Source organism: Eublepharis macularius, chromosome 3, assembly GCF_028583425.1.
Source record: "Eublepharis macularius isolate TG4126 chromosome 3, MPM_Emac_v1.0, whole genome shotgun sequence".
Taxonomy (NCBI): Eukaryota; Metazoa; Chordata; class Lepidosauria; order Squamata; family Eublepharidae; genus Eublepharis; species Eublepharis macularius.
The window spans coordinates 59,564,546-59,636,634 of NC_072792.1; the positions used below are offsets into that span (position 1 = coordinate 59,564,546).

At 42.3% G+C, this 72,089-nt stretch overlaps 3 protein-coding genes across 3 annotated transcripts; 2 read left to right on the top strand and 1 right to left on the bottom strand.

Annotated features, from left to right (window-relative positions):
- Positions 1–23,707: 23,707 nt before the first annotated feature.
- On the top strand, positions 23,708–28,117 carry LOC129325474 (uncharacterized). Its single transcript, XM_054973135.1, has 4 exons — positions 23,708–25,035; positions 25,592–25,675; positions 25,922–25,987; positions 26,066–28,117. The coding sequence occupies exons 1-4, from the start codon at positions 24,531–24,533 to the stop codon at positions 26,566–26,568; spliced, it is 1,158 nt and encodes a 385-aa protein (XP_054829110.1). The 5' UTR covers positions 23,708–24,530; the 3' UTR covers positions 26,569–28,117.
- Positions 28,118–30,849: 2,732 nt separating this feature from the next.
- On the bottom strand, positions 30,850–32,553 carry LOC129326214 (putative nuclease HARBI1). Its single transcript, XM_054974378.1, has 2 exons — positions 31,969–32,553; positions 30,850–31,557 (listed from the first exon to the last, which is right to left on the bottom strand). The coding sequence occupies exons 1-2, from the start codon at positions 32,551–32,553 to the stop codon at positions 30,850–30,852; spliced, it is 1,293 nt and encodes a 430-aa protein (XP_054830353.1).
- Positions 30,865–36,093, top strand: LOC129325453 (uncharacterized). The gene is made up of 4 exons (XM_054973103.1): positions 30,865–33,855; positions 34,257–34,433; positions 34,701–34,865; positions 35,521–36,093. The coding sequence occupies exons 1-4, from the start codon at positions 33,513–33,515 to the stop codon at positions 35,706–35,708; spliced, it is 873 nt and encodes a 290-aa protein (XP_054829078.1). The 5' UTR covers positions 30,865–33,512; the 3' UTR covers positions 35,709–36,093.
- The last annotated feature ends 35,996 nt before the right edge of the window (positions 36,094–72,089 follow it).

The window sequence follows — 72,089 nt, forward strand, 5'->3', positions numbered from 1 at the left end:
TTAGAATATTGAACAATGACTGGGGAAAATGGGTTCTAATCCCTATGCTGCCCTGAAGCTAGTGTTACTATTATCACTTAGCCTAAAATTTTAGAAATGTGCTATAGAAGGGAATAGATATGCCACTAGTATTCTTTTGTAGCTATGGACTCCTTTCCCCTTCAGTAAGGGGGTCTCTGTTAGACCAGACACAGACTTTTAGATATTATGGAAAACACCATGTTGTAAAATGTCACCTTTAAAAAGTAAAAATAAATTTATATTTAGTGGTTTTTTAGGTGGTTCGGCATTGTCTGGCTCTGCAACCCCAGTCTCTGTTAGAGGTCTCCCATCCAATTATTAACGAAGGCTGTCTCTGATGAGCTTCCAAGATCTGATGACATCAGGCGTAATCTGATGAGATGGCTAATAGCCTAACTAGATGTTATGTGGAATAACAATAATATTGTCTCAAAAATAATTTCTTATGAGGGCAGTCATGGGAGGTTGAGAATTTGAGAAAAGGAATGGAGTATGCAGGTACTGAAAACTTTCCTAAATGTTAAATCAGCCTCCCCTGCTTTCTTACTCATATATAGAGAAGTTTCGTGTAATATGTGAATCCCTTTATCGTTTGCACACAGAATGGGGGGGGGCAGGATTAAAGAAGTAAGTTGATTCAGAGCAGGGGAAATGGTTGAAGGAAAAGGGTTAAACAGTTCATGTGCAGAAACTGACAACATCTCATGGCTGCTTTTCATATTTTAAAAAATCTGGAGATAGTTACATGTCTTCCATATAATGTCTACTTTGGCCTTAAGATACTATCAAATGCTACTTCTTTCCCATCAGCCTCTTTTACTTTAATTTGGCTTGCTCAAGAGTAATGCTTAATAGATTCTTTTGCCAGACTTCCACAGGCGTCATCATGCCAAGAATAAGAAAGTTTTCTTAGTAGGAACATTGCAGTATAAGTAGCATATTGTCCTCTGTATATTGTAGTATATTTCCCTTTGACGAGTCACCCCACTGTTTTGGAGAACCAGCAGAATCTCTCAGCCACAGATCCAGTTCTTCATTAGACTGATATTTTGGCCAAAACACAGTGATGCCTCATTATGTTAAATATTACATAAAAGGAGTACTCAACTATATTCTTCTAGAAATCAGTTAGACTGATCATTAAAAATAACCTTGAGAACATTTATGTTAACCTTGCCAGTAATTTTCAAAACACAACTCCATTTATGTAATTCCTGTTTCAACTTCTGGAAATTCTATCAGGAAATATGAATGGTTGAAACAATTTGGCTGGAACAAGAACAAGATAATCTTGTCAGACTACTGGATATAGATTTTTGAAGCCACTTGTGATGTCTAAAGTTTGTTGAATTAAAATTTCTCTGGAAATATTTTGTATCTTGTAGAGAAAAGAATGCCCTCATCTGGTTGGATCTTCGAAGCCAAGCAAGGTCAGCCACAGTTAGTAATGGGATGGGAGACATCTAAAGAAGACCAAAATGCAGTTGCAGGCAATGGCAAGCCACCTCCAGTTAGTCTCTTGCATTGAAAACCCCAGTAGGGGGTGCCATAAATCAGCTATGACTTGATGGCACTTTCCACCACCACAAAGAAAAGAATATCTAGGCAAGTGGAATTCAAGTTGTATTTTCTTCATCTATAAATACAAGTTACTAAATAAAGTACCAAATAGTTTTGACAGCATCAGGAATGTGATGCACACTCAAGTGCTCAAGTGTCCACTCCCTGTGCTATGGTGTTTGAAATAGACGTATTCATTGGTTTGAAATACTGAGAAGCCAGTACAGTCGCAACTTGCACTAATATAATTTCATCTAAAACCATTGTTTAGAAGTGCAATACCATCAAGTTTTCTTCTACTCAAATCATGAGTGTTGGCTATTTTAATTTCCCCGGGTGCTTTGTTATGTGTCTTTTTTTTTATAACTTTCAAAACTTATTGACATATATTTTACTCCTCTGCTCCACAAAGCATTTATTCACCCCAAGACCCCTTTCTCCAGCCTAAGAGCCTGCTTCCATTTGAATGGCTCTTCCAACCAAAGTAGCGGAGGAAGTTTCCTTAGGCTGAAGGAAGGCTTCCAATTTTGCTGGCTAGTAGGATACATGCCATTGTTAAAACTGCAGACAAAAACATTGTAAAATCAACATATATTGCTAAATTTATAATCACATTTTATGCCCTCACTGGTGTAATCATATTTTCCCATGCTTCTTTTTTAGCGTTAAAATGTTTTTGCCATATCCTAAACAGAAAGGAAGAAATGTACACGGAAATTACATTTATAGCTATCAACATGCAGCAGTATACATCTTTGGAAACAACTGATATCAAAGAAGATATAATCAAACTTATCTTGGTGGAACGTACAAAGAAAATGGTTTTAATATTATCATGTTTATTATTTTTTATTATTATTTTAATTTGAACTGAAATTTGCATACCAAAGAAAACAAGTGAAGAAAGGATTATCTGTCCAAGTTAACAGAAATACTGAAGTTTTACAAAGGAAATTCAAGAATCAAAGTATTACTGAAAATTACATTTGTGCCTAGCCTCCTTCTGTGAATGTGAAATCATAAGAATAAACAGTCAGGGACAGTTTAAAATCTAAAAAGAGCTCCATTAATTTTGCTGAGCTTTCTGTAAATGTACAAGTGAACATGAGAGCAGAATCTGGCTACATGTGGTCAAGTTTGAACTTAAAGTCTGCTTTCAGTTGCCAGAGCTGATTCAAGGCTAACTTCATGCCATGTGCTTTCTACAAATTTAAGATGTCAGGTGATGGACTCATGGTGAAATTTTCTCCAGAATTTTGTGTTGTGATTCTTTAGAGCTCTTTAATGTTTCTAAGCCAATTTTTGAGTCCTGTATTCCAGGAGAAAAATCAGCATATAAATAATCTAAATTTAATAAATAAATAAATCTTGGGATATAATCATGGACACATATGTATTAAGTATGTATTAATAATAACACTTTGTAAACCGCTCTGAGTGGGCATTAAGTTGTCCTGAAGGGCGGTATATAAATCGAATGTTATTATGTTATTAAGTACTCATAGCAGGTGCCATTGTTATGTTGATTTCAGGTATTATACCTTATTTGTCCCCTGAGACCTAAGAAGGAAGAGGTGTTAATGAGCCGAGATACAACCAGAAGCTGGACTAGATATTGGCTGTTTTCACATGTGTTCAAAATAGCACGAGACTCACTGAACATTGGTGGCTTTGTCGCACGATTTCTCATGTCACCCTGTCATGATGCTGTTTTCGTGGCACCCTCGTAACTGCCTGCATCCAGGTGACGTCAGAAATGCTACGAAGCTGTCAGCGTTCGGTGAGTCTTGAGCTATTTTAAAGACGTGTGAAAACAGCCACTGTTTTCAGGTTTTGGTCCTGAATAAACTAGTTTGTGATTGCCCTTTAATATTCTTTTATATTTTTAATAATATTTTACTTTATTCTTTTAGAATGTACTTTTTAGTTTGTTATTGTTCTTTGTGTAATCCTATGGGTTTGGCCCCCTGTTGGAGTCTGGGGGAGATATTTTGTCTCTGAGAGGAAGCCATAGGAGTGGCCTGAGGGAAAAGAGATTTCTGAAGAGAAATGGGAGAGAAAGGCCATCTTCATCCTGTGAGGAGAGCAGCATAGCTTGAGAAGAAGATTCAAGAGAGCTGCAGACTCTGGAGATCTTCAGGACCACCACCACAAATAGCTGCAGCAAAGACAGTCTGAGACACTTGCAGAAGACCTCAAAAAACTGTAAAAGCCTCCTATCATCTCTTTATTTAAAGGTTGCCAGCTTATGGCTGGCACCCAGTGAGAGATGGGGGTAGGAAACATGGGAGGGCACTGACATCACACAGAGTATAACATCACTTCCAGGTTTTGTTTCTGGCGATTCCTAGAAGATCATGATGACATCACTTTCCAGTGTTCCAAGAAATAATATAATATTACTTGTTTTGTTGGTGACTCAGCACCCTGCTTTGGTTCCAGCTTTAAGTTGTGTTGCCTATGTTGGAATTTTATGTGTGTGTGTTCTACTTTGGTTTCTATCCCTTCTTGTTGAATTAAATCCTACTTGTATTTAAGCTCTACTTGTGAATGGTTTTAGGTGATTGGAGGGTCTGGGAGTTGTTTTGAAATTGTATTTTTCTTAATTTTTCCTAATGGTAATTTATCCCCTTGGTCAAGTGCAGAGGAGCCAGTGGGCTGCTACGTTATCTTTTCCACACACTACCTGCCAATAACCATCTCAGGTCCCATAATTTCTTCCCTCTGCTGGAATTGATGGGAAAAACTGGGGTTACATTAGTTTGGATTTGTTATGTGTGTGTTTTTACCAAGAAATAGCTCTATCCCATTTATGCATTGAAAGCAAGACTCACCAAGTTTAGTGGTACCCATAACAAATATGCCCAGAATTTCAGTATAAGGCTGGAATAAGCCCCACTGAGCAGGAAGCATACATAGGATCATGCTGCATGAAATCCAGTTTCCAGAATTCTGTCACACTCTACAATGACCAAGAATAGTTTAGATGGGTAACCAGTAGGATTTTAGTCCAACGGCACCTTAAAGACCAACAAGATTTTCAAAGCGTAAGCTTTCAAAAGTCAGAGCTCCTTTCTTCAGGTATGATGACAAAGAAACAGAGTCACACAGAGATGATTCTCAATAGCAGTATCAACTTTTATGAAAGAAAGTGACAGACTGTGTTATGTGCTGTTGAGTTTCTTCTGATTTACAGTGACTCTATGAATTAAAGACCTCCAAAATGTCCTATCATTAACAGCTTTACTCAGATCTTCCAAACTGGAGCCTGTGCCTTCCTTTATTGAGTCTTCCTCTTTTCCTACTGCCTTCCATCTTTCTTAGCATTATTGTTTTTACCAGTGTGTGTTCTCTTTTCATGATGAGACTATGACAGCCTCAATTTAGTTATTTTAGCTAGTGAGACAAAACTATGTCACTCCGGACATGGAGATCATGAGAGACAGAGGAAGCCTCCATCACAATAGTAATGGACAAAAGAATGGCTGTTCCTGTACCAGATTAACAATGTCAAAAAGATGGCTGTTGTGGGTTTTCCGGGCTGTATTGCCGTGGTCTTGGCATTGTAGTTCCTGAGGTTTCGCCAGCAGCTGTGGCTGGCATCTTCAGAGGTGTAGCACCAAAAGACAGAGATCTCTCAGTGTCACAGTGTGGAAAAGATGTAGGTCATTTGTATCTACTCAGGAGGGGTGGGGTTGAGCTGAGTCATCCTGTAAGAGTTTCCCAGGGTGTGGAATGCTAATGGCAGGAGGCTTCACTGTATCCTGAGGAGGTTCTTTTGCATATGGATTGGTGCTTGATGTGCTAATCTTCTCTGCAGGGCTATTGTCGGGGATAGAATGTTTTGTTAGCCTGGTGTTTTTCAGAACTGGAAACCATGCTCTGTTCATTCTTAAGGTTTCTTCTTTCCTGTTGAAGTTTTGCTTATGCTTGTGAATTTCAATGGCTTCCTTGTGCAGTCTGACAAAGTAGTTGGAAGTGTTGTCCAGTATTTTGGTGTCCTGGAATAAGATACTGTGCCCTGTTTGAGTTAGGCTATGTTCAGCCAGTGCTGATTTTTCAGGTTGTCCAAGTCTGCAGTGTCTTTCATGTTCTTTTATTCTTGTCTGGATGCAGCTGTGGACAAGTTTACATCGGGACCACAAAGCGTAGCATCCAGACAAGAATAAAAGAACATGAAAGACACTGCAGACTTGGACAACCTGAAAAATCAGCAGTGGCTGAACATAGCCTAACTCAAACAGGGCACAGTATCTTATTCCAGGACACCAAAATACTGGACAACACTTCCAACTACTTTGTCAGACTGCACAGGGAAGCCATTGAAATTCACAAGCATAAGCAAAACTTCAACAGGAAAGAAGAAACCTTAAGAATGAACAGAGCATGGTTTCCAGTTCTGAAAAACACCAGGCTAACAAAACATTCTATCCCCGACAATAGCCCTGCAGAGAAGATTAGCACATCAAGCACCAATCCATATGCAAAAGAACCTCCTCAGGATACAGTGAAGCCTCCTGCCATTAGCATTCCACACCCTGGGAAACTCTTACAGGATGACTCAGCTCAACCCCACCCCTCCTGAGTAGATACAAATGACCTACATCTTTTCCACACTGTGACACTGAGAGATCTCTGTCTTTTGGTGCTACACCTCTGAAGATGCCAGCCACAGCTGCTGGCGAAACCTCAGGAACTACAATGCCAAGACCACGGCAATACAGCCCAGAAAACCCACAACAGCCATCGTTCTCCGGCCGTGAAAGCCTTCGACAATACATCAATGTCAAAAAGAGATACACTCACAGGAGCATACAAAATATGAATTTATAGACATTAAAGTTCCAAGTGCTTACGCTATACAATATTTATAAAGGATGACCCGTTTTGTCTAAATCCATTCCAATTTCACAAAGGAAAAATTCAAAAATCCGTGTTCCTCTATAGTCTCTTCAATACCGCAAATTAAAGCAACAGTGTCCCAAGTGTTATTTCTCTTCCTCCTCTTCTCCAGGAAAAATCCTCAACATGATGTTTAAATGCGGTAATATTCAAGTGATTGTTAATGCCCAATCTGGCTGCCGGCTGTACAAGCTCAGATTTCGTTCACTTGCTTCATCGGGGGCATTACATACCGCTGCTGCTCTCCAGTATTTTTGAATACACGCAGCCACCAGTGTCCTTCCTCTCTATTTAGAAAATTTAGAAAATACTGGAGAGCAGCAGCGGTATGTAATGCCCCCGATGAAGCAAGTGAACGAAATCTGAGCTTGTACAGCCGGCAGCCAGATTGGGCGTTAACAATCACTTGAATATTACCGCGTTTAAACATCACATTGAGGATTTTTCCCGGAGGAGGAAGAAAAATAACACTTGGGACACTGTTGCTTTAATTTGCGGTATTGAAGAGACTATAGAGGAACACGGATTTTTGAATTTTTCCTTTGCGAAATTGGAATGGATTTAGATGAAACGGGTCATCCATTATAAATATTGTGTACTGTAAGCACTTGTAACTTGAATGTCTATAAATTCATATTTTGTATGCTCCTGTGAGTGTATCTCTTTTTGACATTGTCCATCACAATAGTGGCTGTCATTCTTGGGGACAGCACTGGAATTGGCAAAAGCAGCCTTGATGTCCTGACACTGGCTGTCCTGGTGACCTTGAAAAGGGATTCCGTGGACAGAAACACTCTAAGGTACACACACACAAATAAGATCACATTGAATTATATATAAGGTCAGTCTGAGATATATATGGGTGGCCACAAAATTTTGATTCCATTGCATCATTGTTTTCTGCATGTCTTTGCCATTGTGCTTGGAACAGAGTGAAATATTGTTCTTGGAATGGACAAAAACATACCTGTGTGGCATTTGTGCATGTCAGCAGAAAGATTACTATAAATCTCATCTCTGCAGAACTCAGCCCTTTTACAGCTTAAACAAAATTGCCTAGGGTGCAAAATGGATATTGTCTTGGTGGAAGGGAGAAGGTTTCTTGCCCATCGTGTTGTGACCTGCAGTAGGTGCAAATGGTATAAAGACTTGCCTTTCTGTTTACATCAATGTGAGGACCACTACGGGAAATCTGGAAAGGGTATAATTAATATTTTTAAAACTTGATGTATGTTTGATGTATTTTAAAATCAATAATACACATTATCATTTCACATGATAAAGTAGAGACATTATATAACTACAGTATAAAGTTCTTTACTTTTGTTTCTCCTCGAACAGTTTTGTAAGCTAGGTCAATGGATAATTTCACTGGAAATTGGGAATGGCATCAGGTGTTAAGGATATGAGTTACTGTACCTTCAAATGACCTTCTGCAATGGGCTAGTGATGTTTATGTATTCAGTCTGAAAAGGGTCTTCAACTGGAAAATGATACAGGCTATATTTGTATGTAGAGCTTGCAAATACATATCATACATTACAAACAAACCTTGCTAAATGAATGGAAAAGGGATTGTGTAAGTGTGTGGAGGGTGTGTGTATGTGCGTGTGTATGTTAAGCTGTCCTGGTAACATCCAAAGTTGTTCATAGCTTGTTAGATAGTGATTTATCTGTGGCAACCCAGTTATTCTATGACTAGGAAGAGCATTTGAATTCAGATCTCCCTGGTAAAAAAAATCAGTATCTGCTCTACTGACTTTAATCAACTCTTCTAAAAGAGATTGCTAGGCATTTAGGTTTCAATAGGGGTCTGAGTTTCATGAAGATCCTGTTTATATAGATACAGGCTGGCAAACGAAATTAAATCCTTCAGGTCATATAGATTTTCCCTCTGTCAGTAGCCCTGTACAATCAGAGTCTCTGCTTCACTGCTTTTCAAAATTTACTTCATTTATATCCAGCCTTTCTCCCCAAAAGGAGCTGAAAGTGGTTTACATCTTTTTCCTCTCCTCCATTTATCTTTACAACGACCCTGCGAGGTAGGTTATGGTTAGGGTTTGTAACAGGCGCAAGGTCACCCAAGCAAGTTTCCATGGAAGAGTGGGGATTTGAACCTAGTCCAATACTCTATCCACTACACAAGACTGGATCTAGTGTATGGTGTATCAAATATTTACTTTAATTTACTTTATTTGGTATTTAGCCTGCCCTCCCCACAAGTGGGCTCAGGACAGGGTACAACATTCATAAAATACGTAATTATATAAATACAATTAAAATCATATCATAAAATCATAACTCAGATGGCCTATGGAAATATGGAAAACATGGACTGTTAGTGTTAATAGGGTTGCGAGATTATCTCTTTAAAAAACCTGGAAAAGCACTAACTTTGAATACTTAATCATGCTCACTTTGTGCTTGCTTGCTCGGGCATGATGATGTCACTTCCTGGAGTGACATCATTGCTGGTGCTCAGGAGGTCAGCCGGCCACTTCCCTTCCCTAATGATGGGCAGGCAAGCCAGCTGGGCACTTCCCTTCCCCAGGATCCTAGGAGGAGGCCGGTTGAGTGAGTCAGCCAGCCAATTCCCTCTTGCACAATGTGCAGGAGGATGCTGGGTGGTTGAGCCAGCTGACAGCTTCTCTTCCCCAATGCACAGGAGGAGGCCAGGTGGGCGAGTTGGCTAGCTGCTTCCCTCTTCCCCAACACACAGGAGGAGACTGGGTGGGTGAGTCAATGGGCCACTTCCTTTCCCCGGTACTGGGCAGGCAAGCTGTCCAGCCACTTCCCTTCCCTGGCATGAGCAAGAGGAGGCTTGGCAGGTGGGCTGGCTGCTTCTTCAACACACAGGATTCTAGGCTGCCTGGAAGCAGGGAGGAAAGAGAAGGGGAGGAGAAGGCAGTGACACAGGAAGGCTTGCTAGTGCTGCCTCCAGCTCCTGCACACCAGCGGCCAGCTGCTCCCCACCCCCAAATATCAGACATTTATATGTCCACTATTTTAACTTAGTTTCCCCAAAACAGTCCAAGAAAAAAAAATAGACTATCTGGGGGAAAACCAGACACCTGGCAACCCTAAGGGTCAATGATCTGATTGATCAAATCACTGGTGATGTGAAAGACTTTCATCTGAGTCCCTGAACAACCACTGCCACTTAAAGTAAACAGTACTAACAGACTGGTGATCTGACTTGGTATAAGGCAATTTCTTATGTTCATAAATCTTAATAGCTATGAAAAACAAGTCATAACTTACATTATTTGGACAACCAGCAATGTCCTATCACATCACAAAATCCACAGCCTGAGATTTTCTTTTCAAATCACCCCACATTTCTCCATCTTATTTACTCTAAATGGATACACAATATTTGAACTTTTTAAAACTGTAAAGCTATTTTAACTCAAACTCTGAATAATGTCTCTTTAACTAGTTAATAATAATGTTGGAGTGACTGCACATGCTAGCCATTCGCACAAAGGTCTGAAGATATGATTCCAGTTAGATTCTTTCCTTCATTAACCAATATCTATGTGAATCTAAAGGCAACTGCTTCACCTCTCCAGGAGTCCATTAAATTAAGACAAACAATTCTACGTTTTCTATGTCTTGACTAGAGAGTTAAGAGAATTAGAGCCAGAACTATTCAAAGACTATGCAGACTAATGAAAGCTTGAAAACGGTCCAGATTTTTGAGGGGAAATGTGACTGTTTCTCTTGGCAAAGAGCCACCATTTTGACATGAACTTGCCACCTTTACCAGATGCATGAACTATTTTCCTTCTCCATGTACCTTGAACAATATCTAAGAAGTGGACAATTGGACAACCAATTATATACAATAAAAATGGAGATTTAAAAGGAAAAATTATATCAATAAAAGAATACTGGACTGTTTTCCCCGTTCTTTAAGTGTGACCTACTTTTATAGTGATAATAGAATGAAAGTAAGTTTATTTTCAAGACATTACACAGAATACCTATTCTGTAATATTCCAACCATCACTATAGGCCAACACTAAAATGGATATTTCTATATAACTTACATCTTTCAACAACCAAAGGAAAAGTATAGGTTCTGAAATAACTGAAGGTGTATATGCATAGTGCACATACTGCTCTTGGCTGTGGTGATAGTTACCAATCAAAATCTGCAGCCACCACATGAAGACAAAAAACGTTATTTTCATATATATGTCAGGCAGCCCATATTCAGTGCTGGGGAAGGTGAATGTATCTGTATAAACATGAACCTAATTTTAATATGCATACTCTCATTTTGTATCAGTAACTTCAAATGAACATGATTATTTATCTTTGTTTATTTCCTTTAAAAATATTCCACATTATTCTTAGCTTAAGGTTTTCATCAAGGCAGTTTATAAATAAAAGGCACAGTGAAATCACTATAAAATAAAAAGTTACAGTGATGCTATTATCTATCAAATGCCATCAAAATAGCAAGCAGAAGAGTCATTGTTTATGACAAATAAAAGCCATAGCTAACCAAACAACCAAAACTTCCTATAGTGAAGAAGGATTTCACCTGGATCAAACTCTAGAAAAGCTAGCCATTGGGCAAACAGCAACACCAGAAAAAGGCCTGTCCCTGTTAGCATTCCACCACATCTCTGAGGGCAGATCACAAAGAAAGGACGTCTGCAGAAGGTCTTAACTGGCAGGTATGATCATATAAAAACAAGTAAACCTGTAGGTTTCCTGGGTCCAGGCCATTTAGGGCTTTAAAGGTTAACCCCCCCCCCACACACACAAAAACATAACATTTTGACTTGTGCTTAGAAGTTAGTAGTAGCTTTTCACAATATTGATGAGTTATGTTCTTTATGTGCTAGTCAGAATCTTGTTGCCATATTTTGCTCTAACAGAAGCTTTCCAACGGTTATCAGGGACAGCCACATGTAATGTGCTTTATAGCGTTATGTAAAGTGTTTAACTGCAGCTAGATGATGTTTGATCAAGGAAAAACTACTGCTGGTGCATCTTCATGAGCTGGGTGCAAGGAATGCATAATTGTGTTAACTTACTGCTCAGCAATAAAAACTTATTTTAAAATCTTCTCTGAAAGTAAAGTGTGGTTTGGCACCAGATCTGTGACTATGAAACTCTGACTGAAATGCCATGTTGCCTGTACTCATACAGAAACTCACTGGACTGAGGTTGATTGACCCAGTTCAAAATTTCCTTCAGTCATGGGAGTACTGGTATGAACAGAGTTATGTTGACTTCCCCGTTCACAGCCTAAGACAGCCTTCAGGAGTTCCCTGTATACATAAACAGGGGTCTGGATCTGGGCCACAGCAAGTCTTCCTCATTAGGAGAAACTGTACATTTATAGGAGGGGCATCAGGGGACTGAAGGAAAATGACTCACTTACTGTATAATTAACAGAAACTTTGATAATTTTGCCAACAAGTAGTCTTTAGATGTCTATGAATAATCAGAAAGCTGAATGAGAAAGAATAGTGGTTTTTCCCAGCTTCAAACACATTAATCTACTTAAAAAGAATATCTCTCATACTTAAATAACAACTTGTTATCCCTTTCCACTTGAAGCAACCTGCTGATTTCACAGTCACACGGAGCATTTTTAAGGCTCACTAAAGCACAAGGATAATAAAAAATTATTCTAATGTCCAGCTGTACACATTTACATTTTGTGTAGTAGCAGTACAGTGAAGTTTTTTAGCGTTTTTTTTTTTGGAGAAAAAAATAGAGGAAGGGAAATAATATAAAAAGGAGTAGACAATGAGGATTAATACTGACTTTCTTTCTTTGCGATTTCCCTTTCTTTCTTCTTAGAACACGTTCTGGAATGTGTGCTCAGCTCACAGACTGGAGCAGGAGCTGCAGTGGGGCTACATTTCAGGAAGTAAAGAACTCTTCAGAAATGTATTGAGACACGCAGTTTTGGAGAGGCATTTTGCTAACTCACTTGTCCTAACGGAACCTCCTGAAATCTTGGAAGTTGGCATTATATAAGTACTGCAAAAAACAACGATGGGAATGCCAAGTACGCCACCCATATTTTAATCCCTTTGGCTAGTTGTTTTATGTCAGCCCTCCTCTTTGCACTTTAGAATAAAATCAGATAAGGCTAACTTGTGTACTCCTGCCCTGAGCCTCTGGGATATAATGGAGGAAGAAAATCTGTGAGAAGGATCTATTCATTCTGTGTGAACTTCTAGTTTGTTCCAAAATAAATGAAAGTGTGTGTAAATATATAGCTTCATAGACAACTTCCAAAAACAAATCCATGCAATACTTTTTACTAGGACCAACCAACACATCACAAGACCATGTGTAAATGCAATTTTTCTAGAATGCCTTATCAGGCTGTTTTGTGATATATATGTTCTAGACAACTGAGAAGTTTGTGATGGTATAATACAATTTTTTTTGCTTTATTTCCCCCCCACCAAAGTTTCTTGTTTAGAGTTTCACATTTCTTTTTAACACTTCTGAATTGAAAATGAACCAGTGTGGGGATTAGGCAGAAGAACTGTTCAAGAGAAAATAAAGTGGCAGTGGTGGGAGGGGGTGGGGGAGGTGGGTCTCACAAACACACTGGCTGAATTTCCCTTTTGAGCAGCTTTCACTCTCCGTGTCCCTCCCAAACTTTTTTTTACTTACCTCAGAAGACTGTAGAGAACAATTAGAACATTTTATTAAGTATTGAGATTTCAGCTCATAGTAACAGCTTTATTGAAGACTGGAAGCAGACAGACTGAAGACAGGCTCAACAGGAGCCAACTCTATACACACAAGCCATGCCCCTTTTTCAAGCAACAACCAATAGGCACACGTAACTAGAATCCTTAGTTTGCATTAACTACATACAAAGTAACTTATTTACAGTATAGTGATTGGCCTTTATTATACAGCGCTGACTGGCTGCTGCCAGCAGGAAACAACCAATAGTAATGAAGACTTCAGGAGCCTTAGCTCAGACAGAAGCTAAGTCAATACATAACAATTTAGTGCAGAATCCTTTCTGAATATGGGGAAAAATCAGACATGGATGTTCCTACAGACAGAAAAGGGAACAACAGATCATCATCATAATCAGCCAAGAAATTTAATTCTAGACACATCTCCATATATAAAATAAAGACATGAATTTCTCATTTTGGTCTCTAACCTCTGCTTTAAAAGTCTGGATTACTGAAGTACATTAAAACCCCCACATCAAGCTTTATGAGTGAACCCCAATGAACCCCAAACAACAGAATGAACCCAAACAACTTTTCCTTTTTTGAACACAGAATGGCCTAATTCCATCACAAATCACCTGAAGCAGCATCAGAAGGGTGCTCAACTCCAGCCTATTTCCTTAGTTTTAAGCAGGCGAAGTCAGCATGAATTTGATCCCGACAGGTCCTGCCAGACCAGCCTCATCTCCTTCTATGATCAAGTGTCAGGCTTACTGGATTACGGGAATGCTGTTGATGTAGTTTATCTGGATTTCAGTAAAACTTTTGACAAAGTTCCTCATGGTGTTCTAATGGGTAAACTGGTGGACTGTGGATTGACTCTAGGATAGTTAGATGGATAGAGAACTGGATGGATAACCAAAGAGTAGTTGTCAATGGCATCAGGTCTGATTGGACGTATGTGTTCAGTGTAATGCCACAGAGATTGGCACTGGGCCCAGTGCTTTTCAATATTTTTATAAATGGTCTGGATGAGGGTGTGAAGGGATTACTCATTAAATTTGCAGATGACAGCAAACTGAGAAGAGTACCAAACACTCTTGAAGACAGGGATAGAATTCAATGAGATCTGAACACTCTGGAAAAGTAGGCAGATTTGAATAAGACACAATTTAACATGATAAGTGCCAGGTTCTCCACCTGGGTAACAAAAATGTAAAGCATGCATACTGGATGAGGAATACACTTCTGGGTAGCGGTGTATGTGAACATGGGATACAGGTGGATAGGATACTAAATATGAGCAGTCAGTGTGATGCAGCAGCCAAAAAGGAGAATCCAATCTTGTGGTGTATTATCAAAGGCATAACATCCAAATCAAATTGGTCAGGCCCACCTGGAGTATTGTGTGCAGTTCTGGAGGCCTCACATCAAAAAGGATGTGGACAAATTGGAACTGGTTCATAGGAGAGCAACCAGGATGATCAAGGGTCTGGAGACCAAGCCCTACAATGAAAGACTAAGGGACTTAGGAATGTTCAGTTTGAAGAAGAGGAGGTTGAGGGAAGACATGATTGTTTTCTTTAACTAATTAAAAGGCTGTTACTTAAAGTGTCTCTACCTGAGATGCCTGGGCATGTGTTCATCAAGTGCTGGGAGATGCAATGTTAGCTGGAAAATGTATTTGTAAAAGACAGTGATGGTAGAGATTGCTCCAGAGGGGACAGATTTTCTCACAGTCCTCTACTGCTTCTGGAGTGCCAGACTGTCTCCCCTTCCAGAGTAGGGCTGCCAATCCCCTGCCCGGGGTGGGGGATCCCCTGTTCCCACCTCCTCCCCCCGACTCCACTTACCTGGCCGGCAGGGGGCGCACCCCCTGGGGTGGCCCCCTGGTGGCACAGTGCACCTCTGGGTGGCATGGTGCGCCCCCATGACCCCGGGCGGCGTGCTCCCGCAACCCCCAACAGGCCTGTTTCAGACCAAATTGGGCCCATGGGTGGTGGTGGTGATTCAGCCCTTTGGCAAGTGCAGGATCACACAATGAGCTGCCCTTTGACCCGTGTGATGATGTCACTTCCCAGAAGTGATGTCATCATGCACGCTGGGGGCACATGTGTGCTTTGTGAGTGTGAGACAAGAGATGCTGAAAACCATGGATGGTGAGTGCCACGTTCCCAGTCCCCCGCCAGGGGACTCTAGAGACCTGGCAACCCTATTCCAGAGCCTTTGCCCTGATGCCCTCACTGCTTATAACTTTGAATTAACTGAGCTTCTGCAGAGCAAAGGTTCCAGAAGAGGAGACAGTCTAGCACACCAGAGGCGGAGGAAGGCTGTGAGAGAATTTGCCCCCTCCAGAGTGATCTCCTCTGACTCTGTCATTTAAAACTACACTTCCTGGCTAACATTGCATCTCCTGATGTGTGAAGAACACATGTAAGAAGTCTTATGTAGATAGAATCATTGAGGAGGGAGTGTGTCTGTTTTACAGAATGTAATCTGCCCTGAGCCTTCTAGTTCAAGGAGGGCGGAATAGAAATTGAAAATAAATTTTAAAAAACAGAATGGAGATGTTCCTGTTGGCAGCAGAGGACAGGACTCAAAACAATAGGTTTAAACTACAGGAGGGAAGGTAATGGCTAGACATTAGGAAAAACTTCGTCATGTTAAGAGTAATTCAGCAGTGGAATCAGCTGTCTAGGGATGTGGTGGGTTCCTGCTCATTGGCAGTCTTCATGCAGTAGCTGGACAAATACTTGTCAGGGGTGCTTTAGGTTGTTCCTGCACTGGGCAGGGGGTTGGACTAGATGGTTTATAAGACCCAACTCTATGATTCTATGATTCTATGAAGCAGTTTCATTTATTCCATTACTCAAAGTTAACATCACATAGATTGCTAAACAAGCATATGCAATGATGTTCCCATCCTATAGCTTAATATAATAGCAAGTCAAACAACCTCATTTCACTTACCAAACAAGCCCTAGCTTTTCTATGATGAATCCAACAGCAAAAAGCTAATTGTATCTTCCTTGAAACACCTGCAAAATGCAATTTTTGCATTTTTAAAAAGTTGGTAAGTTTTTAATTGCTCTAGGGGAATCAGTTAAAGCAAGGGTTTGTTGTAGAGCTTCCATGCCAGCTGGCTCAATATCAAGGCAACAAAGCAACTTAATATAACTTAATATTATGTTAATATTACGTTCTTTAAATATCTTTCGCAATCCTGAAAGAGAACCACCCCTTCAGATTGAGTGCTATAGGAACTGCCAAAATTGCCTGTGGAATATAACTCCATGTTTCAAAACTGGCCATTCAAGGAATCTCTTATGGTAATGAAATGCTGCACGATAAAACTGTTATAAAAATGTTAGTGAAAGTGTCAGGCAGGCAAATTTGATTAGAGTCATTCTGGGGACAGAGGCTCAGGCTAAAGTTGGATCTTGCTGTGAAAAGGAATTAATTTGGGGTGGGGGAAGAGAAAGACTTGAGAAGAAGCATAGGATTTTGACTGCCTAGAGACTTTGGTTACTAGTTTAAATTGAGATGTGACAATTAGCCAAAATTATACCTGAAAGTGTATGTTTTATAACTGAAATTACTGAAATGAGTAGTTTCAGTCCTGAAATTCTGGGAGGTACAAACATTTATCTCCCATAATTTTTGGAGTGTTTTGAGTAGATCTGGTCTCCACTCATGGTCCTTTAAATTTGAAATCATGAAGGACTAAACTGGCCCCAAACTTACCATACCAGCATAGTCCCAACTGGAGCCTTTCCCCCACCTCTGGTAACGAAGGTGGAAAAATCTTCTCCACCGCTGGACAATGGTGAGTGAGCTGGCAGATTCCTGGACTCTTTTGAGGCTTGACTGTCTTGGTGGCCAATCCTTCATTCCTCCCCCACCCCCCACACCAGGTGGCTTTTAATTTTTTTTAAAAAATCAGCAATTGAATAGCATTATGAAATAACAGTATAGCCGCATGTGTACAAGGTCCCTTGACATACCAGTTTTGATTTTTTTAAATATAAAATATGTCTCTCGTTCCTTTACCTGTAGAGATATAAAGAAAAAACACGTATCTCCACAACAAAAGGGGCTAGAGACTTTAAAAATTAAAGTTGGGAATTTACAGAACCCAATGCACATATGACTATACTGGTATATTGCTGTAACACTGTGTATTGATTGATTGATTGATTGATTGATTGATTGATTGATTGATTGATTGATTGATTGATTGATTGATTGATTGATTGATTGATTGATTGATAGTCTGACTTTCTTGCTGAGACTCGAGGCATATTAAAAGATATTTACCGTGCAAACAGCCTAAAGCAACCAATGAATAATGCAATAGGACTAAGATTACAGAATTAGGGAGCATTGCAAACAAAAAACTATCCCTTTGCCAACACACCTCTTTGAACTATTTCCTTACAGTACAGCCCTCCTATCTGTGTAAAAAAAAGCCCTTCTGAATAATGCAGTTTTGCATAATTTGAGGAAAGCCAGGAGAGTGGGTGCCCATCAGGCAGACTATTCTATAGGGTGGGGTCCACAACAGAGAATGTACGAGTATGGGCAGCTGTTGATTTTACCCATTTGCAGGGTGATACCAGCAGAAGGCCCTGTTCAGATGAGCAAATCTGCTGTGGTGGAACATAGGGAGAGAGACAGTCATGCAGGTATATGATAGCCAAAACCTTGAAATGAGCCTGGTAACTGATGGGTAGCAAATGGAGTGACTGCAGAATGAAATGATATGCATGCTCTGCATAACCTCTGATAATAGCCAAGCTGTGACATTCTGCATCAACTGGAATCTTCAAGTTGACTTCAAACAGAGACCTATGTAGAGTGCATTACAGTAGTCTAGTCGATGTTTATTTAAAACATTTATATGTGTGGTCTTTCCACCCCAAAAGAGTCCCCAAGCATAGGTGTAAACTATGGGGGGGGGGCTGAGAGGCTCGAGCCCCCCCTGGATTTGGCCAGGGGGGCTGAGCCCCCTCCAGGCAGCCAGTGAACTACATGGGGGCTAAGGGGCTCAAGCCCCCTCAGATCTCACATGAGGGTCTCAGTTACAATAGCTGATGAAGCACAGGATTGTCCCCCCCTTCCTGTTATATCATATTATAATTTCTATGATTCTTTGGGGCTGTGTTCCTGTTTTTTGCATGTATGTATTAGTGTGTTTATTAAGAATGTATCATTTTTAAAGGTATTGTGGTTTGTATAAACAATTTACAAATAAATGTTATAGAAGAATTAAGAGACTCTGATAGAAGATATTTGATTTTGAAAATCAGGCTTCTGGAAGGCAAGATTTACACACTAGCAGCAATATATGCACCAAATAATGCAAGAGAAAGTTTTTATGAAAATCTTTTCCAATCCATTTTCAATTTTCAAGAAGATAATGATCTTTGGAGTCATGAATGGGGTAATGGATCTAAGAAAAAGATAGGTGGGAAAAACAAAAACAAAGAAGGCAAACTTCCCCAAAATGTGCTCTCTCCCCCTCCTATCAAGAAACTATTTTTTGAAGTAATATCTTAAATAGTATATGATGGCTTCAGTGGGTAAAATGTCTAAAAGATTTTTGATCCTATGAAGGGAACACAAAGCTTACAAACTGTCAACCAAGCTTGTGTCTCTTTTACATTGTGGGCGACTGAAGCGGTTTACATAAATAAAAGAAAGGACCAGAGAGCATGTGAGATTTTGACAGCCATAAATTCAGAGAGCATTTACCTCAGAAGTCTCTCCCCTCTCTTCACTTCCCCCCATCTTCTCCAAAATGTGTTTAATTATACGGAAATGTTACAATTGGAAGATGCTTGTAGGATCAAAAATCTGAATATTGGAGACTATACTTTCTTTTCTGACAGACATAAAACACATTCAAGGATTGATATATGCTGGATATAAAAAACATGAGTTATTTATATTGTTTGTTATACTATGTTTACTCTTTCTTTTGACATAATTATAATTGTGCTATTGTTTTTATTTTCTTTTTTCTGTTCTGCTTATATTTATAAAAATAAATTTTATATAAAAAATAATTTATACACTGCCTGAAAATACCTTTGACTATGACACACTAATTAGCTTAGTCCTTAATCCTGGCTGGCTCCACCCATTTTCAATGTAGCAACAGTCAGATTGCAAGACCTCTGTTGGATATAAGTGCAATATAAGTGCATGGCTACAATTTACATTCAGGGAATGTTAGAAGATTCCACTTCTAATGCTGTCCCATTCCTCAGGTTTCAGAGGGGGAGAAACCAGAGAGTTAGAAGACCGGTCAGACTGGTCAGAGCATCTGTTTACTGTTTATTCCTTTACTGCCCTTTGATGTGTAGATTACTACTCAGGAGTAGAGATGGGCACGAACCTAAATACAACCCCAAAAAACCCACGAACCAGGCTGGTTCAGGGTTTGCAAACCAGGGGTCATGGAAGTTCCTTTCCACAGAACTTCCATGGACTGTATGCTTGTTCGTTGGGTCGTATTTACAGGGGCAGTTTAAATGGCCATTTCCCCAGTTAAATGGCCATTTAAACTACCCCTTTAAGGTTCCTGCTGCAGCAAGTCTCCCCCCCACCCCCGCCGCCTGCCAGCTGATAGTTTAAAGGGGCCTGCCTGTCAGAGCCCTTTAAACTGCCCAAACCCCAGCAGTCTTCCTGCCCTTCAAGAGGCTGAAAATGGCCTTCCTGCCCTTCAAATGGCTGCTACGGCAGCCATTTGAGGGTCAGGAAGGCCGTTTCCAGCCTCTTCCATTGCCCTGCAGGCCCCCAGGGAGGTGGAAGAGGCCGAAAACTGCCTTCCCGCCCTTCCTGGGAGGAGAGGAAGGATGCTGCACTGCAGGATAAGGTAAGTGTGGGGCTGGGCTGGGGCTGGGGGCGTAGGGGGACTGGGGTTTGGGCAGTTTAAAGGGTCCTGCCAGGCAATTTCAATTTCCATTCCATGTTTAAATGGAGAGGTGGTATGTATTGCAGAAAAGGGCAATTACTAAAAACGAGTACTGTCTCTCTGAAGCAATGAGAAGCCCTATCTGCATGAACAAGATTGGAAGAGTGGAGTGCAGATCAGAGGCCTTTTAAAAATTTCCTTTTGCCCTGTGTCCAGGCTGTGATTTAGTTAATTATGTCTTTTAAGGTGGAGTTTAAGCAGTGTGCTAAGAAAGCAAGGTCTATAAAATCCTAGGTAGTATAACTGCGAGTTTTCTTTGGGGTCATGACTAGCACTGTTATGAATTGCCTCAAAATGTGCTTGTACTCACTTATAGGATATTAGTTTAAAGTGAGAAGATGGGAGTTTGCTACTACTTTGCACTCTGTACACTGATCAGAAATCGAGTGCACAGCAACTGTTTTGTATTCTGCCCTGGTTCAGACTTCAACCATGCATTTACCAAACGAAAGCATCTGCAATGCTATAATTTAGTAAATTTCAGTACTAAGTCACCCTTATGAATAAGGCAGAATCAAGACTCCTGTAAATGAACATCCAGGAAAACTTAAGAAATGTTCCCTTACAGGTTTTTCTGTGTTGCCTTTCTTAGTGTCAAATTTGACCATTAGTTTGTCCTATACATATGGTATGTATAATTATAGATCATAAAGTGACTATCCTAAAGTGAATTTCAAAAACAGGACACAGCAAGAGATCGCTGAGATAGCACTATAACCACTGACCAACTCCCACATTTTCCTAGGTTTGGCCCAGCTCAGGGGCATTGTTAGGGGGGTCCCCATGGGTGCCTGGGTCCCCCTAAATTTGTGCGGAGCCCCTCCCTAAATCTCCCATGGCCCCGCCTCCATAGATGGTGGCAATGGAAGCCCCTCCCTGTGATGTCATTGGCTCCTCCCTGTGATGTCACTAGCATAGCAATACCTCTGGCCCGGCCCCAGCCCCAGCCCCCCCCCTGGGAAATTGGAAACTCTATGCCCCTGTCCCCAAGGTAGTGAACATCAAGGAAAAGGAACATTTAAAATGTTTAAACATTTAAAATGTATACATATATATTTAACAATAAAATAGACACAACGAGAGAGGAGAGCCAATAAGAGTTTTCTGGGGGTACACCAAATAAAACAGAAAAATGTTCAGTTCACCCTTCATTGAGGGAGACAGACAATTCTCCCTGGGAATGAAGTTCCAAGGTTTTTGGTGCGACAACCAAGAATGCCGTTTCTCAGATGGCTACCAGTCTAGTATCAAATGGAGAAGTCACCTGAAGCAAAGCCTCCAAAGATGACAAGAGTGGACAGGTAGGTTCATATGGAAGAAGGTGGCTTAAGGTATGGCAGCCTCAAGCCATGTGGGGCTTTAAAAGTCAATAGCACCTTGAACTGGGCCTGGAAGCAAACTGGGAGCCAGTGTAGATGGAACAGGATTGGAGTGATATAGTCTATATGACCCATTCCTATCAACTTTTCTGGCCACAGAATTCTGTACTGATTGCTCCACACAGTATTCAAGCGCAGGCCCATTTAGACCTCATTGCAGAAATCTAACCTAGATATTACCATGGCATGCATCACAGTGGCAAGATCTTTCTCATCCAGGAAGGACAGATTACTAGAAGATAGTCCATCCATTAATACTAGCCATGATGACTAAAGGGAATCTCCACATCCAGGGACAGAAATCTTCTGAATAACAGTACTAAGAAACAGCATCAGAAGTCTCTATGCCCTGCCTTTTGGTCTTCCATGACCAACATGACAGTTAGTTGATCAGTGTTTCAAATAGGATGTTAGTTTGGAAGGACCACTGATTTGATCCAGTAGGGCTCTCATTATGAGAGTACAAATTTAGGGTGGACGATATCAGCCAAATTTGTTTTCTTTGGATTGACAAGTGGTAAGTGAAAGAAAAGAAACTGCTGCTTGTATGGGCTATGCAGAAATGATAGAAGGAGAAGGAATGCTTCCCCCAAAGCCACTAAATCAATGGACTGCATGCCTTGGAAGGCGTATGAAGAAGAGTACGGGGAAGGTGGATTGTAGAAATTTTGAAAAAGATAAGGCAGTGGTTGTACACAGATGTTCCACAGCAAAAGAGTCAGAAACAGTTCTTGATGAAGACAAGCTCAAAGCAATAAGTAGGAAAGGCAGTCCAAAAGAGAAATTGAAGGAAAGTTTAAGAAAGTCCCATTGAATTTGAAAAGTTAAAAGTGAAATAATGACAGTAAGCATATTTATGAAACAATTCAGACAGAGAAATGTATTTGATCTAGACCAAAATGAATGCAGAAAATACCTTCTTGGAGTTTTTTCTAAAAGCAGCTAAAAAACTTGATATCTTTTACATATGTTGCTGATGTATCTCCAGAGGTTCTGTAGATATAAACATGGACATCTGTGAGATAATATGGCCAAGGGGGGAACTGAAAAAGAGGTCTTGATATATTTTTTATTTAGACGGCTGCAGTTTTACAAGTATTCTTACACTATGGCTGGATTCAATGTTGGAGAAGCTATCTGTACACATATTGTATTTCACGTATATGTGGCTTGGCTCTGCCACAGAATGTGAGCTCAGCCGTATTGCATCCATGCATATGTGGCTGTTTGTTTTTTCTCAGTATGGATGCATGTGCTGCCAGTGTTTATAAAGAAGCGTGTTTTATTACCCTTCATCCAGCAGTAAATGAAAAGTACTGAACAGTTACATTTGCACCTCAGATTGTTTACACGCGTCTATTGCTCTGTTCTAGAATGAAAACAGCTTTTTATCATTAAAAGCTATGTTTGGGGAAGGTATGGGGAAACTGCCTGAGGGAACTACATTCGAGTAAGAACTTGTTTATTTATTCCAAATCATTCAGGTAGAAATACAAACTTACTATCTGATATATATTTGGAGGGGTTGGAGATCAAGTACTTGATTCATTCTGTATTGGATCTATTGTATTTTGGTTCAAGGTGATTCCTTGATTCCATTTGGAAGTCTTTTCTTTTATTCATGCATTTGATTCTCTGAGACATGCCACATTCAAATGTCTGGTTAACAACTTTAATAAAAATGTGTACAAACACTGACTTTTGCTAGGCATACAAACACACCCTTTGTCTCTCCCTCGCTTCTTATGCTAAACATGATTAAGCAGGGTTGTCGAGCCCAATTCCTGTTACCAGTGACATATGAATGCATAACTGGATTTATAAAGCAATCCTGAGAACACTTTTCTGAGAGGAAGACCCATCAAATAGACCTGAGTAGGATTCTGAACAGATGTACTTAAGGTGCTATCTTGGCTTTCTCTCCATAGCTAGGATCCTTAAACAGAGTTTCCTCCGGATTTTATGCCCTAGATAGTGAAAAAGAAACTAGGTAAGCTATGCACATTCCTAAATCATTGTTAATTGGAGTTGATCTTAAAACTACGATTCCTTCATCATGGTTCGTGTGAAAGGAGAGGGGGAAGCAGCAGGGATGCTAGGCCACCACCTCATCCTCTGGGAGCTTTGGTGGTGGAGTAATGGGCAGACATGAAGTAGCATGACATGCTGACTTTGAGTTATTTCACACTCACACTTAGCAGCGTATCTGTCCCTGGTTTGCATCCCATGTTTTCAGAGTTTTCACATTAGCAAGGCATCCATGGGACGCAGAGCCGCTGTCAGTCCGGGTTATCCCCGATTTTTCTCACTGCGGACATACCGCGAATTTTCCCATAATCCGCTGCCAACTCAATGCTGATCCGATAAATCCCAGTGTGAACACTTTTGTCCCTCTTTTGCTTCTCTCTCCCCCCGCTAAGTCTTGTCGTCGGAAGCTGATTGGTCTGCATCTCCAGCTCCCCAAATGCTTCGTCCGCCATTTTTTCCCCGCTACCTAAACATCAGCGGTACATCTCCATTGGTGCCATCTCTATTCTTCTCTCCCCGTCTTTTGCATCCTGATAAGTTCGTGTTACGCGCCTCACATTTCCAACCCCCCCCTTAAAAAAATGTTTGCCTAGCGGTGAGCGATTGTGGTCATGATGAACCAAACGTTTCAGTGACAACCCCTCTCCACTCAAAACTCTCTGCATTTTGACAATTCAATCAGGAACCACCATCGACATTTTCCAGTAATGAAAAATAAAATTGGCCATAACGTTTCTGCGTTCTGTGGATGCAAAGGTGCATTGAGACATCTCCACTTGTGTGTTCTACATATTTTGACTCCTTTTTTCGGGATGGGAATGGGGTTGGGGCAGTGGGTGGTGCCCTCAAACGAGGTTCAAACTCACCCCTTCTGGGATCACGTGATTTTTGTGGACCAATGGGGTGCCATTATTTGCTGGGCGGGAAATTCAACTCCTGCGATCTGTGCCACCTCCGTGCACTGCTCAACGGTTGCTCAAGGAAATGGCTGCACTAAAACCAACCAGTGGGAGAGGGGTCTCCTGGAGGGAGAAGGAGACATTGGACCTCATTGAATTTTGGGGTGAGGAGAAGGTGCAAGAGGCACTATTGCTCTGTCACAGGAACATTGATGTTTTCGAGCGCATCTCAGAGCAGATGGTGGCGAGAGGCCATGCAAGAACCGCACTCGAATGCCGGACAAAAACAAAAGCTTTGAGACAGGAGTACAAGAGGGTCGCGGCACACAATGGAAGATCGGGAAATGCCCCTGCAACATGCCCTTTCTATGCACAGCTTGCAAGAATTTTCAGAGGGGATGCAAGCATACGGCCACAAAGGGTGGCAAGAAGTCTTAACCTGCAGTCGGTGAGCAATGCCGACCCCATGGGGGAAGATCGGTCGAACCATGGCGTTCCCGCTCCATGGGAGGGATCAGAGGAACTATTCACACATCCAATGGTCACTCTACATCTTCAGGCGGTCCCCGCTTCCACTCCCAATGATTCAGGTGAGCATGCAGTTTTGACCGACATGACTGGTCCTTGGTTGGGGTGGGTTCGCTGTGCCCTCCAGTGTGCCCCGCCTGGGCAGAACTTTCCCGGAGTCTCAGGGGCATTTTTTCCTTCTGCTTAGGATTTCGGGGATATGCTCAACGGATTGATTGTGTTTGGGTTATCACTGCAGGAGAGGGATGAGGCGCAAGTGGGGGGGCATTTCCCTGATTTAACTTTTGTGCGTGGAAGGATGTGTTGTTTATTCTGCCTATGGGGACGTATAACCAATATTGTGGAAATCCGCTTCTCAAGGCAAGCTAGCGGTGGGAAACGTTGTTTTTTACTGGGGCTGGCGCAGGTTTCAGCAGAGAAGGGCTCTGTGAAAGGAGAGGGGGACTTCACCTTGATCAGCCATGTGCAAGGTATCCCAAAGGTGGTTGGGTTATCTTCCACCAAGCATTAATCCACACCTGACAATGGTCTGTAACGTCACCTCCCTTTTCCCCCCCCCTGGAGAACCATGGTACATTAACTGTTTACCAGCCTATCACTTGTTTTCAATTACTGCAGGTTCTTCCACAGAACAAGAAACATCAATCGGAGAAGCCCCCCCAATGGACATGACCGATCCAGAGGATGAAAATGCCGCAGACGGTAAGATGCAGATAGAGTGGGGTGCTTGTGGTCAACAATCAATGCTGCCCTCCCAATGAGCCCTGGTATGCTCCGCTCCATGAGAAACATGGCTATAGTCTCAAAATAATTATCTGTTTGTGGGGGTTGGGCTACCATGGAAAATATTGGTGTAAACATCGTTCTGCTGATGTCAAGAAGACTTCTGTGAGCATGAATGAAGAAGATCAACTCATTCATTTTACAACCAAATCTTTTATTTCCAAGATCCAGATTTAACTCAGATAGAGGAGTTCCCGGAGGTGACAGGACAGGGTGCAGAGGATCCGCAAGGTAGGAAAGAGCTGAAATTGTGACCTCCGCAAACTCCTTTGTAACTACTACTTGCATAACCACTGTCCTTTCCAACAGGAGATCTGAACAATCCACCAGCAGTGGAACAACCGCAGGTCCCCACGGCACAACTGTCTCCTGCTACACGCTTAGAAAAGGCGCGCACCAGAACCAGGCGCGTCTCTGTCCTCACCAACGTTGCAGAGAGAATGCTATCTCAGGCACAGAGGGAGGAACAAAACAACAGAAAGGAACGTGGAGAAATTCTGGAGGCAACCAGCCATTGGCGTGCAGCCATGGAATCAGAGACAAGATGGCACGAGGACATTATCAGGGAGGCAAGAGAGGATCGTAGGGCTTTTATTGAGGCACAGTCACAAAATATGGAGGGGCTTAATAGGGCTGTCGGTGCCCTCAGCTCCTTGACTGAACTCTTTGTCAGGGAGCAAAGAGCAGGCCCGGTTGCAGAAACTTCCCAAAATGCCAACAGCAAAACACGCGATAACGATCATGAGAAGGCACCACTAAGAAAAAGGGCTCGGATCATTAAAAAGAGAGAAAGATATGATCCATCCCTCTGAGCCCCACATGTTTTTCCGGTGCAGCATTTGGGTTGGAATCTGCATATCACACGTATCATTGCTGTTGAAATTATGTTTGTCACAGCTGTAATTGTGTTTTTCGATGTTGGCGAGGGGTTGACAATGGCCATTGAAAAAAATTGGTTTTTGTTTCCCACCGCAATCCAGGTGCGGTTTGCCAGATCTATTTTTTGACCACGGTTGTTTGAAATGTTGACCCATGGGAGAAACTACACAGTTTTAAATTTGTTTTTTATTCTTTTCAAAACTTGAAAGATTACATGTGAGGCATCATATGGACACTTAACTAACATGCATGTTAAATAAATCTTTTCTACATCTCCTTAAACCTTGACAGCACATTATCAATGTCGGACCTCAATTTCTTGTTCTCCTCATTCAAATTCCTCACATTGTTTTCTAGCTTCTTCACCAAGGCCTGCAGGCTGTCCATCCTTCTGTTGGTTTTCTTTGCTGTGGAAACAAAAGGTGTAAGCGCAGAGTGGCCACTTCTGTGTTCACAAACGTAGTAAGTCATTGATGGTTACTTACCGCAGCTGAGGCATGTTCCCACTGCCTTGTGAACAGTCTCCAGTATCTCAAGGGGCTGTTCCCTTGCCAAAGATGAAGAAGGCACATTTACAGTGTGTAGTGGACACCGCGCTTGAATGCATTCCTCACAGGGGTCACCTGAAAAGGGGGTTTGGAGAACTTGATTTAATTTTGTTCATTGTCATTACAGAGCACGTGTTTAACATGTGGCAGAATGACGGTGTAGTTAGTTCCATTTGTGTACCTGAATGCTCAGTCAGCTGTTCTGGTGGAATCACTGCTTGCTGAGGTGTGACTTCTTCATTGAACTCGGAGCAGTTTCCCTCTTCTTGCTTCACTGCCTCAGAACTGGGTTGCAAGGCCATTTCATCCATTGGCACGGTCACCTCTGAGCCTGTTTCCTCCGTGGGCTCCTCCTCCCCCTCATGTCTGTATGATGTTGCTGGAGAAACACATGAAGAGAATTAAAACATCAGTAAGAGCAGTATTGATGAAATGTTATGAACAAGGAATTCTGACTAATTCAAAAAATGGGGCAAGGGAATGTTGAAATGCTGATCACCCTAGGCAACCGATGCTGTATCATGTGTAGGGATTTAGGGAATGCCGTTTAGATTAGAAGGCCGGTTTGGGATCTTGGGCAGGGAGGGGGGGGAATACCCATGGAGGAATGATAAGGGCTGAGGTGTGTGGAATGCTGTTTTTACTTACCGCACAGTAGCCAAGTCATCTTTAAGAGAACACATTAAAAATATGTGCTGACATAAACCATAAACCTTTCCCAAAGAACAGAAACAAAACAACTTTTAAACATGGTGGGATAGTCTTCAAGGACAGGGCACAGTCCCAGTGCCGTTCAGTGCCACGTGTTCCTGTGTTCCATGTGCTGATCCCAACACAGCATGCCTGTTCTGGGGTTTTTCCTTGAAAACTTCCATCCAACATTCCTCTCATTCAGGAAATTGGTGCCTTGTACCAACATACATTTCCATCTTAGTGAGGGGATTGGGATGGGTGAGGGGGGGGGGAAGACCCGGTGTTTGATGATGGTGCAAGGGGGGCCCCATCTCACTTAAAGCATGGTGAAAACATTTTTAGAGGTGTGCCTTCACAAAATAAACATCCCACAGTACTACATTTACCTTCATGGTGGCGATCCTCCCAGCGTGGTCTCCCAGCAGCTATCCACAAACGCATCATTGAGTGATGGTGTGGGATCCGCCCGCTGCAGCTTGGGATGCCTTGGCATGCCGTAAGGGATGCCATGAACTCGCATTTCAGCCTTTTAAATTTGGTCCTGCACTGGTTGGCATTTCGGCTATAACCAGCATCAGTCAGCTTCCTAGCAATGGCATGGTACGCCCCCCTGTTGCGCTGGTGTGCGCTCGACATAAAATCGGCTGCAAAACCAAGACGCAGAACAATTTTCAGAAGCAGGGACACCTCCTCAAATTGCCAAAAGGTGCCCCTAGTTCTCCGTGGTGGCATGTCTATTTCCTGTAGTCCTGGGTTCCCCGGTCGAAGAGGCCAATCCTGATTTGTCAGAGACATCATATTCCGACCCAAATAAACGTCTCTGATTGGCTGTGTCAGGGTTAATCATTGCGAGCAATTTTTTTTTCCAAAAAAAAAATTCCGCCAAAATAAAGGTTGGCCATTTCTACAGACAGCATGAGTGCAGGGGCGAATTCAAATACAAATGTTTCCCACCTTCGCCGAAATGCTTGATAAGGAAGAAAAGGTTCATGCGTACATCGGATTGCTGAACAATGCAACTCAAAACATGAGCTGGAAATATTTCGGGGATAATAGTAGGGGTGTGCAGGGGACGCCTGTCTCAGCTGTATATATTTGGTTTTAAGAATCAGGAATTCTTGTCAGTATTTGGGGAACACTGACACGGAAAGACACCACAGAACCAGCTTACTGGCTAGAATCTCGATTCCGAAACCTTCTGCCAGAGTTAGCAGAGCTTGGGGCGGGGGGTTTCCGACCAAATCCAACACAAACCGTTGGAGACCTTCCCTTCCGTCTCCACATGAATTTCATAAAGATTTTACGGACTCCAAAACAAGGTGCCCCATTCTTCAAACAATATCCATGTTTCTATATGGAGAAAAAGGAATTCATCTTCCCAGGTAGTTCAGGGTGGCCTTTTGTAATCAAAATGCTGCCAACTTTCATGGTGCCTGCTCCCACCTGTCCTAACTTCCTCTAACATGGTTCAGGCAGATGCCGGTTGGGTGGTCCTTTTAATGGACTCAAAAATATGTTGTTCTTGGCACCCTCTTTCTCCATCATCTCCCACGTTGAAAATAAGAGAGGCTGGTCGTTCTGGGGTTAGGAATATTGCATGAAAGATGCCCAGTAACATCAGGGGAACGTTTCCTACCTGTCCTCCAACCCCCCAAGCAAGCACCAAGGCAAACCAACCTGGAGGGGGGGGCATTTGGTTCCACCTCGAAGGGCGGTTCTCGTGCCACACAACTTCGTGCCTTTAACTGTGCGGTAGACCAGACACCGTCTACATTGGTGGTGGGGGAGAACACCAAAGGGCATCTGGAGAGCTGGTTGTGATTCCCCACTCCTCCGCTTGAAGACAGCTGGGTCACCTTGGCCGAGTCACAGTTCTTTGGAGCTCTCTCAGCAACACCCACCTCACAGGGTGACTTTTTTGGGGGAATAATAACAGTTAGTAAACCGCTCTGAGTGGGCATTAGGTTGTCCTGAAGGGCGGTATATAAATTGAATGCTATTATTATTATTATAGGGGAAAATAGGGCACAAGTCACTTCACCTTACAGAACAACCCAAAACACAATTGCTATAAGAAAGGATTTTTTATGTCACTTGTTTGAATATAAAAACCGGTGGGTGCAGACCTAAGGCCGTGACAGCATTCCCTCAACCAGAGAGATAACACTACGTAATTCACACACAATAATCCCCCGATCAAAATTGCTGGCAGAATTTGTGCATGCTATTTGTGTTATTTGGTGTTGTAGGCTGCTTTCGTGTCCTGTTGTGCCCACCAAATGGGAACCCGAAAGACCTCAAAGAAATAATTTTTTTTATTTCCCGTGATAGAGTTTGGTTTAATTCTGCACAGTGTGGTTAGTTGTGTTATGTACTGCCTGTGTTATATCTCACACTGTCCTTCTCAATTTTAGTTTGAAGGAGAGAATGGTTTTTTTATAATAGAGTACTTTGGTGTGTAGTTGTCATTTTTCCTTTGTTCTGTAGGTGGTTCCCATCGCAGGGAACACTGTGGAAGTGTGACGTTGGGGGAGGGTGTTTGTGGATCTGATGCTGTTTCACACGGATAAGCTAGCATTCAACAGTGTGCTGACCATCTTGGCACCCCTGGGCTGTGCAATGATGAACCCTTTTTTTCACTTTCCCTCTTTGTGGAAACCCCTCCTGCTCACTTGATGCCCACCGAACAGAACATTTCTTACCATGATGTTATAAAAATTTATTTCAAAACAGGAATGGAACAATGAGAATTCACTCATTAGATCATCATTGAATCTCTAAACAAAGCTTTCTAACAAACCATGTTTCATAGGAATCCAGCACTTGCAACTGAATGCATGACACATCCAATCAAGGCAAAACCAACAAGAAACATTTTTTGAAACCGTGAGTCCAACCTCTGAACATGCAACAATCGTTTCTTAGTTCAACCACAGATTTTTTCACAATCAGACTGAAGAGCTTTTTATATTGTTAGATTTCTCTGTTTCGAAACATGTGGCGTGCAAGGGCATCGCGCACCAACTTCCCCTCCTCCCGGTGCCTTCTGTCTCCCACAGGGAGTTCAAGAGATTCCTCATCCACCTCCACAGGCCTCACGGGAGAATCATCCTCTGGAATGCCATGACCTTTCAATTCACAAATGTTATGTAGCACCACACACGCGGTAGCTATGCAGGTCACATTCTCCTCCGCAACCATAAGCTGTGACCTCAAACACCTCCAGCGCCCCTTCAAACGTCCGAAACATCTTTCCACTATGGTCCTAGCTCTGGTGAGGCAGCGGTCAAAGTATGCTTCTGCGGGAGTGTGGGGCCTATTGAAGGGCTTCATCAGCCACCTTCTCATGGGGTAGGCTGCATCAGATATGATGAGTGGTGGCACGGTTACACCCTCTATTGTAAGACTGGGGTTGCCTGGCACAAACACCCCCGCATCCATTGCCGTACAAATTGCAGAATTCACAAAAACAAAGGCGTCATGGTTCCGCCCACTCCAGCCAACCTCTGCATCAATGAATCTTCCAGTATGGTCCACCGTGCCCTGGATGAGAATGGAATTGAATTTCTTGCGGTTGATGTACTCCCGTCCACGGCCTTTAAATTTGCAAATGGCAACATGGGTGCCATCAACTGCACCAATGCAATGAGGAAAGCCAAGTTTCTGAAATCCAGACATAATCTGCAATGAAAGAGAAAAAAACAAGATTGCTGTTAGAGAGAATCCCCTCTTTCTCCCACCGCCTATATTCATAATCTTCTCACTACAGCGCTGAGGCAGTCTCACATCTCCAGAATCCAGAGGAGTTAGCCGTAGTCTGTACTAGTGAAATAAAAAAGAGTACAGTAGAACCCTCAGCACTTGCAAATTTTACTGTAGCTCAAGCTTTTGAGAATCACAGTTCGCTTGTTCAAACGCACAAGAAAAAAGGGAACCGCGACTCTCGAAAGCTCATGGCACGATAAAATTGGTTTAAAGGTGCAGCTCATTGCCTACATGTCAGCAACATAGTTTTTTGTGCTTCAAATTGTAATCTTTGACCAGTACAGTTTGAATGGAGACTGTTACTCTGGGAGATGAGTGCGTACTCACCCTCGCCACATCAGGTCCAAGGCACACGACTCTACTGAGTAGCTCCAATTCTATCGCCAAGCAGACCTCCAAGACGATTCCTGCCACTGTTGAAATACCCACTCCGAATTGGTTCATGCATTGACGGTAAGTCGAACAGTTGGCAAGATACCAAAGTGCTATGGCGACTCTCATCTCCACAGAGATTGGATTGCGAAGTCTGGTGCGCTGACGGGAAAGTCGGTGCCCTATGGAATGAACCAATTCATTGAAAGTCTCCCTGGTCATACGAAAATTTTCAATCCACAGCTGGTCATCCCATATGGCAGTGACGAAATTGTCCCACCAGTCCCTGCTACGGGGATAAATCCAGTAGCGACGGGGGACTCTGATTCCGGCTACAGCGAGAAAACGTGCTCTGTTCATTGCTGTTCTCCTTGTTCTCCATAAAGGCGGAGGTATGCACCTCAGTGCAAGTGATTTCCTAAGCATTCTCCTTCTTCTAACCACTCGCATCCAGTAACTGTTGCAGGCATCGATCGATCGCTGAATATAGATAAAGATGATGTGAAGCAAGGCCAGTGCCAATGCTCGGACCGCAGACATAATTCAGCAGAATAAAATCGGGCTCAAAAAATCCTCCGCAATTCCAAAGTATGCCGTGAGAGAAATGTGTTCACAAGAGTGGAGAACGCACAGTTCCAAGGAAAACTCCCGCCCAAGTTGGCCAGCCTATCATCGTGGCCACATTTTTGGCGGGAGAAAAATCATGACTTCCTAGAGGGGAGGAAGGACATTTGCTAGGGATAGTTGTGCTTGTGTCTTTTAGGGCAAAGAGCATAGAGTAGACTTGCAGGAGCAGATTGACCAGTTCTTCCACTCAAATGTCGAACTAAAGCGATGACTACACATGTGATGGAGCAAAATTAAGAGGGGCGGATTACAGTGGATTGATGTGTTGACCCCCTCCCCAGTCCAGTTTTCCTGACTCTGAAACACCTATCAGAAAAAATAAATAGCGGTATGTATGTTTTGTGAAGTAGCGCTTTGTTTTATTAAAAAAAAAGTACTTGGTCCCGTTTTTTTCAAGCACAAGGAATGCAGTCAGTCTAAAGCGTTGTGTGATTCTTTGCCCTGTCAATTCGCACACGCACCACTGTCTTGTTCGGTTCCCACAATTTCTTTCCCCTTTACTAGTCACGTGATGGAAAAGAACTCGAGTTTCACGTTCATCCATCCACGAAAGAGTAAAAAATGGTGCGGTAGGGTAGGAAATCTTGTCCTAGATTTTTTTTTAAAATGGTTTATCTGTGTTCACCACGAATTAAACAAAATTACACTTCAATGTCACAGTCACAAGTCCACACGCTTCTGAGAAATTATCATAAGCCTCTACTTGATCTGTCCACCAAAATAAATTTTTACTTGAGAACATTCCATGTTTTTGGCGGGCACTAAGACGATTGGCTAAAATCGTTGAGGGGGCGGGCGGATGAAATGGGAGACCAATCACTCTTGAGAGAACTTTTTGGAATTTGTGTGTGGCGCAGTGCACTTGGTGCAAAATGATTTCCCGGCGTCGTGGAAATGTCTGGGAAGTGGAGGAGGTATCTCTTCTTCTGAGGGTTGTTCGGAGGAGTGGGCATGCATCTCGGTTAATGGCCAGCACGCAATCAAGCAACCGCGGCATCTATCGATTTCTTTCAAGAGTGCTACGCAGTCGCGGCTTTCATCGAACGGCCAACCAGTGTCGAAGCAAATTCCAAAAACTGAAGTCCGATTTCATTTCATCAATGGAGGCACTGCAATGCATTCCTAGAAGCAGTCGTAGAATTAGGGTGCACAACGCGATGATGCTAATCTGGAAGGCGGCAGGGAGGCCTCGATGTCAAGAAAGACCTCATGATGGTGAGTTTTTTGAACCCCCCCCCCCCGTTCCATGGCGGACCATGCAAGTCCCCCATGTTTAATGACACCTTTTTAGTGGCATGTTCTCAAAGAGACTTCATTCCTCATTAACAAATGGGTGTTTTTTGAAGTCAACCTTCTGTTTGTCACGCTCTAATTTTAATCTTCGAATTATTTGTCACGATTGGAAAGCCATAGAGTGTTCTTAGAGAAATACCATCTCCTCAAAAGCATCTTTCATGTTAATATGCAATTCCCCCGGTCACCACTTTTATGCTATGCATCCTGTTTGATCCCCTTAACTGAATGCCTGGATCATAAAAAGCAAAGTAAGCAAAGGGAAACATTATCAGGGCGATCATTCCGTTTTTTACCATTGTTCAAATGATTTTTCATTTCAGAGATTATCTGTGAAAGAGCAGTCAAGATTGAAGAAACTTCATCTGAGGATGATGAGAATTCAGAAACTGTTGCAGTGGAATCATCAAGTGCAGCAGAATCTGATGCGCAAGCCTATGCACCTCTTGGAGTGACAACTGAAGACCCAGCAAAAATCAATACAGCAGCATTTCCTCAAGGTAAGTTTAACTTTTTATGTGATTGTTAGCTTACTAGAGTTTACCCATGGCAAACTAATTCAAAAACCATCGACAGGATTCTTAGGAAGTCATGAACTCCAAACACAGCCACCATTTTTAATTTGTTTTTTGATCCGTCATCAGATCAGAAAATGGTGCAATTTTAAAAATTTGCTTTCTTGTCCAAGTACTTTGAGAAGTGAGTGGTGTATTCCATGTACCAATAACAAGATCATTAATTGGAATTCTGCTGTATTGAATCACTAGCTTCAGAGAGAGAAAGAACAGATGACAGTGGATCTCATCGCCTAGAAACTGAAGAAACCGTAATCGTTATATCTTCCGGCAATAGTCACGAAGAAGCAACTGATGACATGACTGCTCCTGAAACCATAATGCCCGGAGATGTATCTCCACAACCGAGTACCTCAGGTAATTTTTTGTGTGGTTCACACGTGCCATCAAGAGCTGCTCTGAAAATTGTGGGATTGCATGAGATTCTGCAGGAATGAATGGCCATTATTTTGCCAATCAAAGCACTATTGCCTGGGAAAAAAACCATCAAGGTAACCAGATCCACTCTCAGCGAAAACAAAACATATTTGTTCTCCATGATGACTCCTTTGAAGGTGAGAGGAGTACAACTAACACCTTGTCAACGTTTCTTGAGTGGTACGTGAAGTGAACACGATCTCTTGATATAGCTCTCATCACTAGAAAACAATTTCAGCCTTTATTTTTCAAGGGTGTTTAGCAGTGTTCCCATTATCTTGTTTCCTTTGTTTTTTCCTGTGCCTAAGGCTGTTATCTTCTGCGCGGTTTCTCTGGCAGAAAAAATTGTCTCTGTATCAGCAGTCCAAAGTCTTGATAACCCAAAGTGGTGACTTATCTTCCATCCTTCATAATCGTGAACGTAAACAATGCCCAACATGTGGTGATGAGGAGATCAGTTCATTCCTTGAACAAAACACACTGCGGCTCTAAAGATATCAAGCCTAGGCTCAAACTACAGCCTTGCCAACACTTGCACAACCTTCAGATGTGGGATTCCTCTGGAAATTTCTAACAAAACCTTTTCTCTTTCTAGCTTCTTTAGCAACACACAGTGGTGCCGCAGTGAGAAAGTATGCCATGAGCGCTGAGCACAAACTTCGCATAATTGTGGAAACAACTTCTTCTGATGCTGAGGATGAGGACAGAAACGCCGTTGAGGAAGGCAGAACCGAGGATGCAGAGGGAACTCCAGTTCTCTCATTTTCCCCAGGCACGTTTTAGCTATGCCACATTTGAGTGGAGATACATTTTTCGCTGATTTATTTTGCTGGGTGACACTTCAATATCTGCCTAAAATATTGACTGACTTGAATTTTGCAGGTGATACTTCAGCGGGAGGTTTGCGTGACATGATGCCAAATAAAGACCAATCCGCTGATATTGCCGAGATCTATCGTAGTATGCTGGGAATACAATCTCTATGTCTATCAAGAAGTAAGTATGACTATTCCAAGGAAAACTTGAGGCAGAGTTTGGTGTGGTGTTTCTGATCACGCGGCTCAGATCAGGCGCGACAGTACCAATCCCACATCACGTATGGAAGTCAGTAGGGAAACATTCACCGAGTCATTGATATGTGGATTCATAGATCCAGATAAGTCATCAGTTTTAGTCTGTGGTCACATAATCAAATAGTGTCCGTTCAAAACTATTGACATAACCGATGTAATTGAAGCACATTTCATGAATCACTGGACTATTTGGCAGATGCAAGTAGGCACAAAGGATACATTTTTCATAGGTTTTGAACGCGTGGTGGGTGCAGGGTGGATTCAAACAACTCCTTCCAATATGTGGATGCAAACATCTCCCCCTGGTATGCAGATCAGTCCATCCCTGTAATGGGTCATAGGAGTGGCCACGTTAGTCTGCGGTTGCAGAATAAAAGAGACTCCTCCGGCACCTCCGAGAACAACCACTTCCAATGTTGCGGATTCCTTTGATAACCAGGGCTCTCCCCACCAGATAAAGTTTGACAAAGAGAACTGTGAACATCAAAAGCCAAAATATCGGCTTTCGTGGAACACACATCTCTCCGTCAGATGCGTCCAGTGGTGAGAGCTATGTTTCTCCACAGATTTTGCTGCATTAGTTTCGGTTGGTCTGGGAGGTGAGGCCATACTCTTTTGCAATTTGCAAACATGTAGTTATAGCTTGGCTTCCATGTACCTTATCATGGGCAAAATGATCTCAATATCATAAGAATATGGTTGCATTGGCATATCAGATGGAAATGTAAGCATCTACCCCACAGTGTCCACTCCTTTTATGCACCTAACCATTATCTTTTGACCCACTATGCAACGTACAAAGAGCGCAACTCATAACGACAACTTACGCTTAAATTAAATGGGTCAGTATCAAGGGTACAACTGGACTCTGTTTGATTTTGTTCTCTGGAGCCATCTCGACACCACCAACCGTACCTGGTGATTGTTTTGTGGATATTTTCAAACCTTTAAAAATGCCAGGAATGGCCTTCAAGTTTTCCACAAGGATTAAAAAAAATTGTTTGTCACTGGTGTAGTTTTGATAACCGCAAAGTTCTCGCAATGTCGAAACCCATCTCTTTATGAAGAACTAAATTTTTTTGCTGTTTCTCAACAGTGGGAAGATACCATGAAAGAATATGCCGATTGGAGAGAAGCAATAGAAGCCTTCACAAAGAACTGAGTTCTCTAAAGAAAAAGGTTTCTGCACTTGAGCGAGGTCATCGCAGCTCAGGAGCAGAGCAATCAGGAGATGACAAGAAGAATTAGCCAGTGTTATGTCAGCTTGAAGAATGTTTAAGCAATATTTTACTTTGTTTCAGAAAGAAAAAAAATGTATGTTTAAAAATAACGTAATGGAAGGAAAGATTACAATTGACAACTCTCACATGTCAATTATTTCCAGTGCTTTATGAATCATGTTGAAGTTGTTTGCAATGTGGATAATAATTTCTCATGAACAGCAAAAGCAAGATCTTATTTTCATTTTTTTCTAATCGCTGTGTGGTTCTAATGTCATGCAAAATTGGAATTTTGAATCAGTGACAAGATTTTTGTTCCTCGGTGTTGGGAAGTCTGTGTTATTTGTTTCTGATAAATAAATCTGTTTTCAATGTTAAAAAATAAGACATTGTGTGTGTTAAACGTTGTTATGGACTGAGAATTTTTCAGAGGTGTCCCCGCAGCTCACGAGCAATCTATTTATTATGCTTGACACTTAACATCTATCATGGCTCGGTTTCAATAGTTGACAAGGCCGTATGTGTCTGTGATGGGTAAACATGAGAACACCTCAAGATGTTAGTTAATTGAAGCAGTTAGGCAACCACCCCACCGGTCCCTATCTTGGGGAAAAATTGAAAAAGATGCCCCACAGAGTCATTCATAACATAGGTTTATGTTGTTTCCTGAACTATCAGTCCAGTGGAGCAAGCAAACATGGAACAGTTGTCAAGGTGAAAATCTATTGACATACTGTTACTGCATGACAGAAATCCAGGGAGAAGCCGCAGCTTGCAGCAGACTCTAGAACCATAAGTTGACAGACCCACACGTCACCTCCCCTGGCATCCTCATCTTGAATTTATCCACACGGTCAAAAGAAGCCTGTTCCCCTGATCACACTAGATGCAATAGCATCTTTCATGTTGTGGATCAAGTCACATAGCAGAAACAAACAGAGGACCCACAAGTGACAAAAGGCACAGATGGAACCAATGGTCATATGACATGCTGCTTCGATGCAGGAAGTGGGAAAGCAAGTCTTGAAGCGTCTCTGCCTCATTGCTGTCAAGTGGACTTTTAAGCTGTCTGTCGTGTGGCAGAACGCACAGTCTGCTGCATTTCACATTGTAACATGAGGATCAACAACCTTGGTCCCATCTGTGCCGTTTGTCAGCTGACGTTCCATGTCCACTGGTAGTAAGAACTGACAGATGACTTGGTCATTAGCCACCCCCCCTCCCCCTTTCTGGGCAGAGTGGGCAGGAGAAGGTGGTTGAAAGTATAACTTCTAGGTGGGAGGGAACAAATATGAGACGTTCCACAACACGGGGTATAAATGCGTTATTGCTGGGACATTCTCCCCAAAAGCATCCAACAGGAGTTGAATGAATGGCCTGTTTGATGAACCCGGCTCACCAGGAGCATTACGGGGATGATCCGCAGACACACTTTTCAAGGTCCTCTGAATAAGTAACCGGGATCATATTTAAACCTTGGTCGCTGTACTGTGATGTCTGTGTTCAGCATGCACTCACACACTTTTATTGGGCGCCTGCAACTCACGTATGAATCCCACCCGTGACCCAAATTAAACGAGCAACCATGCACGGGGGACTCCTCTCAGCTAGATTCCACCTCTGTATTAAAGGGGGGGGTTAATGAGCTCTCTTTGGCAAGAGGGGCACTAAGCTAAAGAACGGCGCGCCTAAGAAGACAGCGGCTATGGCTGGGAAAACAGAATAAAGCGTAGGAAGAGAAGACTCAAACCCTTCTCTAGCTTGCCTGCTGACGCCGCAGGCGCGGTATTTAAAAAAACCAAAAAAAAAACCCGGCGAAACGTTTCCACGCATGCGTGCTTTTTTGGTTAGTTTTGTTTTTTAATTGAGAGCCCGGAAATTCCGCGGCTAAGACGGGGTATCTCTGGTAATGTGAAAAAAATCTCGGGAGGCTGATTCGGGGATTAGTACAAGTGTGAAAGGACAGGGGGGAAATCCGCAGCCACCTCCATCGGCGTGACTTCTACTTGACAGCGCGGTAAACACCGAGTGTGAAATATCTCTTTGTATCTGGGTGTAAACCCGGACATGACATCACTGCATCAGTGTTTCAGCCACAGAGTTTCCAGAGTACTGGCTGATGTGCTGACATCACATATGGGTTTTCAACCAGCCATGGTGTCACATGGTGTGCAACATCACTTCTACCCTCTCACTAGCTCCAGAAGCAAGGAGGGGTGGGAGGACTCAGCAGTGGAAGAGTGCCTACCTGAGGGCCCAGTGGTAGGAGAGTGCCTGCCGGAAGTGGTCAAATGACATGTCTAGAAACAGGGAGGAGTCAAGCATGTGCATGAGCCTGGATTTGTGCATGTTTTATTTATCCGCAACTAAATTGGATGTCTGAACACAGCTACAGGAATAGTAATATTTCTATGAAAATGAAATTCTGCCCTCAAGTCATAGGTGACTTATGGTGAACCCTGGCAGGGTTTCCATGGCAAGAGACTAACAGAGGTGGTTTGCTATTGCCTGCCTCTACATCCCTGGTCTTCATTGGAAGTCTCCCATCCAATTACTAACCAAGGCCAACCTTGCTTAGCTTCTGAAATCTGACAAAATCAAGTTTATCTGGGCTATCCAAGTCACTATAATATAATGGGTAAGTTTCTGACAGAAAACTATGGAGATCCTCCCTAATGTTGTGTCTTACAGGGGCACAATGAATTCTGGAATGATCTAAAAAGGATTAGGATTGTGGGACGGCAGGGCCAGACTGTTTAACTCTTGAATTTCTATCTATTCCTTATTTATTCTTATGTAACCTACACAGGGAGAGGTTATAAGAGCACCACTAGGTCTTAGCTTGGTTTGCTTCAGGCTGCCAATAATCTAAAGACCACTGTTGAACTATGAACATGGGAACCAATCACTGCCTTTTGTTCTTCTTAGGAGTATACGGAAAGGTAGTAAACTACAACTTGTCTGACTCTGAATTCAAACCATAACACAATATATTACCTCTCTTTCAGGAGCCATCTGGACCTACTGGCTCTTTTTTCTGTGGAAATGATCTACGAAATGGTTTTAGGAAATAAGTTAACACTCTGCATCTGACAATACTAGAGTATCCAACTAGTGAATAGCAGAATGCACCATGAAAATTTTCAGGAGGACTCTATGGTCCTATCTTTGTGAACTAAACACCCTGTTCCCCCACCCCCAACAATTTCCCCACATAATTTCTGTAATTTAATTAGATACGATCTTATCATTTCCTTAAAATGTCAGATGATCCCACATCACAGTCTCCTACATTTAACATTGCAAAAATATTGCATTACCTAAAATCCATTGTCAAGCATTTTTGGCAACACTACTCCAGAGTGTTTTCTGGACATGATATCACTGCATCTGGTTAGCATCTAAGCCAAGCAGTCTACATGCCCTTGAGAGCAACTGCTATTGCTGCAACAGTAAAGCAGTATATGTTGCCTATGTCAGAAAAAAATTACTGCTTTTTTGTTACCATATGTATTTCATCTTGAGTAGAACAATGTATGTTTGTGGAATCAGGGCTACATTTTTAAGAATATGAGATAAAGCAATGCTTTCTTAGATAGTGTCTGTGTCCCTTGTGTAACCTCAAGTTTGTTATCAAAGATATTGGTGGCCATTTCTTGCCACCAATATTTTTCTATGAAACAATTGTCAGCCCAGTTTATAACACAGCTAAGCCAAAATACTTAGGGCTGACTCCACTAAAGTCAAAGGACCTACAGCTAATTTGCATGAACATTGTTGGGGAGGAGCAGGGCTTTTTTTCTGGGAAAAGAGGTGGTGGAAATCAGTGGTGGAACTCAGGACCACACAATGATGTCACTTTGGGTCAGCCGGAACAAGGGGGGGAGTTTTTTAAAGTTTAAATCACCCTCGGCAGAAATGGTCACATGGCCGGTGGCCCCGCCCCTGATCTCCAGATAGAGGGGAGTTTAGCTTGCCCTCTGCGCCGCTCCAGCATGTGACCATTTTCAAGAGGTGCCGGAACTCCGTTCCACCGCATTCCAGCTGAAAAAAATCCCTGGGGAAGAGCATTATCATAAATGTGATTGTATTTTATGGGGCTGAATTGAGTGAGTTACAAGTTACTTTAAATGATTTGATGAGACCAGATCTCCAAGTTTTAAAAAAGGAATTTTTTCCTTTGTTGCAGTTTGCAAAAATTTAATTTTCCAGGATGGCTGAATTGTTTGGTTTTACAGCAACCACTCAGTTTGTGCCATGGGATGCAGAGATCTGTCTCACCGCCCCCCCCAGCCCCCAGAAGAGTTCTGACCACTAACCATAACGTTAAAGTAGGCCTTTGCAAGATCAGGTGAGATTGTGGGGGAATCACACAATATTTTACACATTCATATAAGTATTAGAGGTTAGGCAGCGCGAGGCCCCCCAGGCCACTGACAGCCATGCATCAACATAACTGCAGTTAGGGTTGCCAGCATCCAGGTGGTGGCTGGAGATCTCTTGGAATTACAACTGATCTCCAGGAGACAGAGATCAGTTCCCTTGGAGAAAATGACTGCTTTGGAGGGTGGACTCTATAGCATTATACCAATCTGAGGCCCCTCCCCTCCCCACACCCTGCCTTCTCCAGGCTCCACTCCCAAAATCTCTAGAAATTTCAAAACCTGGACCTGGCAACCCTAACTGCAGTAACACCAGTCTGCTCCCTAAGGACTTTGGTGAGAGAGTTGTACAAGTGGCCAGGTGACTGGAGTTGACAGCACTGTGAGTGGTAGGGAATGGCGTAGTTAGTCTGCAGATCAGCTGCTGATGCTACTTCCCTGTCCTGCAGAGAGTGCGTGCACAGGGCAGAAAGATCCCTGCAATTGGACTTGCTGAACCCCAACAGAGGTGCCTGCCGCTAGAAGAGCCCTGCCCTATGGGGGGGAGTCACACTGCAGGTGCAGACAGGGTGCCCACGCACCCACTTGGCCAACCCCCGTTTCTGACAAGGGAAGCTGAAGAACTACTCACTTGCAAACCCCTCCACCGTCACTGTTGCTCCAAGAAACATGCATCCCATCCATGAAAATTAAGACCAGCAAGGCAGTGGGATGCAGCAAGGGTTACACCTGCAGCCCCGGCACTCAGGATTAGCTCCCTAGGCTCAGAGAGGCAGCTCTGTAGAGGCGAGTGAGGGTGGGTTTGAAATGAATGCTGGGAATGCCCATTGAAAAGCACGATAGAGGCTGAAAGGCCCTTTGGATGTGATGGGAGCAAAGAATGCCCATTGATTTGCAGTAGCTTCAGTGAAATACATCACTTCATTGAAGTGTGAGGAGAATACAGGGTGGACCCTGAGACCCAGGCTCCAATCCTGGAATTATGGCCTCCAGACTGGAATGATGGCCTGCAGGCCCAGATAAACTGCTCCAGGGGCTGTCATTGCATCTCCAGTGCAAGATTCCCAAAGTCCATCCCTGTCTCCTCAAACAGCAAAAGGGAGAGTGGTCTGGTCTCATGGACCAGGGGCCCCAGAGATCCCAGGACATCACTCCACATCCCCCTCAGCATCGCTCCCCACATGCAGTGGACTTCTGCCTGGCTTTTCAGACACTAACAGTGATGTCAGACAAAGATAGCCCTCCATGGCACCCCCCCCACTAGACATACATGGGCAACACGCCAATTCCCACACTGCTGCCTGCAGTGAATTTGAGGGGACAAAGTGGGGATGGAAGCTGGGCAGGGCTGGAGCCTCCAAGGTGCCACCAGACCCCTGCTCCTTTTGGCAGCAGAGCCACATAGAGGCACCTAGAACCTCTTCAGGGTTATCCAGTCCATCCCAGTCCAGAGCCAAAGACTGTTTGCTGGGATGAGTGAAAGGGCAGCCCTTTGGGGAAGTGGAGGGGGGCTCCTGTCATGCACAGGGAAGCATACAGATAGAGAAGAAGTTGTTGTTCGACACAAACTTTATTGAACTGACAAAACTGAAGAGGATGTTCGGCCACATGTTGCCAACTTCCCTCGCCTGGGAAGAGACCTTTGCCTGTTTGCATGGCAGTCAGGGCCCGGAGAGGCATACCTCATGCTGTTTTCTGAGGAGCAGGGTTGAGTCACAGGCTAGCTGGGGGATCACTCTGATGGCAGGGCTTGGATGGCAGCTGGGGAGGATCACTGAGGGTTGGAACATCCACTCTCCCTGGCCTCCCTGACAGGTCACTTCCTGTCTGAAAGGAAAACAGATACATATGTGGCGAGGGACCAAGCCCTGTGCAAGCCATGACAGGGTCAGACACATTCAGGGAGGGTGTCCATGGCTGGGAGTGGTGGCAACAGCTCTGTCATCGCAGGTGCTGCCAGCAACCAGATGAGAGATGCTCCTCCAGCGGGTCCGTGCTCCTCATCTACATCTGGCTGTCCTGCTCCTGTGGTTGCTTAGAGCTCTGATCCTATGAAGGGAGATAGTTATAGGGTTATGCACTCGCCAACACATGGGAGATATGAGAGCAAGCACCCAATCACCCTGACATGCAGCCATGCCCCCTTCTTTGCCTGAGAGGGAAGCCTGGCTGAGGAAGTCATAATGAAGTCCCGATATGGGCTTCTAGAACCCCTTTCCCTCAAAACTGCTGTGTTGAGCTTGGCTCCCTGGGTGACTGCCTCCTTGGCAGGCCCAAGTCACACCAGCTCTCAGGCAAGGGCCACCCCCCTGGCAGGCTTCAACCATAGAGGCCAAGGTGGGGGGGGGGGCTGATGTGAATAAGCTTGGGCACCAGCTCCCCAGCTCCTTCTCACTTGTTGGTGCACCTTTGCCCCTCTCTGAGGCAGGACTCAGGAGTCAGGTAATCTGTAGGGGAATATGGGTGGTAGTTTTTAGTCAGACATTCTGTACTTAGCTCTCATCTCCTGAATGAGTACGAAGTACTCCCCAAATTTGGCAAAGTTCCCCCAGCTCACACTTGCTGCACTATTATGAGACCCTCTTGTGCTTTGTGTTCTGTCCCCATGGCAGGGGGCTCTTGGGCAGAGCTTCTGGATGCTTCCCTACTTATGTGGGGTCATGAGTCCCCAGCTGGAGGTTATGTAGGGTGCCCAGGGAGCTGATTAGGTGGGGGAAGGGAGCTCTGCCATGGCGGTGGTGCAAGAGGATTGATCCTCATGGTAGTTGACATCCTATGCTCCACTGGGCGGCTTTGGTAGGGCTGAGTGCAGGGGGGGGGATCAAGTTTTTCTGTAGAATGGGTGCCTATGGGCTATGCTGCCATTTTTCTCAGAGTAACTTTTCACCACTTCTGGGGGCATTCCTGGGCCCGGATTAGCTTTGGGAACTGACTGACTCATGCCCTGCCCCCAGCACACACCTTGGCTGGCAGTGCAGGGGCTTACACCACAGGTATGCCACTGCTCAGCCTGTGGAGGGCTACAGTGGCGTGGCAGCACACTGCTGCACTGGCATGGGGGGAGTTATGTTGGCTTAAGTCCAGGATACACCGGCATAACAAACTTTAAGGAACAACATCCCCTTTGGACAATTCCTGCACATCAAACATAACTCAACTTCAGTTCAAGATTATGTTAGAGATAGTAATAGACTTACAGAACAATTTATTCAGAGAGGCTATCCACGTAAAGTCATCGAAGGGGCTAAGAGGAGGGCTGGCAAGATAGATCGCCATACACTATTGCAGGATGCTGGTAGACCCAAAAGTAAGAGCATTTCTTGTGCTTTCCAATACTCACATCTAGCATATTCCGTTAAATCTATTATTTACAGACACTGGCATCTTGTTTGTGATTTGATGGGGTGTGACAGTAAACCATTAATTGGATTTTGCAAAACAAGGAGCATTAGGGACTTTTTGGTTAAAGCTGATTTGAAAGAGACCACTAGTAGTAGATTTTCCAGATTAGGCCACTTTAATTGCATGAACTGTTCATTCTGTTGACTGGCTCAGGGACGAGGCATGTATACATCATATAACAGATTGTAATTCTAAGAATCTTGTTTACATGATTATTTGTCTATGTAATCTGGCATATATAGGCATCAGTACAAGACCCATTAAGGTGTGTAGTCTGGAACATATCTCCCATATCCGGAACAAGATATATGAAACACCAATGGTTGAACATTTTCTTGTCCAGAATCACCAGCCTGACAACTTCAAATTTTTGGTTTTAGCTCAATGCCAACCCCATAAATATGACAAAATAAACATTACTAGATCATTGTTGCAATTAGAAGCAAGTTTTATTTTCATCTTCAATACTGTCACACAAAATGGGCTGAACCAAACAACAGAATTTACACCATTTTTGTAATACCCTCCAAATGTTAGATTATATTAACTGACTTGCTATAGTAGAGAATTGAACTTTTGATATCTGCCCCTTTAAGAAATGTTGGCTGTAGGGTGTACTCCTTATATGTCTGCAGAGTGGAACAGTCTGCAGCCACCCACTTTGGAAAGACTGATGAAGCTTTTTGCTGATTTAACTAAGAGTAGCAATATTGGCAAAATGGTATGTATAGGGACATTATGTAGTAATTTTGATATTTAACATTTGATCTCTCCTGTTGGCTTCTGTTGGGATTATGTGATTGTGTTAATTACTATTTGACTTTGGGATGCCTTTTGTATTCTTTGTATTTCAGAAGCTACAGTGTGACTGAGAACACTTTCAAACTGGTATTAATACATGTAGGTGTGGTAAGAAGTTTTGGATTCAATTTAATTTACATTTTGATATGATATTGTTATTGAGTGTCTGTATATTGTATTTTGTTATAGCATTACCCTTGTAATTTAGTAACTATTAATGTCTGAAGATCTTTACATGAGAGAAAGTGAATGTACTCTACTGAAGATTTATTTACACTTTACCTGAAGAAGGAATTTTAATTCAGAAACGGGATTAGTATCGGAAACCCGTCGTATTTCCATCTAGTTGCGTCATTAATTGTTTTGTGTCAGATTATTGTGAACATATTGTAATTTACCTTGTTAAATCGGCATTGACACCTCAATATAACATTTAAGTACATTGATGTAGTTACGCTTTACTACTACACAGTGGCTCTGTTGTGCTGGTTGGGGGCGTTCCTGGGCCCGAAATGGCTTAGGGAACTGATTGACTCATGCCCTGCTCCCAGCACACACCCCTGGCTGGCAGTGCAGGGACTTACCCCACAGGTATGCCAGTGCCCAGCCTGTGGAGGGCCACATGGAGTGGCAGCACACTGCTACACTGGCATGGGGGGGGGTTATGCTGGTTTAAATCCGGGATACACTGGCATAACTCCTAGTTGGCTCCCTGTGCACTTTTACCCCTCCCCCGAACTGCGCTGTTAATCACTGTTTGACATATATGTATTTTAAAAGGTTGATTTTAATGTCTTTTTAATGGTTTGCTCCCTTGGGGCCCTAATTGGCGGACAAGACAGGATACAAATGTTTAAAATTCAGAAATTAAATGGAGATTAGATAAATTATGGAAGGCATATCAATCAAATAGATATTATACATAATAGCTAAACATGACTATCTTCAATTTTAACAACCCCATAATCAAAAGCAATGTTTGGATCCATTTTTATATCATATTACACCCATCTACACGTGGGGAGACTATAGATGTTAGTTGACCAAATCACATATGCAAGATTGAAACCATGTGTGCACTGACTGTTATGGACAGTTCTCCTATAAGCATATTTTTTCTTTGGATTAAATTCTTGTTTGGCAAATGAAAATGATTCTCCCTAGTCAAAAGATTTGCCTTTTCCTTATTTTGATGACCTCTTTGTACCATTGAAATGGCAAACTTGGCAAGTCTAGACTTTTAATTCTTATAAACAGTCACATTTAGAGAATCTTTTTGCATGTTAAGTGATATCTAGCTTCTCAATAAATATTCTCTATTCCCCTAACCCTGGGAGTAACTTTGTCAGCGTTGGCTAAAAATTTTAAATTTAGTATAGTCTACTGAAATTAACAGCTCTATGAAAAGTCTCAGTAACTAGACTTTTATGGAAAGACTTCGGCAGATGTTCGGGACTGTTCTGTACTGAAGAATATCTGCCCATTTAAAGATGTAAGTATAATAAACTAGTAACTAACAAGTCTTACAGTACAATCATAAGCAATGTTCCAGTCTAAGCTCATTGATTTCTGTGGGCTTAGACTGGAGTAACTCTTCTTAGGATTGCACTGTTTGTGTCAACTCAGCCTACTAACACCCAAGCAGAGCTATAAAACTTAACTTTTTGCCTTTTTTATTAGTAGTGTGTTGTCTTTGATGCTTCCTTTTCTCTCTGGATGTTGCTTATAAAAATGTTTTCCATTATTCAAGTTCTATACACTGCTGTTAACCTGAAGGTTTCAAAATCCTTCTCATGATGTATTTTGTTTGAGAGGAGTAGATGTGAAGTTTCAAAGAGTACAAAGAAACTTATGGCAGCTGTAATGATACCCTGATGTGCTGTAAGGGTCTGTGCGAGCTTACAAGACTGTTTAAAAGAAGGAGCTTCAGATCTTTTAGGTGAATCTGTTTCCACAACACAACATATGAATATCAGGTGCTTGGAGCATACAACAGGGGAAGTCTGTTGCCCTCAATCTCTGTTTCTGGATTTCTATCTGCTGTTGCAAATAGTCATAGGCACAAACAGAAAAAAAATGAACGTGTTTGTTGTTCGTTGTCATCCACAAACAACGAACAACGAACACTGACTAACATGATCCTGTCATGAACATGTTCATTGTTCGCTGTTCGTGGGGGCCAGCAGGCTCTCCTCCAGCCATCAAGATCCCTACTGCACCACTCCCAGAAACCCTACCTGAGCAGGCAGCAGGAAATGTTCCAATAATAAATAATAGCTTCACCCCAGAGCCTGGCAGCAGCCCTGGAACTTGAAGGGGTAGATCCCTATCCCACCACACACAAAGAAAATTCAAGCTCCAATGCACTCATCCTGTCTCTCTAACAGCAGCTGTCTCTCTCTGAAAGCCAGAGCTGGGAGCCGCCCTCCCCCCTGGTCTTTTCCTCTTGTAACAAATTTTGAGCTCCAGTCCACACTTGGAAGGAAGACCTGCCTATCAAGCTAAATTGGGCTTAGATTGGGGTTTCCAGGGCAACAGCAGGAGTTCAGACAGAGTTCAGACAATCCCTGCCTGAGTTGCCATGGGAATTGATTACAGGTGCCAGACTGTCTGGCTTGACAAAGAAGGAGGCTTGCAATGACCACCTGTTTGTTTAGAATGGGGCCTCATGAACAACTTGTTCGCGAACAGCCGAACAGGTTGTTCATGGGCTTTTTTGTGTTTGTAATTCTGTCCGTGCCCATCTCTAGTTGTAAACAGAATACTAGAGTAGATAGGTCTTTCTCTGGTCCCACAAAGTTCTCATGATCTGGGAATACAATTGGACTCTCACAGTGCAGCCTAGGAAAATGCAGAAGCAGCATCAGTCCTTGCTAGGAATAGCCCCAAATTCCAGACATGATATCCTGCAATTGGGCAACAGCCCTTTTTAAAAATTTTATTTTTCTTCTACCACCAGTTTGAGCAGTGATGGGAAATGCCATCTGGGGGGTGGGGGATGGCAACTCTTGTGCAATCACTCAATTGTTGTTGATGCTAGAGGGTGATGGCATTGGGCAGTGGCTAAGCCCTGTACCTTTTATGGGGTTAATTTTTCAAAAGCCATAACTTTCCTTTCCCTGTAACTTAACAGCCTACAAGTCATATGTTGAAATATTTTATAAGTAATTTATAACTGCATAGATAAATATAGCTAGTTCACATGCACACATTTTATCTTGCTGACAGTAAAAACTTTACTTTCTGCTGTTCAGAAATGTTCTGTAGAGTTCAGTCCAGGGAGTAATATAGTGATTGCAAAGTGAATTATAATGGGGGCAGCTAAAAAGGCTATGGGCAATTGAGTTGATTTGTTCCTTACATAAGTACAATAACATTTCTCAGGGGGAATTCTACTAAAACGGCCCTTCATCTCAGCAGAAGGTAATGCACTGCATCTAAGTAACATGAAAGAGCTTTGATATTTTGGAACAGTTAAATAAAAGAGATATTTAGCCAGTTTGAGCATTTTCTGATAAGGTAAATAAAAGTAAGTAGGGGAGCATTTCCAGTCAGCTTTGAATTTTAGTATAGCCAAATCTTTTTAAAATAATCGGTTTCATACAATTAAGAAAGTTTTTTTCAGTGAATCCCTAGTATTTAAGCTTAAGTTTTATATTGCAAGCTTTGAATCAATTGGTCTAAGTCAAGTTTCCAATCAGGAGTCAGCTTAGTTGCAGTAAAAATGGTAGGGTGTTAGCTTCATGGAGTGATAGTCTGAACTTAATAGCATGGTAACATACTATTGTTGGAAATTTGAGGAAGTCTGAGTTCTCGCTGCACCACAGCTGAGGGTACATCAGAGGAAGAGAAAGGATGTTACAAAGGAACGTTTGCTGGAGCTTTTCAAGAGGATCCAGTAGTCTATTGACCCATATTGGGGCAGCGTAGAGGAATTTGGGAAGAATAATGGCTTTATATAACTTTAGCAAAAGTGGGATAAGTTGACCACCTTTGGTATAGAAGAACTTCTTGAGAATAATGGTTGTTGTGGGTTTTCCGGGCTGTATTGCCGTGGTCTTGGCATTGTAGTTCCTGATGTTTCGCCAGCAGCTGTGGCTGGCATCTTCAGAGGTGTAGCACCAAAAGACAGAGATCTCTCAGTGTCACAGCTGCTGTAATCGCTAATTCTGTAGCCAAATACTGTGACACTGAGATCTCTCAGTGTCTTGAGAATAGTTAATGACATTTGGGTCTTTCTTATGACAGATTTTATATGGGAGTTCCAGGATAAGTCACAATTAAACATCACACCAAGGTATTTAAACTGTCTAACTTCTTTGGTAGTTTCTCCATCATGCCTTCACTTAAGGAACCTCAGGATCTTTGTTTTGGCAAAATTAATTGTCAACAATTCTTTAGCACAAAAATCACAGAAATCGTTCATGAGTTTTTTCAAGCCAATTGAGGTTCAGCTGAGGAGAATTAAGCCATCTCCATATAAAAACATTTGTAGTGGTTGTTCGTTTGCTAAGTAGGGTACATGAGTACTATTTTGCAGATTTGGGAACAAATATCTTTGTTCTCACTTGGCACAGAATCTAAGCAAGTCTGGAACTGTGATGCACCCCCAAACTTGAAATACAGTGTGCACTAAAACCATACAGTTCCCAGTGATTCCTAGAGCTACCCTTTGTCACTTCTGGGTGGTACTCAGAAGTGACATACTGATGTCATCAATTTCCCTGTTTTTTATCTTACTTGTCTTCCACTGCTGCTCCGAGTGGCAATGAGCAATGTGGCTTGCTAATGGGAGGCCTTCCACCATAGCAAAAGGCCTGTCAATCCTACTTACAAGTCATGCCTTCACTGTTCACGTCCTTGTCTTATTACAACAAGTTACCATAGCAGAAGACTCAGTTCCATATAATTTAATATTCCACCAACTTTTGTAGGCAGTTAAGCAATTTGACAGATGTATTAGCTTATGTCTTCAGGCACTGAACTATGAAAAGATAAATAGGAGCTAGGTTTGGGTACCATATGAAACTGTGGTATTTCATTCCTATTTTTAAAAAATGTTTCTTCATAATGAGTATGTCATGTTCATACAAATATGTAGGGCTAAATAACTGTTTGTAAAATGTGTTCTTTTGACTGCAGAATCTGGACCTAATACATAGTGAAGAGATCATAGACATTTGCCATATAAAAACTGTGTAAAGTCTGGCAGGTTTTGTCCTCTTGTTTCTTGTTTCTTCAGATTTTGCTTTTGGGCCTTTAGACTACTTGACAGGTTAATACTACCCTGTAGCAGGAAAACAAGCTGAGCTCTTGTAAGGAAGTGCCAAGTACCCAGTGTTTCCTTAAGCCGAAGGATTAGGCATCTTCTGATCTTCTTAAAATAACACGATACCTTTCAGAACACCAGAGTGATTAAAATAACTTTATACAGTTCACTGCGCCATTCTCCCTACTTCATTACAGATGAAGCAATGTTGAAACTCTCTTATTTTCTTATGTACTTATTTATTGTTAAATAACTCAACAATTTTAAAACTCTCTAGTATACGGTTTAAAATAAGCTTTGTAATTAAAGCGACATGCACGGATCATATTAATATATGAATGGTCAGAACTTTATTGGCATTTTCTACTATGATGTACCCCCTTCTGTCCCTCACACTGAGGCAGATTTCCCCACCAAAATTCAAGTTTGCTTGCTATGGCTGAGCAGCCCCAAGTAGTGTGTCTCTGGTTATGATTGTAAAGTTCTTTTTGTCCCACCCCGATAAGCAGTTATGTTTTTGGTTTTTAGCTCAGCCCAGAAACTTTATAGGGGAAAAGCAAGAGCCCTCTTCTTCTTTGTATGAAATGGCACTAGAGGCTGAATAACTCTTCAAAGAAACAGCAACTATATTTAACAGGCAGGAATGGAATATGGGCAGTCAGGGGATGAAATTACTGAGGTAAAAATTGTTGGTAGAATAGAATACTTTAAAAGTAATCGGCAAAATAGTTTTCTGGCAGCTTAGTTTCAATGTTTACAGTCCTTAAGAGTTAGAGGTGCTTTGTTTAATGCTTTGGTTAAAGCAACAATGTTTCTTCACAAAATTCCCTTTTCAACTCAGGTGTCCTGATGTTAATTCAACACTGTTTCCCCTTTACAACAGACCCAGGGTGCTCCTTAAGACAAACCCCCTTCTAGATGCTGGGCAGGAATTCTTCTTCACCTAAGAAGACATAACCCTATTCACTTAACTTGAAAGGGAGTCTCCACTTACTACCCACTCACTCTGCCAAAAACAACCCCTCAGTTCTATCTTGGCTGTGTAAATGAGTTTCAACTTGTGCTGGCTTTTATACTTGGAATCCTTAACTAAACGTCTTCAACCTGTCTGACTCTCCTTGTCAGACTCTCTCATACTCTCAACTGAACTCTCCACCACCAACAAAAAACCTCTGTCAGCACCAACTATCATCCTAAGGGCTGGTTCTGATTGGCCAATCAGAGAAAGAAGGGAGCAGCCTGTCAATCAACTTCTCATTCTCCCTTCCATCTAAGTACTACACTAAGGAAACCTTCTTTACAGTGAATTCCATCACAGCGACATAGACATTGCCTGACCTGGATCGCCCAGGCAAGCCGATCTTGTCAGATCTTGGAATCTAACAGGGTCAACCTTGGTTAGCAATTGGATGGGAGACCTCAAAAGAAGACCATAGTTGCTATGCAGACACTGGCAATGGCAAACCACTTCTGTTCATCTCTTGCCTTGAAAACCCCATCATGGGTTGCTGTAAGTCAGCTATGATGAGATGTCACTTTTCACTGCCACACAGACATAGTTCACTAGATTTTCACATATATGCCCAAGATTGTGAACAGAATCAAGGTATATTATAATCTAAGATTTTCTTAAAGAATAAGCAGTATTTCCCAAACTTTTGAGACACAGTTAATCTAGGTTAAAATTCTGAAGACACTGTTTTTTCAATCAAAATAATTCATATATATTTCTTCAATCCAGTCTCAAAATCATGGGCAGGCACCTTCAGATAGCTAGTGACATTGCCCAACTCTCCTGTTAGAGTTCAGGGCCTGGACCACCCTTTCTGGGTATTAGTGAAACTTCTTGAATTCCTCTTCCCCAGTTTTTGTCAACTGTTATTGCAACCTCATGACTTAAACTTTCCCTATGTTTGTGTCTGGAATGTTGTCCATTCAGTATTTCTGTCATCTGATTCTCAGGACTACAGTAGTACAGTTCCCTTGAGGCTGATTTATGTGTATGAAAAGATTAAAAAAGAAGGGAAAGGAAAGAATGAGAAGGACTACATGTGACATATGACACTAGTAGCCTGTTACCTTGCCTAATTTTTCCTCCTTGCAAAGAATGAGAAGCTATATGGGAAAACTCCAATGTATTCTTTCTCTTTGGATGATTTCCCTGCCCAAGACTGACAGATCGGAAGCACTTAAGGCCTCCATGCTCTAGCATGGATGTAATGGTGGTTGCATCAGTGATTTAATTTTTCAAGACAGTATACACCGTGTTAATATATATATTAAAAAAAGGATTGAAATTGTGTGAAAAACACTCCTAGATTCTGTATGCAAAATAAATTATAGCTTATTTTCTTCCTGTGCATGAAAACCTTGATAAAAGAGCAGAAACCATATATATAGAAGAATGGAAATTATTTAAAATTCAAAATATAATCTCCAGGTTTGCAACAATTAGTATCAAAGAAAAAGAAGACAAGTTAGAAAATACGTTCAGTTGCTCATAAGTAGAAGCCATTGATTATATCTTTTAAGAACAAAAGGTATTCATGTAGACTAACCTGTGCATGTTTCTCAAAAATAAATAGAAAAGAATCACCCAGATTTTCATGATGACATAAGCAACAATTAAATATCTAATCAACCACCGAGGTACTAGCTGTTTACCAGCAATAACTTCAGGCTACAGGTCACCCTGAAAACTACATGAATGCCACATGATCCAGTCCTGTCCTGTAGATAAATAATTCAGGTTTTGAGAATATTTGCTGCTGAATAAAATCTTAATAAAGACAACATTTTACGTTATTACTTTATTTATACTCTGGCTTACTCCCCAATGGGGACCCAAAGCAGCTTAGCTCATTCTCCTCTCCCATTTTATCCTCACAACAATCCTGTGAGGTAGTTTAGGTTGAGAGTGCGTGAATGGCTCAAGGTCTCCCAGCAAGATTCCATGGTAGGGTAGGAATTTGAATCTGCATCCCCCAGATCCTAGTCGGGCACTTTAACCACCACACCATGCTGCAAAGCAGGAAAATGTATTAAGAATGGATGGTTAAAATTCCAGTGGGAAAAAAGTCAGCCAGTTTAACACAAAATATTCAAATGAGGCTAATGGTTAGTTCCTTTCACAGTAAGATGCTAAATGGCTAAAGGAGCCTTTGAGGCTTACACCTAGCAGGTAGACTAGGTGTTAATAGTGGTGAAGACACAGAGACTTCAGCCACAGTTTCTTAAATAACATATCAGATTTTGACTTTGGCTATTTTAACTTTGTCATCAGTGAACATTTTTTTCACAGTATACAAGACTAATGCATTGCACAGTTCTCCTGTCACCACCTGCTTAGTTTCCTTACTTCCTGGCCTGTTTTTTGGTCCCCTTTAAATATATTGCTAGTAACTCTTGTCTGGGTTTGACGGCTAATGTTTTTATAATCAAGCATTCTGAATAGATTGAATTCCAGACATCCTGTACATGTGTGGAGGGGGAGAATCCAAAAATGCTTAGCCAAAATAGAGCTACTGTTCAAGCTTTGGTTTTATTTTTGTTTCATATATACATTAGAGGGGGGTGGGAACAGACATTGTTTTGTTCTTTTTTTCAGTACTGCTCCCCCTCAAAAGATCAAATACTAGTAGCCATTCCAATAGGAAGATTTTCCTTGTTAAACTAAGTTCAGTACTCCTATATGAGTGCAGTTAAACATATGCATCTTGCAATAGTAGCATACCACTGCTGTTGTAAGGTTAATGCTTCATTATAAGCATGTGTATTAGCTCAATTTGTTTTTGAATTATGCTATAAACATGTTATTTCCAGAAAAAACAGCAACCTTTCATGTATCAGGAAAGGAACTGGTGTTGTTAGATATTAGTATAATAGAACAGTTTGGGCAGGTTACAAATAATGGCAAAATGAGCTCTGCAGGCATTTCATTTTACTATACAGCATGTGTAATTTCCTCTGCTGGTCCAGGTTTTAAGCTAAGGAGTTAATCTTTCCAACTTTGTACCCCAACCCCAACATAAACAGTCATTGGCATTACCAGAATCAGAGGTATTTGTCTGGTTTTCTGGAGTCTACTCTCCTTTTTGTCTTTTAAAAGTCTCTTCTTTAAAATTGAGTCACAATCTTTTCCTGGCCAACTACTACTAGAAATCACCATGGATGTTGGGAAAGCCTTGAGAATCTCACTTGCAGAGTAATTTAGATCAAGGTCAGTAGTCTTCTTTTCAGCCTTTCTTTGTATTTTGGTAAGCATGGGCCAAGCCAGAATTTTTTGGGTGGGTGCACACAGATTACTACAACACTAGTTTCATAAAAGGAAACTTGTCCTGTATTTGCAGTCATTGACAACAAAACTAGGGTTGCCAGGTCTCCTACTATGCCCCATCTATCAGAAACAGCAACCTTTGGAGGAAGATGGCAGGATGCTGTTCCTGACAGGATATGCAAATGAATGACTTTTTCATCAGAAATTGTAACATACAGAGGAAGATGGCAGGAACCTGACAGAATGTGCAACAGAATGGTGTAGCCATAAGAATATGTTACCATTACATTAGTTGCTTAACAGAGGACTACCAATGCCCTAATGCTGTCTGTTTGTACTTGAGGACGTTTTGTCTTTGGCTACAGAATTTGTGGGACACCAACTCTATGGCAGCAACTCTGACAGTATAGCTGGTGCTGTCGAAAGCCCAATCATTTTTCTGCTATTTTACCAAAGGTTTTCCTACTCTTCATTCCAAAGCCACATCTTTTCCCCATCTCAGCACCAATTTCTCTTCTCCCTATAAAAAATCTTCCCCAATTATCTCGAAGGACAGAATTTTTCTAAATCAAACTCCTACCACTCCACCTGATGCTAGTCTCCATGCTTCCTGAGAGCTAAACTAAACAATACCTTTGACATAAGTTATCTTCGAATCATCTCACAGTGCTTTTTTTACAGACAGATATGACATCAGGGAGTTAATGTTCCCAAGCATACCAGGGCCTGCCAAGTGCATGGAATGGGGGGAGAGTTTCAGCCTTCTCCACAAAATGTGGCCGAGGGGCCATGATGGGATGGGTTGAAGAAGAGTTGACTGAGATTGAATTCAATCAAGATGGAGATGCTGTGGCTGGGCAGGGGGATTCAGGTTTGGGGCTTTGACTCCCTCCCCTTGACAGTGTGCCCTTAACACCAGCACAGACTGTCAGGAGTTTGGATGTGGTTCTGGATGCCCCCTTATCTATTGAGGCCAGATCACAAAGGTGGCATTTTTCCTGCTATATCACATGATGCAACTGGCCCCCTTCCTGTCCCACCATGACCTAGTCACACTAATCCATGCAACAATCACCTCTAGATTGGACTACTGTAACTTGCTGCATACTGTCCTACCCTTGAGACTGGTCCAGAAACTCCATCTAGTCCAGAATACAGTGGCAAGAATCCTGACTTGAACACTGCAGACAGCACCCATTTATTCTGTGCTACGTCAGCTGCACTGGCTATCAGGTTCAAGGTCTTGGTCTTGACCTTTAAGGCCTTGAATGGTCAGGGACCTACGTATCTTCAATACCAGCTTCTTTGCTATGTTCTCCAAAGACTGTTACACTCTGCAGAGAACAATCTGCTGGTGACCCCCAGCCCCAAAGCAGTTTGGCTGTCCTTGACCAGAGCCAGGGCTTTTTCTACCTTGGCTCCTGTCTGGTGCAACTCTTTGTCAAATAACATCCATGCCCTGCAGAGATGTTCCGCCAGGCTTTTGGCACAGCGACAGATGCCATCCTACTGGCACTCCCTACTCCTTTTTCCTTTCTCCCCCTTCTCTTGCTTTTCCTTCCCTCTTTCCACCTTCATGGGAGCCAGTGATAAATTTAGAATCTGATGTATTAACATCATCTAAGAAGGTTTTACTCATGGATTATTTAAATTGTTTACTTTTATGGTTGTTATGATTTTTTATGTTTTTAATTTTGTTATTATTATGTTGTTCACCACCCTGAACCGTGTGTACTCAGGGTAAGGCAGTTTATAAATTGAAATTATAATTAATTACATGCCATTTTTCTGAGCTTAAATATTTGCCCTGATGTGGGCTAGGAGTGAAGCACTTGTTCTGGATGACTCTAGTCAGGCTTTATTCAGATATAGGCAATTAGCTTTCCCATAGCAAATCATTTAACTCCTGGCCAGAGGTACACCACAGATAATGTTTTTGGTTCGCCGCTGGGTATAGTACACATGTAATACAATTATGGAGTCTCTTCTTCCTTTTTAAGCCTTTATTATTACAGCATATCTACTTAGTATTCTTAATAACAACTCAGCAGAAAATCATACCATCCATTATAACTACATAAATCATTAAAAGAGAGCAATTACATAAGTCCAAAAATGTATCTTACCCAAAGATATGAAGGTCACTGGCAAGGAGTCCCTCCAAAGAGGAAGCTTTCAAAACCCTATAAATATAACAAGCTAAACTAGCTGCTTCAGGGACTCAAATTCTTGGCTAACTCTTATCTTAAAATGTTATACACCAAACAAGATTATCCATAGTTGAAACATCTTCTTGAAAGATATAACAATAGCTAGTTCATTCTTGCTACTTTTTGTATTATATTGTATTAACAAAGCCTATGAAGAATTAGCGATTACTAGTTTCTCATACATCTGAATATCTTTTGGCCCTCCATCAATTTAACTATCCTTGAATAATGTTGCCAGCCTCTGTAAAGTTACACATTCCTGCCATTGTCAGATACTCCCCGCACCTGGGCCTTGGTACATTGTATGCATTAGTATGAGTTAGATGGCAATTCAACTGTGTAACTCTATTGTTTTATACCCCTCTCCAAGGTTGTTTTATTCTAGGCCTCTAGGCACTTTGTGCCTAGTTATAGTGCCTATATAGTTATGGGGCTGGGCTAGCCTGTTTCTGTGTGCATAGGTGTCTTGAATAACTTTCTTGGTCATATCTAATAATTGTTCCCTTATAGTTCTAGCTAAATCCATAACACATTAATGGGAGGAAATTGTGGAAATAGGTGTGCACACCGGTATCATACTGGCATGCTGATGTCACTTTCAATGAAAACTGGAAGTGATGTCATTGGATGCACTGTGATTTGCAAAAACTCTATGGTTACCAAATCCTAGAGTATTTTCACTGGAAAGGACATCAGCACATCAGCATAACACAAGCATACCCATCCCCACCACCTAATTTATGCACAGGGTTCCTGCCTGCAGCTCGGCAACTCTACTGCAGAGTAAAATCTACCCCATTGTGGGGTTCCGCATGCTGCAACCAATCTGCATGTAGCTCCACACTAGGGCAATGACTCAGAAAAATGGTATGGGAAGGAAGTCTGAAGCCATTCCCTGCACCATGCTCCCAACCTGAATTGGGCCTTGGCATGTTTGCCCAGGGCCCAGGGGTATGAGATCCCTGGCATGTTTGCCCAGGACCCAGGGGTATGAGATCCCTAATTCTCACCTTTTGCCCCCTGCCACCACTTACCTAACTGGTGGGGAACAGGCTTCCCAGGCAAGCTCCTGGGGCTGGTGCAATGACATTACTGACATCATCGTGCTACCCCAAGAGTGCGCCCACACTTCATAGCAGGCCAATTTAGGCCTCAAACAGGCCAAATCATGCCTGTTTCGGGCACAAATAAGTCCGCAGTAAAGTGCACTCTCCCCAGTCTTACATGATGATGTCACTTCGCAGCATGTGATAGAACATTCATTAAATGCAAAGATTACCAACTGCTGAATCCAGAGAGAGGCAGGTAGAAGGTTAAAAACAACTGCCTGAAGGGAGGATGATTGGCATACTGCTCCCCCGTCTCTGTGATTGGCCATCAAGAAGGTAATAAATTGGAGCTGACAGGAGTGTCAGGACAGAGTCAACACTTGGAATCTGACCAGGGAGGGTCAGACTAAAATTCCAAAGTGTGAGGAAAAGAAAGGGGAAATGTTTGCCCTTACCGTGACAGCTTATGTTTGATAAAAAGCTTTTAGTTGAATAACTAAAATGGGAAAGCCAGCACTAATTTTACTGAGACAGGATAGAACTGGGAATGTGTGGTTGGCAGAGGAAGTGGGTAGTAAAAGGAGAGTCCCCTTCTGCCAAAAGAACAGGGTTTTTAATGGAAAAATAATTCCTGCCCACTGTCTGGAAAGCGTACCCCAGGTCTGCAGTAAAAGGAAAAGTGTGCCATGTGTAAAATTCTGTACACTGAACCTGTGAAGTGAAATATCTGGAGGAACATTGCTTTAAGTAACTTAAGTCTGAAAATACCAACTTCTTACATCTAAGAACTGTAAATAATTGAGACTAAGCTTTAAGAAGACTATTGTGTCTAATGCTTATGAAATATTCTGTTTCACAAATAAAATTTACCTCAGCTTTCCTTTCCCTGCCTACCTATATTCCAACCCTGCCTGTTGAATAAACCTGTTGATATCTTTTTGAACTTTACTTAGCCTCTAGTGCAATTTCATTTTAAAGAAGAAACGGGCCTCTGCTTTTCCCCTACTTAATTTGGGCTGGGATATAAGCTATATTTATATACGTATTTAAGTGTGAGACAAAAGGAATTCTAATTTATACCCAAACACATGTTACCAGAGGCTTCCTAGTCCAACAAACAACCGTGTCAGTTTTGGGGTGGAAATCTGCCTCTCAGTGGAGAAGTGAGTGGGCAGGCACATTATATGGCATCCCAAACACCAGGAAGGTAAGCGCTGGGTCCCCACCCTTTCGCCGGGAAGGTAAGGGAACCTGGCAACCCTACTGGGAATGTTAGTCCCCCAACTTAATATCTGTCTGTTAAAAGAACACACTTGGCTTGGGGGGAATCCTAACCTGAGTTATGTCACAGGTAATGTCTAGTTTGGACCTGATAAGATTTCACTGAGTATGTGCAGGACCTGGTGCTCTTTTGTTATGTTGACTACCCCACATCAACATATGACTACACCACAACAACAAACTGGCTAGATAAATGACCCTGATTTGTATCCTTTTGCCTACTTGTGAAGATCGTTTTAACAACCTCTTAGCATTAACAGATTGCTTGTAATTTTTTTACGTAGTTACTTGAATGGTGACATTTTACCTCATGTATGATATGCTGTTTTCTCTTCTATTTAGATGCTGACTGATCATTCAGCATCTTTGCTATTTTTCACTGCACAGCTACACATATAATATCCACTGAGTCTCAGATGCATAAATCAGAGACAGAAGGAGTCTGGCCAATTTGCCCATCCCATGAGTTGCAAGGGAAGATATACCAGCAGGATTGTTATGTTAATTAGCAGCTGCTTCATTTCTGAAAGCGGACTCTGTAAATCCAACATCTGAATGACTGCTTTGATGAAATGTTTTATAGACAAAACAAGATGGTATTTATCTTGAGCCAGTTAGTCTCCTCCTTTAATCTTATTGTCTGAGAAAGTAGCACAGTTTTATTTAAGCCTTCCTGCAACACTTACATTTTGTAGTCAAGATAATCAAGAAAACGGGGTTTTTTTCCAGAATAAGCTATAGCATTGTAAGCACGATCCTGCCATTATACCCTATATATTATCATATATATTAGTATCATATTACTTGATCAATGATATCCAAACAATTCAGATCTAAAAACAGATTAAGAACACAAGTAGAGTTCACTGGACCAGATCCCATGTCTATTCTAGTATCCTGTTTCTCACAGTAGCCAACAGTTGCTGCAACAGATACCACATAAAAAGTGAGTTGGTAACAATCCTCTTCTAGTGTTGTCCATACTCACAATTGATATTTAGAAGTATATTATCTTTGAACACAGAATTTATGTTGGTTAATAACCATAAATAGCTTTATCCAGGGCTTTTTTTCTGGGAAAAGAGGCGGTGGAACTCAGTGGGTTGCCAGCACAGGGGGCAACTCTTGGCGGAAGATGGTGCCCCTGGTACCACATATGCATGCACAAAGTGCACGCATGCTCCCAGGGCCAATGACGTCACTTTGGGTCAGCTGGAACAAGGGGGGGGGGAGTTTTTAAAAGTTTAAATCGTCCTCCATGAAAATGGACACATGGCTGGTGTCCCCGCCCCCTGATCTCCAGACAGAGGGGAATTTAGATTGCCCTCCACGCCGTGGCATGGAGGGCAATCTAAACTCCCCTCTGTCTGGAGATCAGGGGGCGGGGCCACCAGCCATGAGACCATTTTCAAGAGGTTCCAGAACTCTGTTCTGCTGCATTCCAGCTGAAAAAAAGCCCTGGCCCTATCCTTCATGAGATTGGGTTGAGAAACAACTTTCCTAATATACATGTTTTATAACCAGGTGAGATTATTTCTCAGAAACACCTGTCTTCCCCAGTTATTATGAGACTAGTAAAAAAGCTCATTGTGAGAAAAAATACAACAGGCTCAAGAGAGGGGAGGGCGGGCTAGTGAGCATTGCCTCCTCCTCCGTGACTGATCTCAGCCAGGTGAAGGGGGGGCAGGTGTTGCCTCTTGCTCTGTGCCTAACTCAAGCAGGGTGAAGGGAGGGTGGGCATTGCCTCCTGCTCTGTGCCTGAGTCCAGCAGGGTGAAGGCAGGGGATGGGCACTGCTACCTGCTCCGCCCCTGATCCCAGTTGGGTGAAGGAGGGGGCAGACATTGCCACCTGCTCTGCTCCTGACCCCGGCTAGGTGAAGGCAGGGGGGCGGTCATTGCCACCTGCTCCACACCTGCTCCCGGCCAGGTGAAGAGGGCAAGCATGGCCACCTGCTCTGCTCCTGATCCCAGCTGTGTGAAGGGAGGCAGGCATTACTGCCTGCTCCACGTCTGATCCCGGCTGGGTGAAGGGGGGCAGGCATTGCTGTTGCTCTGTGCCTGATTCCGGCCAGATGAAGGGGGAGCAGGCATTGCCACCTGATCCACTCCTGATCCAGGCGGGGTGAAGTGGGGAGCGGGTATTGCCTCCTGCTTGGCACCTGATCCCAGCTGGGTGAAGGTAGGGAATGGGTATTGCCACATGCTCCGCTCCAGATCCCAGCTGGGTGAAGGGGGGCAGGCATTGTCACCTGCTCCACTCCTGATGCCAGTGGGGTGATGGCAGGGGCGGTCATTGCCACCTGCTCCCCTCCTGATTTCATATGGGTGAAGGGGGGCAGGTATTACCAGCTGCTCCACACCTGATCCCGGCTGGGTGAAGGCTGCGGTGAGCATTGCCACCTGATCTGCTCCTGATCCCATCTGGGTGAAGGCAAGGGATGGTCATTGCCACCTGCTCTGCACTTGATCCTAGCTGGGTGAAGGCGGGGGACAGGCATCTCCCCCTGCTCCATGCCTGATCCCAGCTGGGTGAAAGTGTGGGGCAGGCATTGCCACCTGTTTCACGTCTGATCCCAGCCACATGAAGGGGGGCAGGCATTACCACCTGCTCCATGCCTGATCCCAGATGGGTGAAGGGGGCAGGCATTGCCACCTCTTCCGCTCCTGATTCCAGCTGAATGAAGAGGGTGGACATTACCAGCTGCTCCATGCCTCATCCTGGCTGATGGAAAAGGTTGTACTTATAACAACACATTATAGAAAACAATCATTTAGCCCCACAGGTTTTAAAGTCTTTAAACAATGAATCCAGAAAGACTCCTTATGAGCAAGTTCTTTATGCATCATTTTAGGGTCTTTCTCTTGAGACACATGTAAAACAGAGAAGTGAAACTCCGTCTCCTTTGAATGATGGTGACGAAAATGTTCAGTTAGAGGAGCCTCCATAACTTGGTTATGCATTCTTGACATATGTTCCAAAATATGAACTCGTAGGGGTCAACAGGTGTTACCAACATACATTTTATTACAATTACAAATAATAATATAGACAACACCCAAAGTTCTACATGTTGAAAAAGCATTCAAAGAAACAATCAGACCTCCATTATCCAATACAATTTCTGTGCCATTTAAAGACATAAGGCATATGGTACAGTTGCCACATTTATAGTGACCTCTAATAGTGGTGGAAGTAGGCTGTGGTTTAAGATCAGTATGTACCAAATAGTCCCTGATGCTCCATGTATGTCAGAAGCCTGTAATCAGAACCTTCTTTTGTAGCAAATTGCACCTTATATATTTATAATAATAATTGTTCTGGAATACACCTTTAAAATACCATTTTTTTACTTTTTTTCCTCATTGCTTTTTGCTTTTCTCATTTGCTTTTTGCTTTTTCTGGTTTCCTGTTCCTGATCTCAGCTGTGTGAAGTTGGGGGGGGGGGCACTTGCCACCTGCTCTGCTCCTGTTCCTAGCTGGGTGAAGGTGGTGGGCAGGCATTGCCACCTGCTCCACTTCAGATCCCAGCTGGGTGAAGGCAGGTGGCAGGAAGGCAGGCATTGCCGTCTGCTCCATTCCTGATCCCAGCTCTTTAAAGGCTTGGGGTGGGCATTGCCACCTGCTTTGCTCCTGATCCCAGCTGCATGAAGGCAAGGGGCAGGCATTGCATCCTGCTCAGTGCCTGATCCCGGCCTGGGCTTTCCACCATGACACACTCTCTGGAGGGACGGGCTGCCTCACCTGGTCTTCCCTCCACTGCAGAGGGAAGTGTGCCTCCTCTGGTGGCACACCTGGGTAGGAAATAAGTTGTCTGGAACACGCTTAGCCTTTTATATTGTAGGATATAAAAAATAACCACAAAACATGAATGAGTTGTTGCAATTTAGTCTTGTATATATTCCAAAAGGAAATCGTTTAACCTTGGCACTTATTAGTATAAAACATATTATATAGTTTCCTCGTATCTATTTTTTATTCTGTTTCTGGACAACTGTACATTCTTAATTTCGAAAGATCCTATAAAACATCTGTATCAAACTTCAATAGAAGTGCAGAAATAAAGTTTTATTGATGAACTTTGAAGGTTTCTTTCCCACCTACTAGTGGTTCATACTTTTGCTGAAACAGTACAACACTTAATCTATCAACAATATAATATGTTTTACTTATAAGACACAGTATAGTAGCAATGGACAGAATAATTCCAGCTCCGCCTCCTCTTGAAAACAGCCAAGGAGAGCTGGCAGAATGCTGAGCTAGTGACAGTTAAAATTCCTTTGGCAGATCAGTTAAGGGTGTTACAGACAGTGAAGATTTTTAGGCTGTTGAGGAGAAGCACTAGGGATATATTCTGTTCTGATACACAGTAATCATTCTCTGTTTAACCACAATACATCTATATGTTTTTAGATCATTTGCTCCAGTGTTCTAGCTTGTAAATAAAAGTTATTCTTGTTTCTGGCTTAGCCCTGGCTGGCTTGAAATCATTGTCTGAGGAGATATAACACATATACAGAACTCAAATACTGGTCATGACAAATCAGCTAAATTTATTAAATGGTGGCAGCATATATATATTGAAAGTACAAGTTCCCTTCCCCCAGCTGGTGCCCTGGGCAATAGCTGGGTGGGAGAATTAATACAGGGAATGAGCTGCCCGTCTGGTGGAGCCTCTGGAAGAGGAGAGAGGGGACCCAGTGGGGATTTGATGAGGGCTGTCTGCCTGTCTACCTTCAAAATAAGAGGTTAGACAGGTAGTGGGTTATGATTGCCCTTAACTGCCTGTGAAGCTCCCCAAACTGCAAAGGGATGTTTATGTGGGTGATGGTGTGTAAGGAGGTCACAATAATGTAATGGCTACAGTGTTGGACTAGGATCTAGAAGACCTAGGTTCAAATCTCCAGTCTGCTATGAAGCTTGCTGGGTGATCTTGAGCCAGTCACTTTCTTTCAACCTAACATACCTCAAAGGGTTGTTGTGAAGATAAAATGGAGGAGGGAAAGAACCATCTGCATCACCCAGAGCTCCTTGGAGGAAGGGCGGAATAACAGTGTACTAAAAAAAAAAAATCAATAATACATTTGATAGCCTCCAAATTTCCTCTCCGTAGTCCACATACTTCTCCACATCTGCACCTCTACTACACCCAACATCCCAGTCCTTATTCTCCCTTAATCAACAGAAGGAGCCCCAATTCACCCAGCCTATTAGAAAATTATAGGTATGGGAAAGGCTCTTGGGAAAAAAAATTGGGTTTGGCTTCCTGTCTTTGTGCTTCCTACCTTTTATACTCAGACAGAAATCAAGCACATGTACTATTTTCAAGCAACTGTCACACACCCATTGAGCATGTGAATAAGGGCTCAACTAGACATGACACATTCCCATGTTTTGAGCTTATGCTCTGTTTCAGCATTCTTTCAGCTCTGTATCAGATTTCTGCTTCCCCCCCCCCAAACCTCTGCAAATTTGCATTTTTATACCCTATTGCATTGTTTATTGGATGTCCCTGTTGTTGATTTTATTGACTTACATTGTGCAATCTGCCTTGAGTCTGAGGGGGAAAGGCAGATTATAAATAAATAATTATTTAAACATAATTTTAATTTAGTTATTCATGTTTTTTTATAATCTGCTTTTCTCACTGACTGTAAAGTAGATTACCGGGGCAATCCTAAATAAACAGGATTGCATTGTACATAGTATTAGTCAATATAATCAATGATTGGGACATTCAATACAATAGAGTAAGGAGGGTAGCAGAAAAACAAGTCAAAATCTGATACAGAGCTGAAAATGCTGACATATATATATAAGCAGATTGATATGAAATACTAAACAGCGCAGAACTATCCAGTAGGAGCATATTTCAGCAACAGTTAGTGCACAGTAATATGCCTACAGTCCCTATCCTTGTACCACCACATCTCTCTAAACTAGAGATGGGCACGAGCTGGAAAAAAAACGAACCATGTGGTTTGTGGTTCGTCGCATTTCACAAACCACAAATTTTCACGAACCTGCCCCAGTTCTCGAACCAGGTCATTTGGTTAGTGAAAATGTCACTTCCAGGTCATCAAATCATCACTTCCAGGTCAGGAGAAGGTCACTTCTGGGCCAGCAGAAGGCCACTTCCAAGTCAGCAGAAGGTCTGCAGGAAGTCCATCCCCTGTTGCCTAGGAAACTGATTGATTGGCACCAGGCTGTCTGCAGTGACAAACCAAAAAATGAACCAAATGAACCAGCCTAAAGTTCATGGCGGTTTGTCAGAAATGGTCTCTGATGAACTGCTGGTTCACGAACCATGAACCAGCCCAGTTTGTTACAAACTTTGGCTCATATTTTGGTTTGTGCCCATCTCTATTTCCCTTCAGCATAGCCCTTTAGCCATGTAAGAAAACCCTCTTGAATAATTTGGTTTTGCACAGTTTGTGGAAAGCTAGGACGGTAGGAGCTTTCCTGACCTCTTCAGGTTCCATAAGGTGGGGGCCACTTCAGAGAATGTGCTGGTATGGGCAGCTGTTGATTTTGCCCATTTGTAGACTGGTATCAGCAGAAGGTCCTGTTCAGATGAGCGAAGCTGCCATTCAGGACATGTTCAGCTCACAGGTGATCATGGCTTTTGAACAAAGTATATTTAACTATCAGTGTGTTTGCTGTGCAGTTTTCAACACCTATAATGTTTAACATGCAGAATTTAGTCTTCTTTGCTGACAACTTTCCAGCTATTAATTTCATAAAGTAAGGTGTGTAAAAAGGTTGGTAGGTAGTAGCCTCCTGTCATTAGGCAAGTGCCATCTGTTAGCTTTAGAAACAGCAACTGTCCATCTAGGATTTTTCAGTTTAGAAAAAGGTGACTAAGGGTGGGAATGATAGTGATTTATAAAATCATGCATGGTGTGGAGGAAGTGGATAAAGCAATCTTTTTCTCCCTCCCTTAATAGCCAAACTTAGAGGCAGCCACTGAGGCTGATGGGCAATAGGTTCAGGATAGACAAAAGTAAACAGTTTACTCAACCAGTAATTAAGTTGTAGAATTCACTGCCACTGAATAGTGATGGCCACGAGGACAGAAGGAGGAATTTAGGAGGAATTAGACAGATTCATGAAGGCTATGTCTATCAATGAGCATCAGCATCAAGGGAAGACCTTTGCTTCTAAGACTTGTTTGTTGACTCTCCTGGACAACTGTGTGAAATAGGATGCTGGATTAGATAGATAGTTGGTCTGATCCAGCGGGCCTCTTCTTATGTAATAATATAAATGGAACTGATGTGTTTGAAGCAGTGTGTTTCTGACTATCAGATGCATGGGATAAGCAAAAGAAATTCTTATTACACCCTGGGTGGAGAGTTCTCAGGTTTATCTGTGACAAGAAGGATAGCCAGTTTGGTGTAGTGGTTAAGAGCATGGGACTCTAATTTGGAGAGCTGGGTTTGATTCCCCATTCCTCCACTTGAAGCCAGCTGGGTGACCTTGGGCTAGTCACAGTTCTCTGGAGTTCTCTCAGCCCCAACCACCTCACAGGGTGTTTTGTTGTTGGGATAATAATGGCATACTTTGTAAACCAATCTGAGTGGGCAATAAGTTGTCCTGAAGGGCAGTATATAAATCGAATGTTGTTGTTGTTGTTAGATCCAAAAAAGGCACACACATACAAAAATGATAATTATTCAGGAAAAAGGAAATTATCAAACAGTGATGTATTGTTTAGATGTAAAACGAACGTTTTCTGAAGATATGCAAAACAATTAACAAAAATGTACACAAGATTTGTGTTATTTTTGTGTACTTTGGTGCACTAGTAGTGTACCATACTAGATGCATATTGGATTCAGTGGTTTTAACTGATAGGGTGGCAGGATAAGTTTTCACGGTCATTTAGTGAAATCATAAAACACATAAAATGTAGTAAGTACAAGTTAGTTGACAAAATTATTTTATTTATTTAGAAGCTGGCATGTGGGCTACCTTCAGAAAGATTTTGGAGAGGCTGGATAAAAATATTTTAAATAAATAAATAGTGGGTTAGGACTTCTGATAAACTAAACTTATTTCTAAATGGTCCACAATCACACTGAGTTTTATTCCTTTAAACTCTCTTGAGTAAACATCTGTCTACCTTACATTACATAAAACCACCACATAATTTGGCATGATATGCTCTTAAGCTTCTTAGCCAAGATCCAGGTCTGGGATAATAGGATAATTATTTCTGCTAGGTCTGGAGTGTTTTTAGAAGCTTGCTGTGTGTCTGCCTGCACTTGGGTGAAATCTAACTACTGTTATCATGTTCTCACTTTCATTAATTAGAACAAAACCCTTGCAATTATTTTAAACTAGTAAACTGCCCATCATTATGATGGGCAGCAGTATCTGCCCCTGAATGAAATACACACTGGACTTTCTGCCAGGGAGTCTGAGCCACACATTGTCAGGAATAGGGAGCAGATTTTGGTCACCCTTGCAAAGCTGTGCTCAAGAGCAGTAATTTAGTTTTTTCCATGTGGGTGAATGGTGCCCTTTGCTTACACTGAGGAAAGTAACTGCAGCTGGGAAAGGGTCACAGCTCATCTGTACAGCAAATACTTTTCACACAGAAAATCCCAAGTTCAGTCTTTGGTGTCTCCATTCAGCATATTTTGAACACCAGACTTTAGGAAAAAATGCCTGAGCTGCTACAAGACAAAATATTGACCACTAGTCTGACTGAACTTGAAGGCAACTTCATGTTCATATATTTTGGGGGGGTTAAATAGTTCCCAAATGACAGAACCCTAGTATCTCATTTAACAGTGATAATCAAATCATAATTTTTTAAATGTAGGCATCTGAAATCAATGTATTTAGGAATACCCATCTCACAATTTTTGGGTTTTCTCTTGGTCTAAAATTTTAATTAAAAACAATTGCAGTAACATTGTTTATTTGTATTAACTTAAACTGAAATAAGGGATTTCATAATTGTCAAAATTCAAATTAAATCAAATTGAATCAATACAAATTGAATCAATACAAATGATACATTACGGAAACTAAATCAACGTTCTACAGATTTTAGAACTGAGTCAATGGTTGGTCACTGAGTTTACTGGAACTTCCCTGGGAGTATTCACATTGTGTTTGATGAAAGTCAAAATTGGTAGCATATGTTAACAACATCTGTTAGTTACTACTACAAAACAATGGCTGTGATATTGTAAGAAAAGACAATAAACTAACAACAAAGCAAATGTAAAAGGACCAGCTACACTAATAGTTATTTACGTCTTAAAAGCCAAATATTTAAACATAGTGACAGAGTTGCAAATTTGAGAAGCAAGTGTTAGTGGGATAGATTATACTTTTACACAATGATTATAATGTGTATAAAACTAGAGTCTGGAGTGAAAATTAGATTACATGCTCACCATGTAGTGCATATCCTTAATTGCTGCTTCTTTTGCAAAAAAGCCAGTAAGCTGAACCATTATAATTATAATCATAGCACTCTAGACTAGATGTTCCCTAAATCAAAAATACCTGGCTGTCTTACAAGCTCTAGTATACTGTGCAAAAGAAGCATAATGAGAGGAAGTGTGGAGCATTTATTTACATAACGGTTCACCTCATGCAACAACAAAGTCAAACTTTGCAAAAGAGCCTGGTGTTTCTTTAACAATTGTTATGAAGTTTCCTCCTATCTTTATGATTATTCAACCAATGCAACAATAAGGGGTTTCCTGTGGTTATAATCACTGGCCCTCTGCTGAGAGATGATTAGAGGGTAACCTAAGAGGGCTTTGAAAGTGGTCATGAGGAATGCAAGAAATCAGCAGCTATTTGGATTTGTCTCACTGTGGATGATTAGAGGGAAATTCTCACCTTTTTTAAAGCCTATGTTTCCTCAAAATTTCATACAGCTTCAGGATCAGAGAAAGTGCAAAATGTTCATTAAAGATTGTCAATGGATGAGGTCATACACTTAATACTTCAATCAGAATGTTTAATCATTGGCTTTGTGAACATGTTGTTTACAGCCATGTTGGTTCAAAAGTAAAATCCAAAAAGCCAAGGACACAATTAATGTAATAACTTGTTATAGTTAGGAAGGGTGAAAGGGGCCTTTCCTTCCCGGGAACCTTTCTCTGATGTTTCCTCCTGTCACTGGTATTCAGAAGTTTACTGCCTCTGAATATGGAGGCTCCATTTAATCACTATCGATAGTAGCCACTGATAGACCTATCCTCCATGAATCTGTCTAATACCCTTTTAAAGCCATTGACTCTTCAAAGATCATACCCTGAATATCAAGTTGGTTTTTAAGGTGCTATTAGACCTGGATTATGCCCTTTGACTGTGGCTACCCACTTGGAATTAGGCCTGTAGCTATCACTACATCTTCCGGCAATGAATTCCACATTTCAATCACTAGTTGAGTACTGAAGTATTTCCTTTTATATCCATGGATTTCCCCATTGACCCCCATTTTGTATCATCAAAAATTTGCTTCAGTTACAAGCTATAGTTCATGGTGCAGAGACTCTTTTCTTAAACAAATAATTTAAGGTATACAAATATGACTCTATTAAATAATAGGAGTCAATTCTGGACTGAGAAATTAATTTGAAATATAAATAAGGAGGAGGGGGAATTAATTATTAATATATATTATTAAATCAGGGGCAGATTCTGGTGCAGACAATGAAAAACTGGGAAGCACAATTGAATACTAAATTTAATGACAAAGATTGGAAAAAAATATTTTAACAATTTCTCTATAAATCACTTTCAAGTGGTTTACAAGAATATGCACTAAAGGTATCTCAAGGGTAGTATTTGACCCCAGTTAGGATAGCCCATTTGATGAAAACAGAATAAAAACTACTGGAGAGGTTGTGGGAAATTAGGCATATTTTTACATATGTGGTGGTTCTGTCCAGTTATAGCAATTTTTTCAAATTAATATTTACAAATATTGTTAAAACAACCTGGGAACAAATAAAACGAATTAGTTCTGCTCAATTTATTTGGTAATGAAAACTCCCAAAGTAAATAAAAGATACTTATTGATTTTATTTAAGTCACTGCTAGGATAGTCATTGCTCAGCGCTGGAAACATGCTAAAGAAATTTCTTTGGGTAGGTGCCACACTAAATTATAAAATATAGCAGCACTTGAAAGATTAACAAACAAGGTTAACAGTGCAATCCTAAGCAGCAGGGTGGAAACTGCATAGGGAGAGAACTAAGCCTTGCATGAGTGTAAATGGCATTTACGCCGCCGTAAATCCCTCTCTGCCGGCACCCACCAGAGGCACAGTACTGCAGATGGGTCGTCAGCAGTGGGCATATTGGCAGCTGGGCAGAGGCACAAGTCTGGTGCAAGTCCCCACGCTGGCGCAGGAGGGGGCGGGCCATGAGTTAGTCCACTTCCAAAGCCACTCCAGCACTGGGAACCCGTCCGCTTCTGGGGTGGGCAAGCCCCCCTCCCTGTACCCAATCACCTGCTCACCTGCTCACCCAATCACCTGCTCACTTGAAAGATTAACAAACAAGATTAACAGTGCAATCCTAAGCAGCAGGGTGGAAACTGCATAGGGAGAGAACTAAGCCTTGCATGGGTGTAAATGGCATTTACACAACCATAAACCCCTCTTCGCCGGCACCCGCCAGAGGCACAGTACCGTAGACGGGTTGCCGGCAGCGGGCATATTGGTAGCTAGGCAAAGGCGCAAGTCTGGTGCAAGTCCCCATGCTAGCGTGGGAGGGGTTGGGGCAGGGGGAGGGGGTGCAAGGTGCCCAAAGGGGCATAGGATGGGAACTACCATGGGGTCCAATCTGCGTCCGCTTCCAGGGTGGGTGAGCCCCCTCCCCGCACCCAGTCACCTGCTCACGCACCCTACAAAACATCTGGCTGCGCTGCTCATGACCTCAGGTAAGTGAGCACACGGCCGAAAGCTCTGCCCGACAGTCTTCTGCCGTGGGTACATTGAGCATGAGGTGGGAGAGAGGGTACTCATGGTGGTGGGCACTGAGTGCACTGGGGGGGACTTAGTGAGAAAACTGGGAGAACTTTGCACTTGCTCAAGGGAAGAAGGGCAAAGTCCAGACTGTCTGGCTAACTAACCATAATCACTCAAGTTTCCCTGCAGGTTATCTGACTCTAAAGTTCCATCTCAGTAAGGAACGATGTAGCACTTACAGGTAAGAAGGAGATG

Bases quoted from the DNA above. Each gene is read 5' to 3' on its own strand.
- LOC129326214 (XM_054974378.1), bottom strand. From the start codon at position 32,553: ATGTCTGCGGTCCGAGCATTGGCACTGGCCTTGCTTCACATCATCTTT. The intron at 31,558-31,968 runs GTGAGTACGCAC...CTTTCATTGCAG, and splicing joins TTGGACCTGATGTGGCGAGG to ATTATGTCTGGATTTCAGAA.
- LOC129325453 (XM_054973103.1), top strand. From the start codon at position 33,513: ATGATTTCCCGGCGTCGTGGAAATGTCTGGGAAGTGGAGGAGGTATCT. The intron at 33,856-34,256 runs GTGAGTTTTTTG...TTTTCATTTCAG, and splicing joins TCAAGAAAGACCTCATGATG to AGATTATCTGTGAAAGAGCA. The intron at 34,866-35,520 runs GTAATTTTTTGT...TTCTCTTTCTAG, and splicing joins TCCACAACCGAGTACCTCAG to CTTCTTTAGCAACACACAGT.
- LOC129325474 (XM_054973135.1), top strand. From the start codon at position 24,531: ATGGCTGCACTAAAACCAACCAGTGGGAGAGGGGTCTCCTGGAGGGAG. The intron at 25,676-25,921 runs GTAAGATGCAGA...TTTATTTCCAAG, and splicing joins GGATGAAAATGCCGCAGACG to ATCCAGATTTAACTCAGATA. The intron at 25,988-26,065 runs GTAGGAAAGAGC...CCTTTCCAACAG, and splicing joins GGGTGCAGAGGATCCGCAAG to GAGATCTGAACAATCCACCA.